Raw genomic sequence first — 72,089 nt, forward strand, 5'->3', positions numbered from 1 at the left:
CACTGCAGAGGGTAGTCTGTCCAACTTAAGACTAAACATTTGTATAATGTTCAAAATCAAACCTGAACCAGCTAAAGGTTTTTTAAATCTCTTAACAGAACCTTTTAAAACAGTCTTTCATCTCGTCTTTGTCCGCTTGAGTCTTTTCAAACTGTACGTGAGGAAAACCATCGTGTGTACGGGCAGAAGTGCGCTCCTGTCTTTGTTGACTGTAAATCCTGTCTTTGAGAATATCCTCTCTGATGGTGTGGAGGTGGATGGGATGCTGTGGATTGTTTTTGAGGCTTCAGACAGCTTTGGGTATCCCTCCTGGTTCTTTTGGCCCCGTACAGTTTTTGTGTGGTCCGGTAATCCTTGATCTCACAGCCCTCTTCATGAAGCTGCTCCTCATCTTCATCACTAGTTTTTAGGATCAACTGAAGTTTTATTTCCTGACATTTTGAGCTGCCATGAACGTAGAAAGATTTAAAGACCAGCTGAGGTACGTCTGCTCCACAGGTCCTGCTAAATGGGAGAGTCCACCTTTAATTACCAGGGGAGATTTAATTACCACTTTAAGGAGATTTAACACTTCAAGAACTGTTCTCAGAATTACATTCAATAAGTCTATATTTATATAAAAATAGGATATATGAGACACTATTTTTACAGGAAACAGGAAAATAATGTAAAATTAGACATTGAGCACCCCCATGGTTTGAATGGAATGATCCATGTTTCATATGCAAATATTCAACTATGAGATTGGCGGTCGACTAAGACTCGTTAGAACCAATCGTCCAATATTCCACTATTTGGGGTCACCCCTAGTGATTACAGCAGGAAAACCTTGGTCACATGACTCCAGCTGTCCGGCGCTCCTGCTCCGTGCTGCGTTCTGAAAATACAACCGGTGGGTGTTGACGGATGAGAGCACAGAGCCAGACCGGACACGGATCTGGTGGAAGTCTCCTAATGGGACACTTCACTTAAAACTCCAGAAAAAAAGAGGCCACGTCTCCTCTAAAGGTGCCACTTATATTCTGGATTCTACAGTTCTTCTTCTCCTTGTTAGCCACAATTCTTTTGTTGACTGCTCGAGACTGAACACCGGAGAATTCGTTCAGGTCTCAGAAAACATTTCTTGTGGTCACATGTAAAGAAGGACAGCGCTGGTCTCAAATTAACAGAGCTCCAGCAGGATGTAGAGATACATCTTGAAAGGCGTACAGGAAGTACGCAGCCAACTCCTACTGGCCTGGAAGTTGGGTGTCGTACACAGCCGCCTCCGTATTGGCTTTAGTCTCCAATACGCGTACCTCAATCGATACACGTGTCTTCAGACAGTCTTACTATTGTGCATTGTAACCAAGAAATGTGTGTGTGTTGCTTCTCGGCCTGCAGCTGTCCTTGAAGCAGAACTGATAACCACAAGTGTTCCTGTATCATTAGCTGATAGTAACAGCCTCCTCAGTTGACCGAGTTTCAGTTCTCCTTTAGACAAAACAATATGAAGACTGGTCATCTCTGTAAAGTATATAACTGTTCCTGTAGGCTCTAACACAGGGGCGTCCAAACTTTTTTCAAAGAGGGTCACATTTGATGTTGTCAGAATACTTTAGGGTCAGTGGATCCTACTGAGACTTAAAGGTGACATATCATGCAAAATGGACTTTTTAATGGTCCTCTCCCTGAAATCTGTGTCCCTGTCTACAAACCCCCTGAAAATGAAAAGTTAGATTTAGGATTCATTTTAAGGTTCTTGTTTTTGTGTATAGAGCTCTGCATGGTCAGGCTCCTAAATACATCGCCGACCTGCTCCACCCCTACCTCACCAGTGGGTCACTCGGGTCTTCTGATCAGGGCTTGCTGGTTGTCCCTCGAGCTTGTCTAAGAACAAAAGGTGACCATGCTTCTGAATTGGTGGCACCAACATTGTGGAACGCTCTTCCTGTAAATATTCACTCAGCTGTCTCTGTTGTCGCCTTTAAACATATCATGCAAAATGTTCTTTTTAATGGTCCTCCACCCGAAATATGTGTCCCTGTCTACAAACCCCCTGAAAAGTCAAAGACTCCATTCTGCCCCTGTTCTGATTTCTCCACCTTTCTGTAAATGTGTGCTGAAACCAGCCGTTTCAGTTTTCAGTGTTTTTCATACGTCACAACGCCATCCGGTCTGTAACAGGAAGTCAGAGCTCGGAGCTTGTTCAGCCCATAGACTGTATAAAATACAACTCAACCCCTCCTCTGTTTTTCATTCCCTGCACACATGTGTGCTAACAAGGAGCTTAGGAGGGAGGCATGCTAGTTGTAGGCTGTCTTAATAAACACAAAGGTCGCTTTGACTCCCCACGTCTGCAGATTTGAAGATCTAGTGGATGATTTTTATTTATCATGGATAAGTGCTAGTGCTAGTTAGCATAGCCACATAGCTACATGTTAGTAGCTGTGTACCAAGACAAATAAAACAACAAGAAACACTAAATCTGTGACCAATGGTTCAGAAAGGTCCTGCTGCAGGCGCCTCTCTGTCAGGATCAGATTCTGGATCAGATTCAGAGGGTTGAAGTAACGCGGGTCTGTGAGCAGCCGTGTATATTCAGCCAACATGTAAACATTAGATCAACGTGCTGGACAGCCGAGGCCACACCCACTTCCTGAGGGGGCGTGGTCAGAGAGAAAACAGCCTGTTCTGGGAAGGGCTGAAAAAGAGGGGTTTTCAGGCAGACCAAAATCTGATTTCAAAGTGTTTTTTTGAGCATAAACTTTAAAGACATGTTTTGGGGACCTCTTAGACCAATATATGTTGATGAAAAAAGCGTGATATGTCACCTTTAAGAATCATAAAAGTTATATATGACATCTCTATTTAATAAAAAATATTTCCAATAATTTGTCAATAAATCAACAACTAGGTAGTCCTTAGTTCTCCACAAGCCACGTAAACATTAGCTAACTATCTTCTTCTGTGAGAGTTTTTTTTTCATTCTTGTCGGGCAATGTGGGGAAAATATTGCATCATTATTTTTCTATGGCAGGATCACGATCTGGATTTCATCACACTTATTTTCATGTTGTTTTTAAGACTTGTCTGACCAGCAGACAACATTTTAAGAACTAAATAATTATTTTCCTGCTTTCTGAACAATTTTTATGCATCAAATTTTGCCTTTTCTGCACAATTTCATAATTTGGATCGTGTCTTTTGTGTCTTCCAAACTTTTAGTGTTCATCAAGAACATTTTCACATCATGACAAAAACATTAATTTCAAAAACCTGTCAGCTTTAAGAGTTCTTGTGTTTCTTCTTGCTGTCTTGCAGAATCCCAGTGCTTTAGTTTTATACAAGTAGTCCATATGAAGCTTTCTGAGACGTTTCTGGATTGACTTGAGTTTTGTGTGCGCGCTTGAAAGAAACTAAAAATGCACAGATGATTCAGAATGTGATTAATTTCTTTGCTATAAATAACACATTTAAAGATGGAAGCTTGGGGCCATAAATAAATGGATCTTGGGCCGCGATTGGCCCCCGGGCCGCACTTTGGACACGCCTGCTCTAAGATATTAACATATCAGTCAAATTAAGTCAAATTATCACATCCTGTAAATGTATAAATGATGTTACAATGTTCCAATGTCATTTAGCAGACGCTTGTATCCAAAGCGACGTACATACAAGAACAAGAACAACACAAGCAAAGATCTAGACAAGAGGAAACAAGATCAGTAAGAGTAACAAAGTGCTTCAAGTCCATTTGGGTGCAGGTACTGCCAAGCAGTGTAAAGGCAATGCACAAAGTAAATAAGGAACATCTACAATGAAGCAACCAAACCAATTTAAGACCTTCCATTATCATCATCAACAATTAACATCACCACAATAATGACCAAAGTACCAAGTGCTGGGTCACTCCAGACCTGAACACAGAGTCCCAGAGTAGAGCAGGACAGTGTGAGTCAACTGTAGCTGGAAGACATGATCTGCCCCTGGGGACAACAGTGGAGAACAGTCTAGCTAAGTGCATAGTGCTTCCTAAAGAGCTGGGTCTTTAGCTGTCTTTTGAAAGTAGAGAGGGACTCTGCAGATCGAATGGAGTTGGGCAATTCATTCCACCATTTAGGGGCAACAGAAGAGAAGAGTCCAGCTAGTGATTTTGAGGCCTTGTGTGGTGGAAGCACTAGGCTCCTTTCAGAGGCTGAGCGTAGCGGGCGAGAAGGGAAGTAGACCTGGATGAGGGGTTCCAGGTAAACTGGAGTGGTTTTGGTTCCTGCTTTGTAAGTCATGATTAGAGTTTTGTATCTGATGCGAGCTGCAACTGGAAGCCAGTGTAGCTGCATGAGCAGGGGAGTGACATGAGCTGTCTTAGGCTGGTTGAAGACCAGACGTGCTGCTGGGTTCTGGATCATCTGCAGAGGTTTAACTGTGAATGCAGGGAGGCCTGCCAGGAGAGAGTTGCAGTTGTTGATGGTGGACATGTTTTATTTTGGCGTTGCCGGACAGCAGTGTGGTGGAAAAAAAGGCCAAACATGTAAAACACTTTTTTAAACAGGTTTGATTTTATTTCCTATGAAACTTTATTATTGAAAGTGTTAAATGCAATGGAGACTCAATGCACCCAAAACTGGCAGCATTCCTGGAAAAAAACAAACATATCTAAAAGTTCTCCACAAATGTAACCGAGACAGACGGAGGAATTGATTCAACTGTTTTTTTAATAATCCGTATTTATAACAACAGTGTTCTTGTACCTGAAAACTGAGACCCATTACCTAAAAACTAAAAAATGATGTTCTATCTAAGCAGTCATATATTAATACACAGCTCTCCATAACATTTCTCTCCATCAGTAAAAGTAGCACAAAGTTATGATTACCTTTTTACATTCAGTCCTCAGATACCATAGAAATTAACTTATTATAACAAAACAAAGTAAACAAGTGAAAATATTTACTCAGAATCACAGAGTCGGAGGTTTTCTCAGGGAATACGGTGATATGCTCGAGAGTGATAACACTGAATGAGTCAAACACACATGAGGGGGAATCAGAACGCAGCGACAGAGAGCGATGCTGATCAGACACCAACTCTGAATCAACACTTGATTTCTACATGTTTGTGTTAACGCAGTACTCAGTTTTCATGTTCGGTCTGTTCGTACCGGCCGTGAGGAAACGGTTTGAAAAGATAGACGACATGTACGAACTCATAAAGCGAGGGCAACACATTTAGATTTAGAGCTCCCCCTGCTGGTTGGTTGCTGAGTAGCTCTTAAAGCCTGCCTCCTTTGTGCTAACACATGGAACACGTTTCAAACTATAAAATTGAGTATTTTCAGTCATTATAGTTAGCTCATGTCATACTAATTTAAATCCAAGGCTTCGTTTTTCTGTAAAGTTTTGTTGCAACTGGTTACTAAATGCTAAAAAAGACAAGATGACATCATGATTGACAGCTCTGTCGACCAATCAGTAGATGAGGAACGTTGAGAGGGAACACTAACACGGGAGTCAGGAACTTTCCACAATCGTGAGTGTTTTGGTTTCACTTTTGTGCATCTGGAGAAGGTGAAGATGTGTCGTCCATCTCTATACGCAGTTAAAATTAGAAACCTGAATCCAACAAATCATGCTAGCTACGTTCACTCGTAGTTCAAGAGTGGCTCGAGTTAACAGCATGAGCGTGAGACGAGGGTGGGATGTATTTAGAGCAGTGTTTCTCAACTGGTGGGTTGCGACCCAAAAGTGGGTCGTGGACTCATTTTGAGTGGGTCGCAGGACTTCGGGTGGGAAAAAAAAAAGTAAATAAAAAATAAAAATTCCTGTGCTATCTATTCACACTCCAGGACAGTAGGTGGCGATATTGCCCTGTAATGCTAAGTGAAACCGTGCATTTTACAGGATAGAGGAAGACAATCAAAGTAAGTTTTTTTTCCTAGTATGATGCCGTCAAAATTAAACCGTCATTTGGAAAAAATGCATCATTTTTATTCTAACATGTTGTTATGCCAAAAATACATATTTTTGAATCTCTTTGAAACTAGTTCTCACTAGTTGGTTGTTTCATGTATGTGCATGATATTCTTGGAACCTTGTGTCCCTAATATGCACTTTTTAATTTACATTAAAATGCAGCTAAAAGAATGTGAAAGGGCATATTTCTTCTTCTAGCATCGCCACCTGCTGGTCGTTTTGGGTTTACCAGTACACTTGTTTATTTTGTGTGTTGGCATAATCTGATATTCTGTATCTCAGGTTCAAACCGCACCATCTTTATATTGAATCAATTTGATAAATTGAAAAATGTTCCTTGATTTGGGTCGCGGCTTATCACTAAGGGGTGATGGTGGGTCCCGAAGCCAGACCAGTTGAGAACCACTGATTTAGAGAATGACTCAGGTTACTCATGAAAGTTTAACGACAAGGTTATTTGTTTATTATCGCTGGTTTAACCCAACCCACAAATTTGTTGGGAGTTACTTTTTTTGAAATCCCACGAACACACGAAATGGCATTATTTCGTGTGTTCGGATGTATTTAGAGTTCATAAAACCTGAGCTAAGCTAAATGAATGTTGGTCTCAGGTAACTCACTTATCACTGCTTTAACCCAAGCTACCAATTTCTATGAATTTCTCCTGAGTTACAGTTGTCAAAATCCCACGAACACACGAAATGCAGTCCCTCCAGGATTGCGGCCCAAAAAAGCCTGATTTTGCGACAGCTTTTTGTGTGCTTTTTTTCCCCCAATCACATCTCAGGGGCGAGTAAAAACACTAAATTACAGGTTTTTTTTAGAAAAAATTCTTGATGTGACCACTGACTGTATTTTGATTCTCTTGACTCACAGTAAAATGCCATGAAAGGACTGTATTGCACTTTTACGACGGTCCCTAAATGCACCTCGCAGCGACAGAGGCACAGGCAGTCAGTCAGTTCACGGCACTCTGAAATGCATCTTCATCTTTGATGACGAGGAGTTGATCCAAACTTACTAAATGTGTCTGATGTTTCACCAAACTGGATTAAATCAAGCTGTAGACGCCGAGCTTTTTACGGTAACCACGGCAACAACGTCAAACATGAAATATTAAACAGACGTCCCCCGGCTGTGTCTGTCACGAACGCCATAGACTGTAAATAAAAATGGACAGCGTTGCTCCGCCTCTTCCCGTTGTACGGTTCTGAAGCCAAAAAATCCCTCTCCTGGGCGCCGCCATTGTGCAGCCAGAGCCTGTGAAGCCACGGTAACAAGCTCCGCCCTACAGCGTGACGTCACAAGACGCTGTGTGTTCTTTGAAGTTTCGTTCTACGGCGGCTGTCAATCAAACAGGAAGTAAAACCCCGTTTTTTAACCTCTAATAACTAACGAAGAAGAAACTTTTCAGGAAAAAGAGACCTTGGACACAAAACAGTCAAATACTAACTACATATCACCACAGCATACGGATGGGAGAAACATTCGTACGGCGTGTATTTATTTTTACAGTTTGACTGCTCCCCCATTCAAATGAATGGAGGAGACGGATTTTTTTACCTATACTGCAGCCAGCCACCAGGGGGCAGTCACACTGCTTTTCTTTTTCACCCGTTCTCCGTGCGTGTTTTTTCTCCGATCAAGTGAGGACTTATGTTTATGTTATGTTACAAGGAAGCGAAATCGATGATGAAACCGATGACGTACAGGGGCTGAGATTCATGTAATTGGTCAAATTTGCGGGAAAGTTGCGGCGAAATCGCAACTTCCTGGAGGGACTGGAAAAGGCATAGTTTCGTGTGTTCGGATGTATTTAGAGTTTACAAAAATGCTGCCCTACTGAGCAAAAGCAAAATGCATGTTTGTCTCAGGTTACTCAAGTTTGATGACCCGGTTATTTGATATTATCTCTGGTTTAACCCAAGCCACAAATTTCTATGAATTTCTCCTGAGATACATTATTAGAAATCCCACGAACACACGAAATGGCATTATTTCGTGTGTTTGGATTTATTTAGAGTTCTTAAAAATAAAACGTTTGTCTCAGGTAACTCACTTATCACTGCTTTAACCTAAGCTATGATTTTACAGAGTTACATCTTTCAAAATCCCACTAACACAGGAAATGGCATACTTTCGTGTGGTTCGCCTTGCTTACCGCAAGTAAATTCCCCTCGTGACTTTTTGTTTGCAGCTTTACTCTTAAGAAACTTCTTCTTCTCAATGGTCTTAAAACACCATGAGAGTGAATTTTTGAGTTTTGTGCGTTTTGTCAGAGTTGCTTCGAGGCCGGTACGACCCAAGACGACCATAAACTCTCTTTTCATAGATTTGAGTACTGCACTAAAACAAACTGTAGACTCAGGCGTTTCCTCCTTCTCATTATTAATATATTAACGTATAAAAACAGGGGACACAGTTCGGGTTATTCAGAGGCCATACGTGACATATTCACATGTTGACTTCACATGCATGGTTTCTTCAAACGCATGTTAAGATCACAACATACAACTTGGAAATGGAGTTCAGGTGGAAGCTGGATGCTTGATCGCTGACATGTAAGACAAATACTACACACACACACACACACACACACACTCAAAGACGAAACACACGAATGTGACAAAGGAATGTTTGTATGTGGGGAAACAAAGATGGCGGCTAACAAGGTGCTTTGATAAAACATTAGCAGCAGAATGAGCACAGCTGAATCCGACCACATGCATGGTTTTTTATGATCTGTCAGTCACACTGTCTGAAATCACACACACACACACACACACACACACACACACACACACACACACACACACACACAATGAGATCAGTGCAGTCGTCAGACTCACAGCACCCTCTGCTGGACAACACACTCAGTCATGCAGGTGGTCAAGGTTCCTGGCTTGGCACTTTTTCTCAAACGTCCAAAAACATCACAAGATTCGCCAAAAAGTGTTTCCATCTTTATGTTTTTGTAGGTTTTATTTCCATCCTTCAAAAGCTTGGCCAACGAAAAATAGCATAAAGCTGCAAGGACATATTATTTGATTTATTTAAGCTGTTAAAGAGAAGGATTCATAATAATAATAATAATTTCATACAAACAAAGATTTAGTCTTAATCTTTCGTGATGGTCCTCCACCCAAAGAACTTTAAACTGCAGTAACATAAAGCTGTAAATGTGCACATTCACAGAGCTGGAAGAAGAGAAGCAAAAGCAGATTTGCATTTTTGGAATCACCAAAACCTTCAGAAATCAAAATCGGCCGCTAACGACTCTTTCTATTATATATCAACATTTCTTTGAGAGTACTTTTCTCCTTAATGTCTGGAAGAAAAACTTTAAACCAAGACTTTTTGAGCCTTTTAGCTGAAAAAAACACAGAATAATAAATATAATATTATGTGATACTGGCTGGCTCTTTCATTCACATTCAATTTGTTTTTTATGCTTAAATTACTAAAACTCTACATGTTGGGGATATCTGATATTTTATATACTTTCTATAGAATGTCAAGCATTGTTTTTTGTATTAAATCTCATGTAAGAAAGTTTACATATCTGCTTACTGAGCTTTGAGAAACTTAAGATAACGTCTGCTAGCATGTATATCGGCTAGGGCTGCCAAGATTAGTCGACTAGTTGTCGACGATCAAAATCGTTGACGACTTATTTAATAATCGACGTCATCGTTTATTTTTTGAAGCTTTGTTTTTCTCTCCAAACTGCCGCTGTCTGTCTGTCCTTTATGCACATGTGCAGTAGTGGTAATCGGGGTCAGCCGTGATGTCACCGGAAAAGTTACGCCCAAACAGTATCACGGCTAGCCGGCTAAGGAGCTTGAAAGTTCGGGAGCATTTCTCCAAAATAAAAGAGAAGAATGTGAAAAGAACTTTCCTTCACTTCAACGTCTGAAGCGTCTGAAAAGGAAGCACGTCATGGCTGATTCCATTTCTGACAAAGAGGAACAGCCGTCTCGGTAAGCTAATGGGCTAGTTAGCTGCTAACATTAACGTCAACAGTGAGCTAGTTACTTAACAGCGACGTCATGTTTGAATAGGAAATGCGATGATGCTAATATTATATAACGCTACGTTACAGTGCTAAAAAAAAAAAATGTTCCTCTTCAATTTGGACAATTTGTTACCATTGTGCCTTCATTTTAGTTTTCACTATCACATTAAAACATGTCAGAAATGCTGCTGCAAGCTGCAAAGTTCATTAAAAGTTGAATGAACTATCATCGTAATTGTCTTTATTTTTAGTTAGCACATACCTTAAACACTTCAAGCTGGAAACCGATGATGGTTATATAAGAGCAGCTGCATAATGCGGAGATAAGCTGCAATTTACATATGATCCCATTACTAATCACAAAAATAATCGGTGACTAGTCGATTATCAAAATAATCGTTTGTTGGACCCAATTTAGGAGATCTTTTGGATACAAACTCTTCTCCCCTCTGAGTCCGATTGCTTCCAACCACCTTTTCACCCCCTCGCGCTCTGACTCGACTTTTCGGACCTGGCATGAAAGGGGCATCAGGTCATTTGCGTGCATGTTTGAAGACGGCTGTTTTGTTTCCTTTAATCAACTGACTGAGAAATACAACCTACCCAAAACACATTTCTTTCGGTATTTACAGGTCAGACAGTATGTCCGCTCGGTTGTGCCTTGTTTCCCCTCAGTACCCATAGCTAACCCAATTGACACCTTTCTCTCCTTCGATCCACTGTCCAGAGGTGCACTGTCCAAATTACACAATACCATTTCGAAGCTGATAAGTTCACCACTGGACAAGATTAAGGCGGCTTGGGAACAGGACTTGGGACACATATCTGATGACCAATGGGACTCCATTCTATCATCAATACATAAATCCTCCATCTGCGCTAGACACTGTCTGCTTCAATTTAAGGTGGTCCACAGGGCTCACATGTCCAAGGTCAAGCTGTCCAGTATCTACCCCGATATAACTCCCACCTGTGACAAGTGCAATTGTAATGATGCTTCCCTGATACACATGTACTGGCTGTGTCCTAAGTTGCAGAAATTCTGGCATGATATATTCCACACCTTGTCTAAAGTATTACAGAAAAATGTTAATCTTAGCCCTACTCTTGCCCTGTTTGGTATTGCTGGTGGAGATAACCCCCACCTCACTCCTACAGAACACCGCATGGTTGCCTTTGCCTTGCTCTTGGCCAGACGTGCAATCCTGCTAAAATGGAAGGGTGCTGCCCTGCCCACGCTTGACCAGTGGCGTCAGGATGTAATGTCCTGTCTTAAACTCGAGATGCTACGTTTTTCTATCAGTAGCTCGAAGAGGAAATTTTATGAGACATGGGACCCTTTCTTAGTCTACTTTCATGACACCCAAACTAAACCATCATAAGATGAGCTTTTATACGGCCCTTGGCATAAGAAGTAAGATCTGACTCTGTGTGGTGCGCTGCAAACTGACTCTTACATATTACGCCTCAATTTTTCAGGACAGCTGGGGATGGAGGGAGGGGATGGGAGGGTGGGAAGGGCTATTGCACTATGTCAGGTATTACTATCACTGCCGCAGAGACCTGTTCGTCTTCCTTGTTTTGCACAATACAGTACCATCTGTGGCAATGTAGAACATTACCGCCCAACCCCGGTGTTTTCTGTCTTATTTTTTTTTTTGTATTTGTGTGTGCTGTGTTTTGTATTGTCATATGTGTTGAAAACTCAATAAAAATATTTGAAATAAAAAATAAAAAAAAATCGTTTGTGGCAGCCCTAATATCGGTATGAACTTTGCTGACCTCTGCATTGCTTTTTGTTAATCTAATAACATTCAGGGACACTTTGGAAATACGTTACGCCTTCGCCATGCAAGGTGGGTTTGTAATTATAGTTTTTGGCATTTCACACGCGTTCTGCACGTCTGACAGGAAGCACCTTCGAGGGCGTAAAGACGCGGCTTCTACGTTAGCTTAATACGACTGAGAGAGCTCACGCTTCATGTGCAAACCAGCTTTTGGCCAGCTTGTGTGTTTTTAGTGTCTCAAACGGACGGATACTTCGTGAACATGGACAACACACACACTCACACACACTCACACACACGTGAAGCTTTGGCACCCAGAGACGCAAAAATGAGGAATGGCGATGCAGAGTTTAATACAAGAGGTGACACCTGGAAGAAAGGCATCGCCATGTTAACATACATATATATATATAATATATATATACACGAGAGTCCAAAGTGTATAAAACAACATGAAATAATAATTTGAATGAAAAGCACGAACAGGAATGAGGATGGAGATGAAGTGTGAGCGGGGGGGATCTAAAGAACAGACACATAAAATCACTCTCACTCCAGTTTTGTCCAATAACTACGATCCAGCCATAGATGATTCAACAAGAAAAACAAGAACACTTTAAATCTCTGCTTAAAAAGGAGCGAGGCGGGCAGACGGCAGCGCCACGCTACTACCCATGAGCCTCTTCTTCTGTGGAGCTCTCCGCAGCTTTACTGCCACCTGTGGGGACCCGACCAATGAGAGGAGAGCTGAGGTGAGTGCGTGACGGCGACATCGGACACACATGGTGTTAATGTGATGTTAATATAAAAGAGAGGAAACAAGAGCGGCGGCGGCGGCTGATGTGAAGGATGGCACACAGAGAGGAGTGTTAGGGAAGTAGAAGAATTCCTCCTTCTTTAAAATACTCTCTTTGTTCTTTTTTAGGAACAAAGCATCATTAACATGTTGTGTTATCATTTCCTGTTTGTGGTGAATCTATGAATACACACTAATCACTGGATTACTTTGATTTTAAAGAAAACATAAAAACTGTAAAATTCTCAGGTAAGTTCTGCGGTAAAAAAGATGAGCTTTAATCCCGTCGGGTCGTTTGTGTTTAGGAACATATTTACAACAAAATGTGGAACGAATGAAATCCTCTCAAACTGAAAGAGACTGAATATGAGTTTCGTGTACGCAAGTTTAGATTTGACTGATCAGAGCCTCATCCGGTGCATCGCCGTTTTTAAGGTGCGCTTTCTCCCGCTCTCTAACTACCATGATAATTAACATTTATTCATACTGGATACTGAAAAAAATGAATGAGTCTTAAGACATGTTTTTTAAATCCGTGTTTAGCTATGGCCGAGAACTTCCTCGAAGACGGGGCGACAAATTCAAAGTCGTCCGACGGTATTCCTTCGATTCTTTCGATCCGCTTTGTTCCTTTGATTCTCTCTTGTAACTACGGATGTTTATTCACAATGTTTATTGTAAATAATAACATCTCTGGGAACTCTCGCTCACACTGAATCTTAAAAATTCTTCTTTATATTATATAGTGTGATTAAATATGACAGATATGGCTCAAAGTGTAGTTTTCGTTCACATTTATTCCTGATATTGTAAAAAATGAAATACTTTGTGAGTGTAAATCAAACATGTAAATGTGTGTTTGGATTCGACGGTGACATGTCTCAAAGTAAAGGTGCGATTTACAAAGTAGTTCCCCGTACAGATCCCCAATAACAACAAGGTGCGCTTTGTGTCTTTGATTTCAAAGTGTCATTTTTGGCGTTTCTCTGAAATGATTATTCTGTATCATTATATATATTTGGGAACTGGACGTCACACTAGATTTAAAAAATATGTTTCTTTAATTTTACATCAGTGTGATCAAGTAGGGCTGAGAAGAGAGGGTGCGTTTCCAGTTCCTACGTTGTTGTTTTAAGTGTTTCCTCAGATTTGACGATGTCATTATGTTTGTATTGAATTATATCCTAAAGGAACTGTAAGTCACGTTTAATCAAACACTATATTTCCACAAATGTGCGTTCAGATCTGACCGAGAAATGACTTGAAGAAGGAATGTGACCCACATTCAACTGTTACGAGGCGAGCTTTGTTCCTTCAGTTCCTTCGTGTCCTTACGGATGTTAAATCACAACACTTCTTGTATAAATGAAATCCCAGGGAACTATAAGAATCTAAAAATATGTGTTGCAAGTTTGTGGGTTTAGATGTGGAGAAATTATGAGGCAGAAAAAAAGGGTGCAAGTTTCCAAAAGACCAGCAGGCTGTGGATTCTGTTTTTCGTGCACGAATCTCGTCTCTTTACCAAATGTACTACATCATGAAATTAATATTGCCTGTTATTGGTCTTATAATCATGTTTTATATTTACTTGAACTTATCTCCTGCTCTTGTTCTAAGGTGAGTCCTCTGAGGATGAACTCTGGAAACTTTTATAAGTTTGTTGATTTTGTTTTTGGGTAAAATGACAAATACAAAATTGGGGTTTTGCGGTCTTCCGTTCGTTCTTGTGAATGTTTCTTTTCTTCCTGTAAGTTTTTTTATTTTGGGGTGATGTGCTCTGTATTTGTTCTTCTGACCTCCTTTGTTCTATCACTTTTCTTTACGTCACATTGGTGTTACATACTCAAAAAAATAGATCCTTTTATCGTAGAATTCTCCTCTTTACGCTGCTTTTTTAACATTTCTGTCCCTGTATATTTGGGCATTCATTCCCAATGGTTTTGTAAATATTAATATCTTTTGGAAACTGTGAGTCACACTACATCGGACGTTGCGTGTTGCATTAAATTCAGATTTGTCTGATTTATGGGGCAGAGAAGGGTTGTGATTTTTGAAGTAGTTGCGTGTACGGGAAGCTTTGTTCCTTTATTTCCTCGTTGTACTCCTGGATGTTTATTAACAATAGTTATTCTTTTAAATTGCATCCTCAGGAGCTGATCAATCTCACTAAATCAGAAGATTTGTTTTGATGTGTTCAGATATGAGCGAGTGATGCCTCGTAGTAAGGGTGCAAGTTTCCAAAAGACCAGCAGGCTTTGGATTCTGTTTTTCGTGCACGAATCTCGTCTCTTTACCAAATGTACTACATCATGAAATTAATACTGCCTGTTACTGGTCTTATAATCATGTTTTATATTTACTTGAACTTATCTCCTGCTCTTGTTCTAAGGTGAGTCCTCTGAGGATGAACTCTGGAAAGTTTTATAAGTTTGTTGATTTTGTTTTTGGGTAAAATGACCAATACAAAACTGAGATTTTCGTCCGTCCATTCGTTTGTGTGAATGTTTCTTTTCTTTCTGTAAGTTTTTTTTATGTTGGGGTGATGTGCTCTTTATTTGTTCTTCTGACCTCCTTTGTTCTATCACTTTTCTTTACGTCAAATTGGTGTTACACACTTGAACAAATAAAGTATATCAAAAAATGTATCCTTTTATTGTAGAATTCTCCTCTTTATGCTGCTTTTTTAACATTTCTGTCCTCATATATTTGGGCATTCATTCCCAATGGTTTTGTAAATATTTATATCTTTTGGAATCTGTAAGTCACACTACATCGGACGTTGCGTGTTGCATTAAATTCAGATTTGTCTGATTTATGGGGCAGAGAAGGGTTGTGATTATTGAAGTAGTTGCGTGTACGGGAAGCTTTGTTCCTTTATTTCCTCGTTGTACTCCTGGATGTTTATTAACAATAGTTATTCTTTTAAATTGCATCCTCAGGAGCTGATCAATCTCACTAAATCAGAAGATTTGTTTTGATGTGTTCAGATATGAGCGAGTGATGCCTCGTAGTAAGGGTGCAAGTTTCCAAAAGACCAGCAGACTGTGGATTCTGTTTTTCGTGCACGAATCTCGTCTCTTTACCAAATGTACTACATCATGAAATTAATATTGCCTGTTATTGGTCTTATAATCATGTTTTATATTTACTTGAACTTATCTCCTGCTCTTGTTCTAAGGTGAGTCCTCTGGGGATGAACTCTGGAAAGTTTTATAAGTTTGTTGATTTTGTTTTTGGGTAAAATGACCAATACAAAATTGGGGTTTTGCGGTCTTCCATCCGTTCGTGTGAATGTTTCTTTTCTTTATGTAAGTTTTTTATTTTGGGGTGATGTGCTCTGTATTTGTTCTTCTGACCTCCTTTGTTCCATCACTTTTCTTTACGTCACATTGGTGTTACACACTTAAAAAACGTATCCTTTTATTGTAGAATTCTCCTCTTTATGCTGCTTTTTTAACATTTCTGTCCCCGTATATTTGGGCATTCATTCCCAATGGTTTTGTAAATATTAATATCTTTTGGAAACTGTAAGTCACACCACATCGGACGTTGCGTGTTGCATTAAATTCAGATTTCCCTGATTTATGGGGCAGAGAAGGGTTGTGATTTTTGAAGTAGTTGCGTGTACGGGAAGCTTTGTTCCTTTATTTCCTCATTGTACTCCTGGATGTTTATTAACAATAGTTATTCTTTTAAATTGCATCCTCAGGAGCTGATCAATCTCACTAAATCAGAAGATTTGTTTTGATGTGTTCAGATATGAGCGAGTGATGCCTCGTAGTAAGGATGCGATTTTCAAAGCATTTGTTCCTTTGATTCGTCATTTTGGAGTTTCATTCACAGTGATTCTCTTAAAGGAACAGTACGTCACACTCAATCTAAAGATATGTGTTGCATGTTTGTGTGTTCTGATTTAAATGACAGAGAAAGTGGTCGGTGCGTTTCCCTAAACAAAGCATTTTTTAAAATTTCTGTGCGATTTTCTCTTCTTTGATTTTAAAGCATATTTACATTTGTTTATTCACAATTGTAAAAAATGATATCTCCTTGAATCGTAAGTCACAGAATCTTAAAAAATATATGTTACAAGTCTGTTTGAGATTTCACCGAGTCGTGGCGGCGAGACAGAGCGGCAGCTTGGCCTCCGTGTGTCGATAAGCCGCCGTATCAGTGATCGAAACTACAGAAATAACTTCCTGTTGCTTTTAAAACATCGGCACACGCCCCTTTTTGTTACCTCCAGTCTAATATTCTTTGCAACAACCTGACATGACTGCGTTTTATGAAGGATGCGAGCAGCTGAAACAGGACGCAGTGTTAATGTGATGATTTCAGGGGGAAGCAGGGATAAGACAGGACACACACATGTACACTTGTACACAAAGAAATCTGCCTAAAGAGATAAAATGCACTCAGAGGGAGTCGTTGATTTACAAGGTGGAGGGTAAAAACAGTCCCGTTACATGTTTAAGAAGAGAGGGGGAGTGTTTCAGGGTCAGTGTGTGTTTGGTAAATCGTCTTTGTCCTCGGTGTGTGTTGGTGTCTGAGTCTGCCATGCCACAGACGGGCTGCATTTCATTTACCTCATGCAAACAAAGGACTAACAGTAGTTCTCAATGGTATCAAAGAATGAAAAGTTTACAGGAAACTCTGGGCGGGCCAGAGAAGACGTGGAGGCACGCGAGGAAGGAAAAGAAAAGAGAGAGAGAGAGAGTTATTTCAGTTGAGCTGAAGGCAAACAGGAAAGCACATTCAGAAAATACCACCAGAGGTTTTTTTAGTCAAAGTGATTAAAGTTAGTTTGAGATCCGGCAGGCGGGTCAGACGGGGTTTTGAGCACAGCTACCTTGTGTGGTGTTTCTGTCGTTGAGCAGCTTGGTCTGACTGTTGGGCAGGATCTTAATCTCAGGTGGATCTGGACTCTGACCGACCCGGGACGCCATCAGAGCGTTCAAATACTGGAGACGTGTCACCTGAGAAATGCCGACAACAGGAGGAGAAGAGTCAGGCAAAGTCATGAATGAAGGATCTCAGAGGTTTTGAGCTGTGGTACATAAAAAGATGAAACTTTTCCCACCACCTCCTTGAATAATTTCGGAGCAGGAAATATTCAAGTGATGATGTTTATATCATAAGACCAGTTTGACACAGTTTACCTACAGACTCAGGTGTGGCAGCATCTATCAGCCTGTTTTTATCTGATAGTGTCCCAAACATTAAAAGGACTTCATTACACTAAACACTTCACTGTAAAAAAAACACTTCAGTCAGGACCGCTGTCTGGGAGCTCCCTGTCCTTCCACATGACTATGTGGAATGTCAAAGCCTGAGGTGGGAAGAGCACACCTCCCCTCTCTTTCATGTGGCAGGGAGAGACGCAGGAAGGACCCCTGACTTTCCATTTGCCTACATGGAATGCCTAAGCCCAGGTTGTTATTGAAAATTAGAATTGGCTCTCAATTGACTTACCTTGTAAAATAAAGGTTAAATAAATCAAAATATAAGCCTGAGGTGGGAAGAGCACACCTCGCCTCTCTTTGATGTCGCAGGGAGAGCAGCAGCAAAGACCCCTGTCCTTCCATGTGGCTACTTGTAAAGTAAAAAGCCTGAGGTGGGAAGAGCACATGTACCCTCTCTTTAATGTGCATACATGAAAAGACAAGGCAGGGAGAGCCACAGCAAAGACCCCTGCCCTTGCCTGTGCATACGTGGAATGTCTAAGCTTGAGGTGGGGAGAGCACACCTCCCCTCTCTTTCATGTGGCAGGGAGAGATGCAGGAAGGACCCCATACCTTCCATTTGCCTACGTGGAATACCTAAGCCCAGGTTGTTATTGTAAATTAGAATTGGTTCTCAATTAACTAACCTAGTAAGAGAAAGGGAAAATAAATCAAAATATAAGCCTGGGGTGGGAAGAGCACACCTCACCTCTCTTTGATGTCGCAGGGAGAGCAGCAGCAAAGACCCCTGTCCTTCCATGTGCCTACTTGTAAAGTAAAAAGCCTGAGGTGGGAAGAGCACATGTACCCTCTCTTTAATGTGCATACATGAAAAGACAAGGCAGGGAGAGCCACAGCAAAGACCCCTGCCCTTGCATGTGCATAAGTGGAATGTCTAAGCCTGAGGTGGGAAGAGCACATCTACCCTCTCTTTAATGTGCATACATGAAAAGACAAGGCAGGGAGAGCCACAGCAAAGACCCCTGCCCTTGCACGTGCATAAGTGGAATGTCTAAGCCTGAGGTGGGGAGAGCACACCTCCCCCTCTTTTATCTGTGTACATGAAAATGGAGAGCTCATGGAGAGCAGCAGCAAAGACCGCCAGGGTACAGAACAGAGTGAGCATCAGTGACAATACATATGACATTGGTAAAAATCAGACACAGCAGAAAGGAGGAGCAGAGGTGGAGGAGGGGTGTAAAGTGGAAGCAGGAAGAGAAGGCAGGCAGAGCATTTTAAACAGAACGCCTGTTTCGCTGATTGGATGTGTAAAATCAAATCTTAAATTCATGCTAGTTTAGGATTAAGGCAGCACGATGTGTTCTATAATGATAGGTACCAAACACTTGGTTAGACGTGGTTCACCAAAAAGATTAGCTTGTAGAAATGTTGTGTAAGTTGTGTAACACACATAAACACACACACACACACACACCCGTATGAGCTGCAGGTCGGTGAGCGCTCGGACGGTGTAGTCAGGACAGTAGCTGGACGGGCTCGTAGCTTCTGCCGACTCAAAGGGATCCCTGGGAGAGTGACGCTGGGTCGACACTGGAGACTGGTGCACTGGAAACACACACACACACACACACACACACACACACACACACACACACACACATACAGGGTCAGCACAATGGCGATGTGCCGACTCGTATCAACTTCAGGTTATGTAAACATGGAGCGCTGTCACTTTAAGAAACGCTTCATTTTAAACAGGTTTATATTTGTTGTTTTAAAATCACAATAAATGATTTAACTTAAAGAAGAAAACAAACAATGCACTTATTTTGAAATGTTACTTATTAACTTATTTATGTGGTTGTGATTTGAATGTTTGGAGGGTCTGGATTGGTTGAAAACTCAATCATCTCTAATTGAATAATATCAGAATCAATCAGAAATACTTTATTTAACCCTGGGAGGGAAACTCGGGCATTACAGAGCTCTTATAAACAGTATGTAAGAAAGTCAACTAATAATTAGAATTAATTGAATAAGGAATAAAATAAAATAAAGATCAAATAAAATAATAAAGTATAAACAGAAGCGTTGAATATATGTATATGTATAATGTGTAGTTAATATTGATCAATAATGAGCTGCAGCCCTAAGTGAGTTTAAGGAGCATCATCCCAATTAAAACAGGAAGTCCAGCATCCTTTAAACCAGGGGTGTCCAAACATTTTTCAAAGAGGGCCACATATGATGTTGTCAGAATACCTCATGGCCAGTGGCTCCTACTGAGACTTAGGAATCCTAAAAGTTATATATGAAATATTTAATAACAATTATTTTACTTTTTATCTCAATAAATCAGTAACTAGGTAGTCCTCAGTTCTCCACAAGCCATGTAAACATGATCAAACTTTATCATCATTTTTAATGTGGGAAAAAAATATTGTCTCATTGTTTTTCTATGGCAGGATCACGATCTGGATTTCCTCACACTTCTTTTTCATGTTGTTTTTAAGACTTTTCTGACCAGCAGACAACATTTTAAGAACACAATCATTCTTTTCCTGTGTTCTAAACAATTTTTATTCACCAAATTTTGCCTTTTCTGCACAATTTCCTAATTCTTGTGTCCTCTTTTGTGGCTTCTGAACTTTTACTGACATTCTCACATCGTGATAAAAACATTAATTTGAAAACCTGTCAGCTTTAAGAGTTCTTGTGTTTCTTCTTTACTGATGTCTTGCAGAATTCCCAGAGCTTTGGCTTTAGACAGGGAGTCCATCTGAAGCTTTTTGAGACGTTTCTGGATTGACTTTAGTTTTGTTTGTGTGCTTGAAAGAAACTGCAAATGTTCAGATGATTCAGAAGGTGATTAATTTAATTGCTATGAATAACACAATTTAAGAAGGAAGCTTGGGGCCATAAATCAATGGACCTTGGGCCGCGATTGGCCCCCGGGCCGCACTTTGGACACCCCTGCTTTAAACCCACATGAACAGCCTCCTGTCAGGCCCTCCTGCAGTTCTCCTTCTCACCTGAAGATGGCAGCGTCAGCGCAGACACGCCGTAGTACGTGAACGCCCCGTTCTCAAACTTCAGCCCCTCTTTCCCGATCTCCACCTCAACACGGCCCTGAGGGGACACACACACACACACACACACACACACACACACACACACACACACACACACACACAGGAGGGAGGGAGACTGAAATGTTATTCTTTATAAAAATAAAGCAGACGTGAACTACAAACTGAAGATTAAAACCACAAAACAACTTATTTTGAACTTGAAATCAAGATATTGTCAAACTTAGAGCTGTTTCAGTTCTGCAGTGTTGTTTCTGCAGGCTTTGGACTTTTCATTCTCTCTTAAGCAAAGTCAGTTTGAATCTGTCCTCCTCACCTGTGAAACAAACTTTCTGAATACCTGATGTCTGCTGAAACTTTTTGCAAGAAGCACATTATTTCCCACTCTGCTTGCTCTTGTTTTTTATTTATCTTTCCTCCATCCCTCTTTAATATTTTGTGATTTTTCTTCCTGTTTCTGCTTTTTATTTGGAGAATCTTTCAAACAAACACAGAACTATTCCTTTAAATCATTTCCTCCTGTGCAGCTGTCGATGTCTGGTGAATATAAAGGCACTTAACATCCTTTAACCCTGTTTCATTTATTCAATGTGGCTGAAAATGTGACCTCAAAACCTGCAAGAATCCATCACTTCCTGTCCCTTCAGGTTTTAAACTCTGCAGACTCACTCTTTGTGGATTTGTATCTTTTGTTTTCATGAATCTAAAGATGCATTTTACTATCAATCAATCTTTATTTATAAAGTGCCAAATCCCAACAAATGTTCTCCTCAGACTCTTTCCAAACAGAGCAGGTCTAGACTGTCCTCAAAGACCCAACACCAAGACCGGATCAGATCCAGTCCCATCTTCCAGACAGGACTCAGTCTGATCTCATCTTAATCCACCATGAGCAGAGCACTTTGCAGCATTTAGCAAGTTACAGTGGCAAGGACAAACTTCCTTTAACAGGCAGAAACCTCCAGCAGGACCAGACTCATGTTAGACACACATCTGCTAACATTTAGGTAGACAAGTAGCCTCGTGATTTAAACAGCTGAGAAGAGAGGGAGACCAGAAGAAAGAAAAAGAGGAGAAGAAATGGTGAAGGAAAGGATGGGATAAGAAAAGGAGAAATGAAGGATGAAGAAAAATGGAAAGAATAAAGAGGGAAAGAAAGAAAGGAATGAAAGGATAAATGAATAGCAGGAAGGAAGGAAGGCAGGAAGAAGGAAGGAAAGAGAAGGAATGAAAGAAATGAAGGAAAGAAAGAAAGAAAGAAAGAAAGAAAGAAAGAAAGAAAGAAAGAAAGAAAGAAAGAAAGAAAGAAAGAAAGAAAGAAAGAAAGAAAGAAAGAAGAAAGACAGACAGACAGACAGAAAGAAAGAAAGGATGAATAACAGACCCAATAAAGGAATCTACAGCAGAGATCCAGAGGAACCTACGAGACAAGGGAGCTCAGGGACTCCAGGTCGGTCTATGGTTAGTAACTTTAATGGGACAGGAAGAGTTAAAGTGAGAGACAGGCAGAGAGAGGAGAGAGAGGGAAAGACAGGATCCCTGTGTGTCAGTCTAAGCCTGTAGCAGCATAACTAAGTTACAGTGGCAAGGACAAACTTCCTTTAACAGGCAGAAACCTCCAGCAGGACCAGACTCATGTTAGACACACATCTTCTAACATTTAGGTAGACAAGTAGCCTCGTGATTTAAACAGCTGAGAAGAGAGGGAGACCAGAAGAAAGAAAAAGAGGAGAAGAAATGGTGAAGGAAAGGATGGGATAAGAAAAGGAGAAATGAAGGATGAAGAAAAATGGAAAGAATAAAGAGGGAAAGAAAGAAAGGAATGAAAGGATAAATGAATAGCAGAAAGGAAGGAAGGCAGGAAGAAGGAAGGAAAGAGAAGGAATGAAAGAAATTAAGGAAAGAAAGAAAGAAAGAAAGAAAGAAAGAAAGAAAGAAAGAAAGAAAGAAAGAAAGAAAGAAAGAAAGAAAGACAGACAGACAGACAGAAAGAAAGAAAGGATGAATAACAGACCCAATAAATGAATCTACAGCAGAGATCCAGAGGAACCTACGAGACAAGGGAGCTCAGGGACTCCAGAAAGGTCTATGGTTAGTAACTTTAATGGGACAGGAAGAGTTTAAGAGAGAGACAGGCAGAGAGAGGAGAGAGAGGGAAAGACAGGATCCCAGTGTGTCAGTCTAAGCCTATTGCAGCATAACTAAGTTACAGTGGCAAGGACAAACTTCCTTTAACAGACAGAAACCTCCAGCAGGACCAGACTCATGTTAGACACACATCTTCTAACATTTAGGTAGACAAGTAGCCTCGTGATTTAAACAGCTGTTTGCAGAGTGAGGAAGAAAGGCAGAAGAAACAGACGAGACCAGAACGAACCTGCAGCAGCAGGATGAAGTAATCCACCGGGTGGTTTCTGGTGTACAGGTAGTGACCCGCGCTCAGACGGTTGTTGGGGTCAAAGTGAACCTCCTGGTTGACACTGGGGTGACGCAGCAGGTGGAACAGGACCTTCTCGGAGACTCGAGCCGGGCTGAAGTGCTCCACCTCTGCAGGGGAGAGGAGAAACCAGACGTTCATACTTTCTTTTGTGACACAAAACTTCTCCTTTTTATCATTTTGAGTATTAAAAGTTAAAACACAGCACACTGAACACCTCTGTTAGGATGATAATGATGCTGTTTGGTTGTCTAAGGAGAACACTAAGTCACACACACACACACACACACACACAGCAGGCTGAGGTGAGTCGCTTTCCTGCGTGTCATGAGTTATAAATGTCTATCACACATTCCTGAGGTGGATGAGATGATTAAAAACCTGTGAATTTACAGCTTTGTGCTGCATTTCTCTTCAGCTGAGGGACGAGGAAGTGAGACAGGGCTGCTTAAACTTAAAGCTGGGGTTGGTGTTCAGATTTAGATCCACTTTTTGTTATACTGGTTAAAATGATCTTTATGTCCTGATGGTAATCAATACATAATGTGTTCTTAAAAAAGAGTGAAGAAAAGCTGCTATCTACAGCCGGAGTAAACCTGAGAAAACACCAACCAATCAGCCTTTTCTGGGTGCCAAAATTTTAAATCATTCAAATCCCGTCCTGCCGTTCTGCCCGCCTCCTGCAGAGCGTACATTTCCCCTGCGTGCACTCTGAGTCCCCGTCTCCTGCCTCTGCTTCCCCTGACTCTACTGACTGCCCCTCTCACTCCACCTCAGGCCTGTCCCCTCTGACCCAATGAGGTGCTTTGCTCAGGACTATAGTCCGGATCAGAGTCTAAAAAGCTCTCACCACGGGGGCTCTGACAAGCAGAAGAACTAATGACATTTAGTAAGTCCTAAAGAAATGTAGATGTACTGTAGCGTCCGTCCATCCGGACGCTGTAGTGATGACGAGCTGAGTCTTGAACACGTTGATCTTTAATAACCGGTCACTGTCGGCCGTTACCACGCCAACCAACAAAGCAACAATCAATGTTTGAATGAATGAAGAACTTCTCCTCTTGTCTCTCCTCTCTCCCGCTCACACACTCTACACCTCTCCTGATGCCTTCACTGACCGTCAACACTGTAGGAATTAAGAGCATCTACACTGAACAGGTTTAACAAACAGTAGAGCTGTTACAGTGTTATATATGTGTTATAACTTCCCTCCTGATATCGTGTCACCAGGACAACTGGATAATATAGAATGACAGTTGTGAGTACTAACAGCAGCCATGTTTGTTTGTGTTTTTAACTTTCACTATGAGAATGTTTTGGCGAGGACCGGTTTTGAGTCGGTCACCATCATATGGTCGCAAGTCAGCGGCGCTCGTGTATGTGAGCGGGGGGGGGCGTTGTTTTGGAGGAGCTCCGAGGGAGGAGGGGAGGGGTTAGACGGAGTCCTGAGGAAATGCTACATTCAAATTCATGCTAGTTTTCTGAGACTGCCAACCCCAGCTTTAATGGCTGTGTGTTGAGTTATTTTGAGGGGACAGTACATTTACACCGTTATACAAGCTGTACACTGACTACTTTACATTATATCAAAGTGTCATTTCTTCAGAGTTGTCCCATGAAAAGATAGAATTGAGTAGATATATTTATTATTTCAATGTATGTATGTATGTATGTATGTATGTATGTATGTATATATTTAGTATTCTTATAGTTATTATTAGTAGTATTTTATTATATTTCTTAATTTTTATTTATGTTTTTTTATTTTATTTGATTCAGTTATTAATATTATTATTATTATTTTTCTGTTTTTTATATATATACATATGATTATGTTTAAAACATGAAAAGAAGTTTTAATAATGACATTTATTTTAAAGTTTGCAATTTGCCAATAAAATAAATCCTGGAAGAAAAAAAAATCATCTTCTAATTTGGGTTAGCAGCTAACTCATGCACCCAATGTATGGAGGATAAAGTCCTCAAAGCTGCACCCCACTCTCTTTTTTCACTATCTCTCATTAAAGGCTTAAAAAAGCTCAAAAAATCAACCATAAATAAATGAATAAAAGAACTTTCTTCAAGGACACGAGGAGGGGACTTTGCACACGCTGTCAGGGTTCTAATTTGCACAACAACCTGCTCACTATACATCATCCCTGACATGTTTAACAGCAAACACAATGATTACACATGAGGTGTTAAACTGTGACTAATCTGAGGTTCATGTTCAACCACAAACTCTCTCAGGCTGTCATGTTTTCCCTTTGATACGGTCTCACAGGTAAAGATTCAAACCCACACACACACACACACCTCTGGAGAGGAAGCGGTGAGTAGCCAGCAGGAGTTGCGGTGACGTCTGGATCTTGGGTTCCCCCTCGGGAGGCTTGAAGAGAGAGAACTCCTCGTGCACGCTGCGAGGCTCCAGAGGGATCTCCAGCGGGGCGAGGGGACGCTTCACTTTCCTGTCCACTGCAGGACGAGGTCAGGGTGGAGGGTTCAGATATCAAACATTTATAACAGAAAACATTTAAAAACGACTCTTTAGATGCTTACAGTAGCCGTCAGATTCATCCAGGATCTCTGATTTGATGATCTCCTCGATGACGTCCTCTAAGGTGACCAATCCCAGCACCTCGTAGAACGGATCCCCCTCTCCCTCGTTGTTCACCTTCTGAACGATCGCCATGTGAGAGTTCCCTGAAAGGTCAGAGGTCAGAGAGTTAGGGCCTGTGTCCACTGACGGGTCTGTGAACGTCTTCAGTGTCAGGTGTGTTTGTGACGTGAAGTGCTCTGATTGAGGATGCGGGAGCTGCAAGTACATCAAATGTTTTGAAAAAAACAATTTTTGAAAAAAACAATTTTTGAAAAAAACAATTTTTGAAAAAAACAATTTTTGAAAAAAACAATTTTTGAAAAAAAACAATTTTTGAAAAAAACAATTTGACAAAAAAAATTGACAAAAAAAAAATTGTCAAAGTTGACCTGGAGCATGCCGGAAAAATAAATTTTCTACAAATTTGAAATTGTGCTCCAAAAGCAGAAAAAAGTTTAAAATAAGTTAAAATTTTGCTCCTGAGGTTAAAAACATGGAAAAAGCAAAGAATGAATCAACACGTGAGCGGAGATAAGCGCGAGTAGCAAAGACGTTTCAACACGGCTTTAAAATCCTTTTGAACTCAAAAAGCCGTGATCGCAGAGATTGGACGGTGTTTTGGTTTAAACAGCGACCCTGTTAACTGGAGACTCTCAGCCGGATGCATCCCTCATAAACGTCTTTAGACCATCATTAAATATCTGATGAGGATATTTTGAAATCTTAATAAAAACTAAACTAGTTTGCATTCCCAGGAACTCCCTCTGTGTTTCAACAGCTGTGTAAACTCCACAAACACTGACACGTTCAGCTGAAGGTCTCCAGTTTACAGGGTCACTTTTAAAAGCGGAACACCGGGAGGAGAGACGCATTCACGGTGGGCTGAGAGAAGACTACTGTTACAAGCTGCTAAATCAAGAGAATCACAGCTTCTTCTTTTGAAAAGTACACACACATACAAAAAAGATAGAACAAATAAAAACTAATGAAAGAAAGAGAAATCAAGAGATCACAGATGGAAAAACAATGACTGTGAATGGTTATTTGAAAAATGTGAAACAAAAAAATTTTTCCAAAAAAATTTCACAAGAAAAATTTTGAAATTTTTTTTTTTGAATTTTCTTTTTTGAAAAATAAAATTTTGAAAAAAAATTTTTTGAATTTTTTTTTTTGAAAAATAAAATTTGACAGAAAAATTTTTTGGGGAAAATTTTTTTTTGGAAAAATTTTTTTGGAAAAATTTTTTGAAAAAAATTTTTGGGAAAAAATTTGACAAAAATTTGACCTGGAGCCTGCCGAAAAAATAAATTGTCCTCAAATTTGAAATTGTGCTCCAAAAGCAGAAAAAAGTGAGAAAAAAGTGAAAATGTTGTGCCTGTGGTTAAAAACATGGAAAAAGCAATGAATGAATCAACACGTGAGAGGAGATAAGGATAAGTGCGAGTAGCAAAGACGTTTCAACACGGCTTTAAAATCCTTTTGAACTCAAAAAGCCGTGATTGCAGAGATCGGCCGGTGTTTTGGTTTAAACAGTGACCCTGTTAACTGGAGACTCTAAGCCGGATGCATCCCTCATAAACGTCTTTAGACCATCATTAAATATCTGATGAGGATATTTTGAAATCTTAATAAAAACGTAACTAGTTTGCATTACCAGGAACTCCCTCTGTGTTTCAACAGCTGTGTAAACTCCACAAACACTGACACGTTCAGCTGAAGGTCTCCAGTTTACAGGGTCACTTTTAAAACCGGAACACCGGGAGGAGAGACGCATTCACGGTGGGCTGAGAGAAGACTACTGTTACAAGCTGCTAAATCAAGAGAATCACAGCTTCTTCTTTTGAAAAGTACACACACATACAAAAAAGATAGAACAAATAAAAACTAATGAAAGAAAGAGAAATCAAGTGAATCACAGATGGAAAAAACAATGACTGTGAATGGTTTTTGGAAAAATTTGAAACAAAACATTTTTGAAAAATTTTTTTTTTGAAATTTTCTTTTTGAAAAAATGTTTGACAAAAAAAATGTTTTGAAAAAAAAATATGTTTTGAAAAAAAAAAAATTTTCACAAGAATTTAAAAAAAATTTTTTTTTTTGAAATGGATTTGAAAAATAAAATTTGACAATTTGTTTTTTGAAAATTACATTTTTGAAAAAAAAAATTGACAAAAAAATTTGACAAAAAAGTTGACACAGAGCCTGTCGAAAAAATTAATTTTCCTCAAATTTGAAATTGTGCTCCAAAAGCAGAAAAGACTTGAAAATAAGTGAAAATTTTTCACCTGCGGTTAAAAACATGGAGAAAGCAATGAATAAGACGTTTCAACACGGCTTTAAAATCCTTTTGAACTCAAAAAGCCGTGGCAGAGATCGGACAGTGTTTTGGTTGCTAAAGCTGCTAAATCAAGAGAATCCCAGCTTCTTCTTTTGAAAAGTACACACACATACAAAAAAGATAGAACAAATAAAAACTAATGAAAGAAAGAGAAATCAAGTGAATCACAGATGTGTGTGATTCTATCAATCAGATCATTGCAGGCCCCGCCCCCCAAAAGTGCTGGGACCTTTGAAAAGTAGTACCCCTCTAGCAGGGGCTTCATAGGGGGGAGATTATCTACCCCTGAACTAAATTCAGACCCTGGGTCCACCGGTCAAAACCTACTTAGTTCAGGGGTAAAGTTCCTCCGGTTGAAAAACGCCTTCACTTCTTCATTAAAGGGCCAGTACACTTTAAATACCTGTGCAGTGTTACTTTTAGTTTTATTTGATCAGGTTTTGAGATGTTTTGAGTTTTTAACTCTAAATGAATCTTAAAAATAATTAATACATCTGTGTTGGCCGTACCTTTCTTGAACTCCTCCAGCATGGCGTCCAGTTTGGTGTCGTTGAAGACGAAGTGCAGCGGGTGGTTGTAGAACTTGGTGATGGTCGTCATGGGGGTGCAGTCTTCTGGATCCACCAGAGCCAAGTCCTTTACGTAGAGGATCTCCACGATGTTTGACCTGGAGGACCAAACACAAGTTTGTTATTCTTTATCATTTATTTCACATTTAGTGACTTATTAAAGAGAAACATGTGAGTTATTATTCCTTTATTTTCATGCTTTTTTTGAGAGTTTGGTGATTTTTGCAGTGAGTGATGTGTTTCTAAATGTGCAGGTATGTTAGGAGGATATGTGAATGTCCCTTAGTGCTCTGAGGACGGTTTAATTTGACACTAGAGATAGACCGATATGGTTTTTTCAGGGCTGATACAGATTATTAGTAGTCAAGGATAACCGATATTTGGAGCCGATATTCATTTGCAGTCAAAGGGGAAAATATTGGCGTCAAAATTTTGAATAATACAAAATCCAACACTTAATTTTGTTTAAATGCCTTTAAGCATATGTTTATTTTATATGTTTATATAAGTTTTTTTTTATCTTAAGACAATAAACATCTTTGTTTTAAAATTCTAACAAACAGTGCAGGGAGCTCCCAGGCTCAGCAGCATGTCTTATAAAGTTCAATGAAAACTTAAACAAATAATGACTTAGTGAATTTTAAGCCAAAATAACCCAGATTTAAATTGATCTCTTATCGGCCGTTGGATTTTAGAAAAAGGCAGATGCCGACATGCGTCAAAATGCCGAATATCGGCGCCGATAATCGGTCTATTCCTATTTGACACATGTAGGGAAACGATAACACCTGATCCTCAGGGAAACTGTTTCTGGCACAACATGTGAAGCTCCCTGTGTGTCTGTGTGACAGGAAATCACTTCACTGTAACTCATCGTTGGTAAATAAACAAACATCATGAATGAAAACTACTAAAAGGTCGCCGAGTGGAAAGTTAGGTAAGCGAGTAAAAGTTAGAAAAGTTTAAACATTAACCTCCTCTGTGTTTTTCTTCTGTTAGAATAATAAGATATCTAACAGGTACAATGTTTCCTACTGAGGGAAGTCACTGATTTATACTTCTAGATCAGCTTCAGATTTAAAGTTTGATGTCTAAAGATCTCAGTTTGATTTACTTTAGAGTTTCACTTTAAGGGTCAGTCATTCAAATGTTTGAATGTCTTTATCTTTCAGGTAAATATTAAATGTGACATTTTGCAACTTTGTCAGGATTTCTGCACGACACTGTGTTGCAATATTCCTCCTCATACTGCAGCAACTCCTCACAGAGGAGGTCAAATATTTATTAACTTATCTGAAATATTAAATATAGGATCCAACATGAACGTGTCACAGCTCGATTAGACCCCCTGCTGTGACTGATCTGACCGGTCTGTGTTTGAGCTCTCACTTCTCCTCCTCGTAGATCGGCACCCTGGTGTATCCGCTCTGCATGATCTCAGACATGGTGGAGAAGTCCAGGACCGCCGAGCTGGGCAGCATGAAGCAGTCCTTCAGGGGGGTCAGGATGTCCTCCACCGTCTTACTGCGCAGCATCCCTCTGCTGAACTCCTCCTTCACGAACTCACTGCAGGGAGAGAGACGTGGATCAGAGGACCGGTAACACACACACAACGTGCTGGTGTGTTGGTGTGTGTGTGTGTGTGTTGGTGTGTTGGTGTGTTGGTGTGATCGTGTGTTTGTGTGTTTGTGAGTTGGTGTGTTGGTGTGTTGGTGTATTTGTGTGTTTGTGAGTTGGTGTGATCGTGTGTTTGTGTGTTGGTGTGTGTGTGTGTGTGTGTGTGTGTTGGTGTGTTGGTGTGTTTGTGTGTTGGTGTGTTGGTGTGTGTGTGTGTTGGTGTGTTTGTGTGTTGTGTGTGTTTGTGTGTTTGTGTGTTGGTGTGTTGGTGTGTTTGTGTGTTGGTGTGTTGGTGTGTTGGTGTGTTTGTGTGTTGGTGTGTTGGTGTGTTTGTGTGTTGGTGTGTGTTTGTGTGTTGGTGTGTTGGTGTGTGTGTGTTTGTGTGTTTGTGTGTTGGTGTGTGTGTTGGTGTGTTGGTGTGTTTGTGTGTTGGGGTGTTGGTGTGTGTGTGTGTGTGTGTGTGTGTTTGTGTGTTGGTGTGTCTGTGTGTTGGTGTGTTTGTGTGTGTGTGTGTGTTGGTGTGTTTGTGTGTTGGTGTGTTTGTGTGTTTGTGTGTGTTTGTGATTGTGTGTTGGTGTGTGTTTGTGTGTTGGTGTGTTTGTGTGTTTGTGTGTTGGTGTGTTTGTGTGTTGGTGTGTCTGTGTGTTGGTGTGTTTGTGTGTGTGTGTGTTGGTGTGTTTGTGTGTTGGTGTGTTGGTGTGTTTGTGTGTTGGTGTGTTTGTGTGTTGGTGTGTGTGTGTGTGTGTGTGTGTGTGTGTGTGTGTGTTGGTGTGTTTGTGTGTTGGTGTGTGTGTGTGTGTTGGTGTGTGTGTGTGTTGGTGTGTTTGTGTGTTGGTGTGTGTTTGTCTACCTGTACGGGTCGTTCACACTAGTCCGGATCATCTCCATCGCCCTCTCCCTGATCCCACAGGTGCTGATGTCCCTCCTGAGCCCCAGGTCCAGGATTAGCCCCAGAGGGCAGGACAGGGGACAGGTGAGCACCATGCAAACCTGGGCCAGCCAGGTCAGACCCGGGGCCAGCTGGAACCCGTACCCCGAGCACAGGATGTGGGGGGCCAGCTCAGCCAGGAAGAAGATAAGGAAGCCGCTGGTGAACACGGCGGAGAGGATGGAACCCAGAGCCCGGTACAAGAGGACCCCCAGGACCGAGTGTCCCAGAACACAGAGGAACAGCAGGGAGCAGGCCTAAGAGAGACCCACATGTTAGAACAAACAACAAGACAGGATTCCAAAGCTTGATCCCTTATGGACCAGTCTTTGGAGTACCAGGACCTGGATGACTGAGAACCTTCACAGATAACATGATGTAAGTCTGGAGGTTTTCAGAGACTCACCATGAAGTTCCCCCTCCTCCTGATGGGCTCCAGGCGCTTGGCGGCCCTCTTCTCCTCCTCGGACCCGCAGCTGTGCAGGACGTAGAGCTCCACGGGGTCCAGCCACAGCAGGCTCAGGTTCACAGTCCTCAGGACCCCGCACACCACCAGCAGCAGCACTACGAGCACAGCCAGACCCCACGGCGGGATGTGGTCTACGGGGAGACCCCTGTCCGTGTTCACCCGCAGCCTGTCCGGGCCCACAGAGACCCATCCCTCCCCGTTCCGGACGCACAGGTGGTGGAAGGTCTGCTCGCCTCCAGCTGCCCCCGCAGGGAGGCTCTTCTTCTGGACCTGGACCGTTATGAGTCCACTGTAGGCTTCATCCGGTTTGAAGTCCCCCGTCACCTGGAAAGAGGACTCCTTTCTGTTGGTCTCCTTCGTGCAGGGGTCTGGAGCATCCCCGACCCCCCCTGCTGCTCCACCAGCCCCCCCTGCGAACGCCACCCACGGCCAGCTCGCATTCAGGTCAGTCCCGAACAGACGGATCCTGAACCTGGATCCTGTTGGCGCAGAGATGATCCGGTCCTTCATGCACACCAGACCCGCCGGGTCTTCCAGTCTGAGCCCCAGAACCAGCGGGGCCTCCAGGCTGCAAGAGCCGTCCCTGATCCCGCAGAACAACAATAACATCAACAGGACCCGGAGACCTGCCAAGCTGGCCACCATATTGGATTTGGTCAGCCTGGCTCCGCGCGGGTCATGTGACTCGAGCCCCCCTCAGTGGCCCCGCCCACTGAGCCCGCTACAGCCAATCAGAGCGAGCACTGCAACTGAGCTGCATGGCCGCCATCTTGGCTCTGAATAAACAGGCCCAGGTCTGTGTGAACTAAAGGGAACTCCTCATTCTGGGTCTGTTTTCACCCAGTTTTCGGTTCTTATCTCCCCCCCTCTTCTTTAAAGCAGCGAATAAGAGTCAGAGTGAACTCTCAGCCAATAAAACACGAGGAGAGAAGAAGAAGCTCACTCCCATCTTTGTCACAGCTCATGAAAACAAGTCATTCATCACTCTGGGCCTCTCCTCCAACTCTCCATGTCCACTGAAATCATCCAGAGTCTGACACAAAGTACAAAGTTAAAGAGCATTACTCTCTAAAGGAGACTTAAAACACAACTCAAGTCTGAAAAATAACATTCTGTGATAACCCTCATCTTCATCCTAATTTTATTTGCTAAATATCTTCTTATTTCCCCTATGAGACTACCATGTGATGAAGCTAACATTAACTTTGTAATATACCAACTTTTTATTAAAATCAATAGAGAGTCAGCTAGACACTTGGTGGTGGTGAAGCTACCGTTTGGCTAGCAAGACAAATATTAACTTGCTAGCTAGCTGGCTCATTAGCTAACATGTAAACGCAAGTCCGTCATTAAGTTAGCTGAGTTTGAGTTTTTTCTGACACAAAGTCAAACCGCCTAATTCTCTAAAGGAGTCTTAAAACCCAACTCAAGTGTGAAAAATAACATTCTGTCATCTTCATCCTAATTTTAGTACCAATGGCAGAAAGCTAAATGTTGTTTTCCTTTTTCCTACAATAGACTACCATGTGTTAAAGCTAACATTAACTGTATAATATACCAACTTTTAATTCAAACCAATAGGAAGTCAGCTAGACACTTAGTGGTGAAGCTACCGTTTAGCTAGCAAGACCAATATTAACTTGCTAGCTAGCTGGCTCATTAGCTAACATGTAAACGGCAGTCTGCTATTAAGTTAGCCAATTTGAGTTTTTTCTGACACAAAGTTAAAGGGTCTAACTCTCTAAAGGAGTCTTAAAACAACCCTCCAGTGTGAAAAATAACATTCTGTGATAACCCTCATCTTCATCCTAGTTTTAGTACCAATGGCAGAAAGCTAAATGTTGTCTTCTTATATCCTCTATTAGACTACCATGTGATAAAACTAACATTAACTTTATAATACACCAACTTTTAATTCACAACAAATCAAAAGTCAGCTAGACACTTGGTGGTGAAGCTACCGTTTAGCTAGCAAGACAAATATTAACTTGCTAGCTAGCTAGCTGGCTCATTAGCTAACATGCAAATGCCAGTCCGTCAGTAAGTTAGCTGAGTTTGAGTTTTTTCTGACACAAAGTACAAAGTTAAAGGGCCCAATTCTCTTAAACCTAAAACACTATCCCTAAAATTAGTAACACCATCACTGTGTGTTTTTTTTACCCGATATAAAATACCCAATAAAAAGTACTTGTCATCAAAATATATCAAAATATGACAATACATGACAAATTAGAGTCGTGTTCTTTTATTTTAATCTGTGCCATGTCTAATAAAATGAAAAAAATGTATCATAAAAATATAAAAATGACCCAAAATTACTGAAAATTTGGAATTCGGGACCAAAAATATCTGACACAAAACATTCTTAAACTGGTAACTTGGTGTTTGGTCCACCCATTCCTGGGACATTTGAGACTTCCCTGGTGAAGGCACGGGCTCCTTGACATACAAACAGCAGCAGGAGAGAGAAACAAAAAATCACTATTGCCGGGTGAAAATCACCCGAACACGTGCCTGTAGGAAAAAGCATGTTTTGGAGTAGGGAAACACCCATGCCTTCAGACACGATGCTGAAGCTACTCAGGTACCCGTGACACTTAGACAAATGCAACATAATGGAAATCATGTAAATGTGTTTGCTTGGGTGAAAATCACTCATAGTGTTCTAGGGTTAAGAAGTCTTAAAACCCAAAACAAGTGTGAAAAATAACATTCTGTGATAACCCTCATCTTCACACTAATTTAAGTAGGATACCAATGGCAGAAAGCTAAATGTTGTCTTCTTATATCCTCTATGAGACTACCATGTGATAAAACTAACATTAAGTTTGTAATATACCAACTTTTAATTCAATCTGATAAAAAGTCAGCTAGACACTTGGTGGAGAATCTACCGTTTAGCTAGCAAGACAAATATTAACTCGCTAGCTAGCTGGCTGGCTCATTAGCTAACATGCAAATGCCAGTCCGTCATTAAGTTAGCTGAGGATATTTTCGCCGGACACAAAACACACGTGGCAGAAACATTGTCTCCCTGGGTCGGCCATACCCGTTCAAACTCTGACAGTGTCGCCAAGTCATGATTGTAACTAGCATGTGTTTTTTTTTCGTGCTGGTGTGTTGAATGTATTCGCTCCACCTCCTTCCTCGTCAGTCATCTCTCCTGTCATTTCAAATGCAGACGCCAAAAGTTGGTGAAAAGTCAATTCCGCCTGCTGTCTCTCTTGGGTCAAGTTTCCCTCCCTGCTTTAGCCGCTTTGAGCGCTAGGGCGTTAGCATGTGACGTACGCATAACCGGGAAGAAAACAGAGACAATTTTAAAAAGCAGCAGAAGCACGGGGGACCTTTCTAGACTACAGAACGAAGGAAATCAAAGGAGGTTTTTGCATTTCCCCCCAAAAAATGGGACAAATTGTGTCCCGGGAGAGATTTTTATTTTCCTGGGACAGCTGGTGAAAAAAGAGAACAATTCTGGGAAAAACTCTATTAGTAATATACCAACTTTTAATTCAAACCATTAGAAAGTCAGCTAAACACTTGGTGGTGAAGCTACAGTTTGGCTAGCAAGACAAATATTAACTTGCTAGCTAGCTAGCTGGCTCATTAGCTAACATGCAAATGCTACTCCGTCATTAAGTTATCTGAGTTTGTTCCTACATTTTACTTATACTAACAAACATGTGTTTGATATAACATCTTTAAATTGAACACAGATGTGAAGACGTTCAGTTTAATTCAAAATAGAGACTCGGTTGCGTAACTGTGTAAATTCAAAGCTAAAGCTAAACGGTGCAATGTTAAGTTGAGCTTGTTAGCTACATTAGCTCTCTGCGCCTTCAATTCATTAACGTCCAGCATTGACACTCTGGTTTCATCAAAGTTATGGGTGAAACTGATTAAATTTGAAAGGTTTATTTTGCTGATTTTTTGTCTTAAATCATGTTTTTTTCATGTTTGTTAGCAAGTATTCGACAAAACCCATAGCTTATATATAGCTGAGTTGGAAGATATCGTGTAGCCCAAGAGAGGGCAAATTAATCATGATGCAAATACGCAATTTATCTCTTCTAATTTGCACCACATTTGCATGCAACCTGGTTAATGTTATCAAATATTTCATGACGGGTATTGACAAGGAGACTTAGAGTTTTAAAAGACATCCATCTGGTGTCTTATATTCTTAACATTTGTGCAGCCAGTGCTTGAGAAGTCGGCTGCAGGATTGTAACGACAGTCATGTAACAACCAGCTTCCTTCTGATAACAAAATATGAGGATCCACCCACACGTCCTGTAAACAATGTGAGATGACGGACGTGCAGAAAACCTCAGCGTTTAAGATCCACGTGAAACAAACAAAGACGGATTTCTGTAGAGAAATATATCTCAGGTTTTATTAACCTCTTAGATTTCTTCAAATGCCTTACAGTCGTTATAAAACAGTATGTACACATTGCTTCAAGTAACACAACCCATGTGTGGAAGTGCTCCTTCATCTCTTCAGCCTCTCAAATAAAATAAAAAATCAACCAACAATGCCAAAGAGGCATTTTTCATCTTCTGTACATCCACCCTGGGGGAATGAAAAAGGGAAATAAATTCCTTCCATATCAGAGTTTATGAACCCAAGACACAACTTCCTTGACTTGGAAGTATTCCTGCAATGCTTAGTGATAAATATTTTACTTTTCAAGGTCTGAATCTGCACTGCATCTCTGAAAGCCTGATCTCTGCATGAAATTATAATCTTAACACATCTGAAAAAGGTGGATTTCAGACAAACACACGTACTGGAGCCTGATTCGTCTCTTCTCTCTTCTTTGCTTCTTCTCTGCACACGCACCAAACCTCAAACCGTCCACATGTGAATGGAACACTGTGGAAAGTCACTGGCCTGAGAACGCTGCAGCAGAAAATATTTAACCTTCTCGCAGGTCTAATCATCACACCGCTGCAGGGCCAAAAAACAACACCACAGGAGTTGCTGATAAGCCCAGCTCCCCCTGCTCCGGTCCCATGGTGGAAAAGGCCGGAACAATGAAAAGAGCTTAAGCAGCCAGAGCTGCAGGAATTTCAGCGCTTGTTTTGAGCGGCGGGAGAGGAGTGAAGATAAGGGCTTGGTGAGAAATTAATGAGGGACAAAAAAAGAGAGAAAAGTTGTTCAGAAGTGGAGGAGAGGAGATAAGGAGGAAAGACAGGAAAGGGAGATGATGGGAGAGAGAAATAAAGCTTTGGTTATCACATTTCTCATGAGGAAAAAATGTTGAAAAACGCTACAGGAGATGATAAATTATTATTTGAGGTCAACTCGGTGCAATGTTTATTGCTATTTAATGCCTTCTTAGCAAAACATGGAAATATAACTTTGTTAACACTTAATACTAAGGTGCACATATTACCCATTTTCTACAAGCATGTATGTCAGGAGCATATTAACCCTTTAAAGCACATTTTAAAACACTCATCACTTCTTTACCCTGCGAGGTGAGTTTTCCCTCATCCTCCTCCTCGTTACTGCTCATGATAGAGGCTGTTGAACATGAATTACATTTGTGATAGGAGTCAAACTCTGAAGCAGATTTGGACTTAGCCTTTTGGTTTCAAATGTGAGGGTACCTACAACCTGCAGATTCTCTATTGAGGAGACTCCAGTAGTATTTGAAATCTCAGTGAAGCCATGTGTTCTCCCTGACTGCTTGGTTAGCTGTGCAGGACAATTCGATACCACAGAGGCTTATTAACAAGGATTGAAGTTTCATTGTGTATTCAACCTTTTGTCCACATACGGCAATTTCAGTCGGGACCAATCGCATCAAAGGAATTAATGATTTGCAAGCAATGAGTTTCATTTGGCGGTATGACTCTGTTCTGGGAGCTCCTTGCCCTTCCATGTGCCTATGTGGAAGGGCAAGGCCTGATGTGGGGAGAGCACACATCCCCTCTCTTTCATGTGGCAGGCAGAGCAACAGCAAAGACCCCTGGCCTTCCATGTGCCTACGTGGAAGGGCAAAGCCTGATGTGGGGAGAGCACACCTCCCCTCTCTTTCATGTGGCAGGCAGAGCAACAGCAAAGACCCCTCCCCTTCCATGTGCCTACGCGAGAAGGCAAAGCCTACGGCAGATAGAGCACACCTCCCCCTCTATCATGTGGCAGGGAGAGCAACAACAAAGACCCCTGCCCTTCCATGTGCCTACGTCGAAGGGCGAAGCCTGATGTGGGGAGAGCACAGATTGCCACTCTTTCATGTGGCAGGGAGAGCAACAGCAAAGACCCCTGCCCTTCCATGTGCCTACGTCGAATGGCAAAGCCTGATGTGGGGAGAGCACAGATCGCCACTCTTTCATGTGGCAGGGAGAGCAACAGCAAAGACCCCTGCCCTTCCATGTGCCTACATCAGAAGACAAAGCCTGAGGCAAGGAGAGCAGACCTCCTCTCTCTTTCATGCATACACATGAAAAGCCATTGCAGGTAGAGCATAAGCAAAGACTGCCAAGGATACAGAGCAGAGCGAACATTAGTGACAATTAATGGAGGGGAGCCGGGGTGGAGTTGTTGAAGAGGTTTGCAGGAGCACACCTCCCCTCTCTTTCATGTGTATACATGAAAAGCCAAGGCAGGGAGAGCATCAGCAAAGACCGCTAGGGGTGCAGAACAGAGTGACAGAACAAATGACACTGTTACAGTAATTTGGGGAGCAGAGAGAGGGGGAGGACATGCAGCAAATTGTGGAGGCCAGGAGTCGAAGTAGCGATCGCTGTGAATAGGTCTATAGCCTCTGTACATGGGGCGGGTGCTTAAAATGCTAGGCCAATAACACCCTGACCACGCCCCCTTTTGATATACAGCCTATCCTCATACAGCACATTCCCTTACAATCAATAAGCAGTAATTAGGAGGGAGAGTAAGTTCTTGATACATGCTCCATGATGTCCAATAAAAGGGCAACTTTGCGTCCCATACAGCGAGTAGTTAATGATCAACATGCACCTCAGTATAAAGTGTAACTGGAACTTTAATAACATTTCATCCTTCGTTATAAATAGATCTATTTTCAACATCTCTCTCAGCGTTTCATGTCTTCATGTACAGAGTATTTACAGTAAAACAGAACACAAACAGCAATCAGGGAACTGAACACAGTGTTTCAGGGTCAATGAACCCCAATAAAAGCTGCGTCTCACAGCTGGAAGCCCGTTTTCACAGAACCACACCCTCAGGTGCACGCCTATAACAAAAAGAAACAACAACAACAATAATAATAAATACAATGTTTACAATAAATACAACATTAATAAGTCGAACATTTGTTTTCACATTTCCCCAGTACACAGACTGGTGGTCACACAGCCAACCAGTGGCTTCACTGGAAACCAGTATAAGACCAATTGCTACATGAGACCTAAATGAACCAGCAGGCAGGTCTACGTTTTCTCCAGCTCCAGGGTAAGGCTACGTCCACTTCAGAAGTATTTGCATTTAACAGGCAGGTTTTTCCCCCGACAGGAAGTGTCCTGCTGAATAATATGACGGTCTCCACAGATTTCCTCCATGGCCGGATTCAACTGGTGGTGGTGGGGGGGGGGGGGCCTCAGGGCCGAAACACCCAGCCGGGCCCCCCGTTAAGCCCCCACACCTGCTAGCGTTCTCTGTGTGCACTGTGCATGCTGGAGTAGTGCACGGCCGCAGGTTTGCTGCGTGGTCATTTGGTAAAGTACAAATAAATTTAGCAACATGCAGCGTGTTCACACGAAAATGAAATAACGACACGGTCTCATTTACAACTCGGGGAAAACAGCAGCTGACAATCCACGTAGCTAAATCAACATTTAATGAGCCAATCACATGTCACTGAAGATTAGCTAAGTTTTCTAAGTCATGATTTTGATCTTTTTAGGCACTCAGGGAACTTGGGAGGTACAAACTTCAAGATAATCCAGCTAGGGACGCTGGTGGCCTAGCGGTCTAAGCGCCCCACGTACAGAGGCTACAGTCCTTGTCACAGGGGTCGCCGGTTCCATTCACGGCTGGTCGACCATTTCCTGCATGTCTTCCCCAGCTCTCTACTCCCCACATTTCCTGTCTCTCTTCAGCTGTCCTATCAATAAAGTCAAAAAGGCCCAAAAATATTTAAAGAAAAGGTAATCCAGCTAGTTTTTGGGACTTCTTACAACAACACGTCCCAATTTTATGTACGTTATTTTGAAGGGTTTATGCCTTTACTGAGAGGACAGTAACCTGACTTCAATAACATCCAAACAAAGAGCTAGAAGGGTGACGTGATTTGAATATTTTAAAGTTGGAGCACTAACAGCTGCTTTTTTAGACGAGTTGAAAATGAGACAAAAGAACGAAAGTCCTTAAACTAGACATTGACACTTGGATCCCCCTCAGGTAAGAAAATAAACATCTCTCGCACTCCTAGCAGTCGATTTTGAGCTGAATCCTCCGATCATCCTTCAATAAATAAACCTTTTCACCACAAACCAGCTGTGAACATGTGGCTTTCGGGGTGACCCTCCTTGATAATCCAGCAATCCTTCCACAAAAGTAGAAACACTTTGGAGTAGTTCCTCTTTTAGACGGAACTAAAAAAAGTCTGCATAACTCACAGGTGGTTTAAAGTGTTCTCAAATCAGTGCTAGCTTATACAACAGTTGTTCTTTTATATAAGTTCAAATAAATCACTATATCATCTGCAAAATAGTTCATCTTTACAGTCACGGTAGATTGTTTCAGTGTCACTGCATATACAGGAAAACAAAAGTAGGTAGATCCCATGCTAGCAGCGTCAGCGTGAGCTCGCCCACAGAGAGTGAGGAGTGAGCTGCTGCTGTCGTCTTCACGTTAATCTCTTTATCTCAGTCCGGTGAAACACACAAAGTCCTCGTCTGTAAGGTTCAGTAGAAGTTACATACACAGTAAAATGTACTTTACATTGTTTCAGGTGTTTATGAATAATTCCCTGTTTTTTCTTTTGACTGTAAATTTGTGAGGGGCTCGACCCGCTCACAGGGAACAACAGGAGGAGAATTAAACACCACGGTCAGCTGTGGGAGAAGACAGGGTTAACATCACCAGAGTGAGGACATGCAGAGGAATGTTTGTCGTCCGTTAAAGTTATTGTGCTGTGAGTGTTTCCAATATTCAAGTGTCAATCCTTAACCCTGCTGTTACTGTGAGTTTAAAGGTTAACGAATACATGAGAGACAAACAGGTCACAGGATCCACTCAACATTTCAGGAGTGTGCTCACTTGGTGTCTCCCAGAGTTTGATTTGTGTCAGTTAAATATGCAGACACAACCTGATGTGTTGGGATTAGTATATTACGTCATTTATGTCAGAGCGCTAGGCTGGTAGGCTAGGTAGCTAGGCTCGGTAGCTAGCTCTAACATATGATTCTTCTACCCTCTAGGTCAGCGTTTGTATCAAGCAGCAACCTCCGGTCTCAAACTATGAAGCCCATGCGGTAGTGTTATAAACTGCAGTTCATTGAGCGTCCACTAGAGGCTGGCTGCAGAAACACAGTAAACCACATTCACACCCATTGAAAAAAGACGATCTTTACAGCAGAAATAAACATGTTTACAGCCTGGTTCAAAAAACGGCTTGGGTCTACGCCCAAATAAGGACATGACTGACTTGACTCCCGGTTGTGAACACATAGCTGTTGGCTAAGAGGCTCAAACTCCGCCCCTTTATATCACACTCTGCCTGGTTGAGTTCAGCATTTCCAATATGGCTGCCGCCGTCGATTTGCTTCAAAACAGCGCTCAGGAACAGACGGGTGACGTCACGGATTCTACGTCCATATTTTATACAGTCTATGGTTTGTATGCAACGACCAAGGCTGCAACTTCTACTGTTTAAAACATGAACCCAATGTGGAAATGCAAAAAAACTGCAGTTCCATGAGTGTCCACTTGAGGCTGGCTCCAAAATGGAGTCAATCCCCTTTAAGTGTCATGTTTAAATGTTGAGTTTAACAGCAAATGTAACGTGTTCACAACAAGGTAAAAAAAAAAAGGTTCTGATCTCACAACGACCGTACGAGGGGGGATTTTGTTGTATCTCACCCAAGAGTTACGCAAACTTAGGTGTAATTGTTTTTTTTACAAGTCATAAAAAAAATCCACCCCCTGCACAGTGTGTGCCGATAGAGAAATTAGCTATTCAGCCCAAAACAATGTTTTGTACTAGGCTGTAAACATGTTTATTTCTGCTGTAAATATCGTCTTTTTTCAATGGGTGTGTATGCGGTTTCCGGTGCTTCTAAAGCCAGCCTCTAGTGGACACTCTGGGAACTGCAGTTTTAATTTCTCAAGACAGAAAGTTGCTGCTTGATTAAACATCAATCTAAACAGGTTTCTAAAATTACTTCTGATTTGATCTTTGTATTTCTGGTGCATTTTTGGAAGCTTGTCATGTCATGTCCGTCTTTTCCCAATGTTGACTTTTTTATGCTTAGCTAAGAAAATTTTCAGACGTCCGTGGCTTTGATTTTACTTCACAGACTGGTACTGATCTACTCATTCGATCTTCAGCTTTGTGTTTATATCCGCTTAGAGCTTAAAAGTGAACATGAGAGGGATAAATCTTTGGAAACAAACAAGTAACAACGAATATCACCAACATGTTTCAACTTCTAACAACCTTAGAAGAGTTTGGATATAAAATTCAAGGTTGCACACATTTTCTGGAAAGGTTCGACTACTTTTGAATCCCACATTTCTCCACAAAAAAGTTAGTGCAATAAGCTGTGTTGGAAATAAAGTTGAATAGAGTTTGATGAGAAGTTTGATACCACTCTCGTATCTGAATATGAAGCTTTAGCCAGCGACTAACTAGCTTAGTTTAGCATAAGGACTGGACAGGAGGGAAACAGTTAGCCTAGCTTCGCCCACAGTTTAAACGCCATCTGTTTCCACCTCTTAAGCTAATTTATTAGCAATGCGTATGCTTTCTGCAAAGTAGTTTTCGAACACAAATCATTGCACATCCCAAAATGTTAAGCTAATCCTGGAAAACCACTGTTGCATTAAGATTGAGGGACTCCCAAAAACCTTGCCTCAACCCTGTTTAGAACCCAAACAGTCCAGAGCCTCTGACAGACACAGCTTGGTCAGGTTGTTGTGATCTAGTTCATTCTCTGAAGTAAGATTATTGAGCAGAGAATGCATAGAAATGCCCTCATACAGCATATTCACTGTTAGTGAAAACTAAGCGTGAAACGACGCGCTGCTCTGGATTATTTGGTAGAAAGGTCCGTTTGCTTTGACACAGAAACTCAAAAACAAAGAAGCTCAGTCCTAACCAAGAGTCCTGACATCAGTCCACAGTGAGTCTTGACATGGTGAAGCGTTGAGAGGACGCTCACGGCGCTCTGAGCTCTGTTCACAGTGAGAGATACTTTGTGAAAGTCGTCACAATAAAACAGTCTGTGCAGTAAAAGTCACGCTCGTTTTTTTTAAAAAGAAAACATGAATAAATAAAATCTCTACAATACAAAACAAAGTCATTTAAACTCTTCATAAATTAAATAATTTAAAATAAATATCTTTACCTCTTGGACTTGAAATCATTTACACATATTGCCTTTGTGAAAAGGTAGGCCAGAAAAACATCCCACCTTCATTTCACCAGTGGCGTTAACTTAAAGGACCATACCGCTGTTTCTGCACATTCAGTCTCTCAGCTACTCATGAGGTGTCAAACATATTAATATTGCTTTATATTTCAACTGCATGCATACATTTATTTTTTAATTCTACTCTGTATGAAGGCTGCAAAAAGACAGCAAGCGCCTGATGCAAATATTTAATTAAATATGCATGTAAATGATGCTCAGGTAAATAATAAACATTTAAATGATGATAATATTTAATAAGAATATTTCTAATATATTTAATATTGCTTTAAACAATTTTATTGTCACTCAATTCTGAATATAATATTTTTTATAATTCGTATACTTATTTTGCACTCTTGTGGCCTTTTTTAATATTTACATTTTGTACTAGAAGTCTGTTTTTATTTAATTCTCTGTCTGAAATATAAAGACGCCTAAACTGGGCGGTAGCAAGAGGGCTCTTATTGGCCAGCTACTTTGTGTTGGCAGGATTCTAGCCAATCACAGCTCTGGTTTCAGTTTATAGTGAAGCATATAAGCTGGGAATGTCAGAGCAGATTTAAGAACCTGCAGCATACTTTGCCAAATTCGTCCTTCGATAAAGACTTTTGTTTTGAAAGCGGCGAAATCGTGCAAAATCAGCGTTATGGTTGTTCACCTTTCACTTCAGCCGACAGAATCCTTACAGTACAGTGAATCTGGTCCGTTTGCTGGTAGTTAAATAGACCCACACAGAGAGGGGGAGACCGGTAAATCCAGTCCCCTCACATGTGTCCCGCCACAATAAAAGCCCTCCCTGTTTCCAGACAACACTCTCAAACAAGCTGCTGTTCTAAAACGAACTATAACTGAAGACTGTCGATACGTCTTTAAGAGTTTCACTCTTTGAAAAGAAGTCAAAAAGGACGTGGAGAATAAATAAATAAATAAATAAAAACTAAATGAACTGTCGTCTGTGTTGCAGGGTTGAGGGGAACGTGAGTTCTCTGTTAATGTCCCACAAGTGATGAATTAAAGGGTCAGTTCACACAAATAACACAAAGAAAAGGAACCTGTGAATAGTTTCAGGTGTGTGTGCAGAAGTTTTCAGATATCTTCTACATAAAAAATAAATATAAGAAATTAAAAATGATGATTCAGCAAATTTTGAAAAACTGAATTCAGACAGGAAGTCTCGTACTTGTGTATGCTAACACAATGCTACTTTAATATTTATCATAGAAAGTGTGAAGGAAGCGACTCTCCATGATGTGGCGACTGCTCATCACTAGGTTTCTGTTATTGCAACACCATGCTGTTATTATAAACCACTAAAAGTCCATTAATAAAACCCCAATGGACAGAAAATCATTCGTCCAACAGCCAAAAATACAATCTACTGGGACACCTTGGACCATTGGGATTCCACTACAGCAGGTATTTGTCTTATTTATAGAAATGAGCTGTGTTTCTTTAAAAAGAGAGGTTATTTTTTCCCCATTGAAGACAGAGAATCCAAATATCTAATCCTAAAACAGTCTGATGAAGTCGACACCTCCACAGGTCGCTACAAGAAACTCGTCTTTTCGTATTTTGTGTGAACTGCTCCTTTAAAAACTCACATCCACTCAAACACAACCCCATCTAATCACACTCACTCGTGTTCCCTGTGCCTACGCCATCTTTGTAGTCTCTGTTCTTGATCTGTGTCAGTGTTGGAGAGAGGGAGAGCGGCATGCAGGAGGGGCTGGAGGAGGATCTCTGTTTATAAAACACACAGATGTGCCGCTCCTCGGACGTCTACAGGAAGTTCAGGAGACAACGAGCAAACAGGAATCAAGAAGAAGTGCAAGTGTGTGTTACGTTACTGAGTGCACAGGTGGTTCCCCCCCCACTCCAGTTAGATGGTGCTCTCAGTGTGTGTGTGACTGATGGTGTGGACCTGGGGGTGGGCCTGGCCGTGGCTGGACCGGCGTGGGCCCACGCAGTTCTGCTGCTCACTGAGCAGAGTGGTGGTCTCCTCCGCCCCGTCCTCCGAGCCAGCAGAGGGCGGGGAGTGCTGGGAGTGCTGGGAGTGCTGGGAGTGCTGGGACCTGGAGGAGGTCAGAGTCGGGTGGGGGATGGAGGTCGATGTGCTCATGGCGGACGCCGGGGTTTGGATGATGGAGGTGTGGTTGCTGGGAGGGGGCGTGGCTTGGGGCAGAGACTGGCTGGGTCTGCGGCCAGATGAGGGCGCGGTCTGGGTGATAGACCGGCTGGTTGGCGGCAGTTGAGTGTTGGATGGCGGGCGCTTCACAGGAGGCGTGGCCAGTGGCAGTGGAACGCGGGTCCCCGGTGGCGTGATGGGGGGCAATGAGATGGACGTGTCCAGACGAGTGTGGCTGCCGTCTGGGGTCTGAGGGGAGCTGTCCAGCCGGGACGCCAGGAGACCGTTCTGGTACTGAGCGCGAGTGATCTGAGGAAGAGAAACACCAACAATGGCTTTTCTTTGTCAAATACTCAGAGTCTGAATGATTGAAGGGTTAAAGCAACTGACTTCCTCCAGCAGTACCCCCTTTGAAACAGACTTTAGTGGCTGCCTCCTTAGCCAAAAGAGCCAAATGATCAAGGTGTATCAACTAACAGCAGAGTCCAGGAGCTGCTGGTCTACCTCCATCAGGAACAGTTAGTCATTTTATTGTGTTGTGTTTGATCTGAGCTATCCCTCTGGACATTAAAGTCACACAGTAGCTGTTCTTACACACGCACAACACTCCTAAAAAACATCCTGAAGTTTTCTGAGATGGCACGCATGACCAACAGCTGCTATTTTCACCTGGACTTAATCTGGAATTCATCTGGTGTTTTTAAGCGTTGTTATGCTCAAAGATTTCAGTGATTAAAACACCAATTCCACCATTAGATGACCTTAAAATGACATACAGTTGAGGCCAAAATGGAACATTTTCCTTAAATACTGTCCAATGTTTGCATTATTGATCAAACTTGATATATGCAAACATTCACCGGTGCTATTTCGTAGCTTTGGTACATTATGGAATGTAAAACACCTTTTTAGGATAGCTTTATATCAAATATAGTGAAAAATGGGGTGGTCAAAAATATTAGCCCCCATGTGAATTTTTGCTTTCAAAACACACCAGTGCAGTCAGCTGGTTTCCTAGCAACACATGAGCATCCAATCAGCATTGAGATTTACTTAAGGGACTCCGAACGGTGCACTTGAACACCTTATTGAGAGAGACTACTCTTACTCACCATGCCAGAGACAAAGGGAATCAGTCTTGAGTTCAGAAAGAAGATAATGGAGGCTCTTAATAAGGGGGAAGGCTATACTGTCATGTCCAGGTGTTTTACAGTGTCTAGAAAAGCTGTACGTTGCATCATTGCAAAGTACAAGGAGACAAACTCTGTTGGAAACAAACCTAGGCGTGAATCTGTGGCAGGTGCTCAAAGTGACTGTCCATGCTCAGAAACCATGTACTTTGGACCAGCTGGAACAGTTTGCATTGAAAGAATGGGACAAAATCCCTCCAGAGACATGTGCCGACCTTGTAGAGAACTACCTGAAGAGGTTGTTGTCAGGTGTGACTCAAAAAGAGTGCACTATTGATGTCTACTGGCCAGGGGGGCTAATAAAATTGGACGTGTCATTTTTACCTTTTCTTGTTTTAATTAATTGCATCAATAAAATATCCTAATCAAACTTAGTGAACATTTTGACCTTGTTATTTTGGAACTTGTTGTTAATGGTCACTTTCATGGAGAAATCAAGGGTTCTGATTTAACAAGGGGGGCTAATAATTTTGGCCTCAACTGCGTCTGTACATAAAGTCTGTTAATATTACTTTGAGGGTGACTGTTACTGTAATAATTAAGGGTTAAGTCAGTCTGGGGCTCAAGCTTTTCACCTACAGGCTGCTTATCGCTTGCTCGCTCGCTCCAGGAAGTAAGCTAGTTATAAACTGAGAAATTTGTGTCTCATCCGTCATGAATCGACTCCTCTCCAACCAGCTCGTCATGTTTGTGGACAGAATTCAGCGGCGTCAGGATTAGAGCGCACAGTGCAGCTCTGCGCAGCACCGAGTGGAGATGCTAACAGCTCATCAGACGCAAAACAAGAGCAAACTGCACAGAGCGGGGGCGTTTCTTCACTTGAAAATCATTAGAGAGGTTTGCTTTGTGAATCAGACTGTGAGAGGGAGCAGATGCAATGCAGTTAATGTGTTTAGTTAACAGGGCACTGTCCCAAAAGTCTGTGAACAAAACCCCAGCATGATCTGAAGTAGGGATAACAACAAGTCCATATGAATCTCAGTCCATGTCGTCTCCTGCAGGGCTTTGAAATGATCAGCTTAGAATTAAAGGAGGAGTTCACGGCACATTAACAACTTTTTTCCTGATGCTTGAAGGGAAATAACTTCAGTATGTTATTAAGATAATACCTCTGTTTCTATTACAGTAGAATTCAAGCCCATAGACTTTTATTGAAGTACTTTTGCACGATAGAAATGATCTGAGTGATTCCACCAGTGTGTCTAAACTCCTGCAGAGGCACACAGTGGACAGAAGTTGTTGACTGGTTTTTGTTGAATCAGTGAGTTACCTTGACAAACTGCAGGTCTGTGAGAGCCCGCACACAGAAGTCCGGTATGTACTGGAAGGGAGTCCCTGGGATCTGGTTGATGCTCCCGCCCACCGAGCCGCTGTCTTGAGCGCGCTCAGTGCAGCTCAGAGATGCAGAGCGGTTAAGGTTGCCCCCGTGTGACGGAGAACGAAACTCTGGGGTCGACAGAGAAGAGAGTGAGCAAACACACACACACACACACACACAGTTTACACTTTAGACAGCTACACACCCAGAGACATCAGGAGAACGAGATGTGAGAACGTGAAGAATGGAGGAAGACGTTAGTGAGAGCTGTAAGAATGATCGCACTGCAACACACACCACACACACACACACACACACACACATTTATATATAACATTAATATCCAGTATATTAGTGTCAGCATCATCGTTGTGCTGTGATCGACTGATGGAAGAGATGAGATTGTTATGCAAAGAATGCGACAAACATGCCATGCGGTGAGGCAAAGTGCATCGTTTGAGCATTTCACGGCGACTGTCTGAGCTCCGAGGAGGAGGAACCGCTCTGATTGGCCGGTTTCAGTGATGTCATGGAAGGTGGTGAAGAAGGGGGCGGGCAGAGAGTCCTTGTTCTCCCTGTGTCGTGAAGGGTTGTGTTAAAGGAAAGAGAGAGAGAGCGACGGGGATGATCGGAGATCTTCAGTCGAGGAGATCAAGTGGGAGGAGCTTGTGTTTAAAGGAACAGTTCGACATTTTGAGAAAAACAGATCTTTGCTCTTTTTCTTCCTGAGAGTGAGTTTGGAGGATTGATGATGCTCTTTACAAAGTGTTAGCTTAGCATAAAGACTGGAAACAGAGCAGGAACAGCTAGCCTAGCTTTGCAGGTAGCAGAATGACAAACCTTTGCTACTTCCAGCTGCTACACGACTCATCATAAATCTTACCAACAATCCTAATTCTGTTATTTTGTGGACCTAAACTCTACAAATTTAAGTCAAACTAATGGGTCAACAGATTGCTGAATGAACTCCATCTTGCTTACGTTTGTTAGAAGCAAAACTGCATCCTTTTTAGCGCTATGTCTTCTTCACATAACTTTAAAATGCTTGTTTTATAAAAGAGTTTGGCTCCACAGCTAGCTAACAGTTGCAAATGCGGCAAATTTTTCTTCTAGATCAAGAAATTTGACTTGTAAAATGTGCAAATGACACAAATTTGCACAATTTGCTTCACCTCATCCCTGCATTTTGCGTAGCTCACTGCTAATTAGCATCTGCTTGTGTCTTTGCGTACATTTTAAACTGTTGTGTTAATATTGTAAATGAGCTTCAGCCTCTACTCAGCTGCAGATGTAAGTCAAAGACAGATAGCGCCCTCTGCTGGTAAAAAGGGGAACTGATATTCATCACAAGGCATTTCCAATCTTGATGCTAAGCTAGGTCGTTTGCTGCTATCATAATCATATCTGCATGTATGTGTGTGTGGTATCGATCTTCTCGTCTCACTCCGGGGAGAAAGAAAGCAAACACGAGTCATTCTCAAAATGTGTCACTTTTCCTTTAACCAGAGGTCTACAGTCAGAGCGGCCCTTTGAAGCCTGGGTCTCTCAGGTGTTGTGTGTTTGACCTGACCGTAGATCAGTGGTTAAAGGGGAGGAGGTAGTGGGAGGGTTAGAGGTTAGTCGTAACACGCCAAGAGCCCCGTCCAGCAAGTTTGTCTGACTCTCCTCTCTCGCTGAAACTTTGTCTGCTGATCCGAAAGGGTCACATGATGCCTAATCTCTGCTCTGGAGGAGAACCAGCTGGAGCTCGACCTTTGACCTCTCCTCTGGGGTAAACTGACCTCAACTGGCTTGGTTGCAGCTACTGATCATCTCTGTAATACATTCATCTTAATGCAGCGCAAATATAAGTTTGTCTTTGTGTCTCAGACGTGAGAATTAAGGATGCACAGTAAATGTAAATCCATTTAGTTATTGTAATATGAGTTAAAGCTGCAGGTCACTGTTTATGTGCTTTAACCTGCAGTCAAAAGTTCCACATTTTAAATGCATTGAAGCAAAGAAAGGAAAATCCTCACTGTCATTAAATATTTAACTTTTTGTGGTATCCTGCCAAGTCTACTGAAATAAAGTCTACCCTGAAAAAAACAAAAAATCTAGATAACTCTAGACGTTGCCACTCATAAAAATCCAACACACATGCACGCTTATTTTGTTGTTAATATCCATGAAAATAATTTGATTTACATCCTACATTTTCTAACTTTTGTCCTGTAATGTATTTCTGCAAAGTCTTTACTGACATTTACTGACACATCTGTACTTTATCTCAACAAAATCTGACATTTTTCCTTTTTTTGTTGAAGTCAAGTTTAAGAAAATGTAGCACCTGTGCCTAAACATTGGTGTTATATCAATTTTAGCTTGAAAATTAAAATTAAGAATTAGACTGTGGTTGAAACACCTTCTATTGAAGATTAAACTTGACTCAAAGAGGCCAAAAAGTACATTAAATAGTTGTGAAATTGTGCAAAAGTGCAAAAAAACTGCAGTTCCCCATGTGGCCACTAGAGGCTGGCCCCAAAAGATAAGGAACCCTCATTAACACCCATGATAAAGTGTCTACTTTTACAGCAGAAGCAACCAAGTTTACATACTTGTAGAAAAATCTATATTTATCTGAATATCCTGTTTTTGTTTTCGTACACACGACAAAGCGATGATTTTTCTTCTAACTAATTCAGTTTTGAAGATTTTAAGATGAAAAGTTAAGCTTGATTTGGTGGAATAAGGGGCGTGGATGACTTGACATGACAGGAGACATTGTAGCTCCACCTCTTTGCCTCTTGCTAGCTCAACTATCAGTGTTTCCAATATGGTGACCGCTCGAAAAACTTAGCTGTGGTGTCACTGAGACGACGTTCATGTTTTATACAAACTATGATTAAACTTTCAAAAAGCAGACCTCACTCTGCGTTTGCACTTGCTGGATCAGGGCTCTGAAGATGATGGAAAAAAAGGAAAATGGTGAGATTGGCTCATAGAGGAAAACCCCCCTCCCTCCTTCCCTCCTTCCCTCCCTCCTTCCCTCCCTCCCTCCCTCCCTCCCTCCCTCCTCTGGCCCATGCGAGTGTTTACCTGGGAAACGAGAGAACAGAGAAAACCTCTTAAGAGAGAGGCGTCGTGGAGGGGGGGACGCCACTGACGGGGAGAGAGGAGGGGTGGTGGCTGAGAGAGAGGAGGGGGAGGAAGGGGCAGAGAGAGAGAGATGGGAACTTGTTTATTTGAGTTTTTCAGTTTGGCGAGGAGTGAATCCCTCGTCCCTCCGTGGGACGCTCATTAAAGTTTTCAGGGATTCTTGAAGCTTCTGTAACAAAACACTCCTGAAAACAATCAAACTGTCTCCCCTCCATGTTTTAAATAGATACAGATACAAACATGATATAACACTCTCTGCAACTGACTACTCTTAGTTTGTCTCTGTCCTTGTACAACTAAAGGGTAACATTTCTAAACATCATTTCCTTTCAAACCGAGGAAGCCAATTTCAAAATATAAATGAGCATCAAGCATGAGGAATGTACAGTAGTGCATACATGACGCTGCACATGCACACACACTGAGCTGCATGACGTAGAGACGGCAGTTTGTCCGGGACAGAAACAGGTCGACAGGAAGGAAACAGGACAGCAGGGAGGAAGCAGAAGAAGAAGAACATGTATCTGCAGTTACACGTCTGAACCACCAGGAGGCAGCGGTGGAACAACCACAGAGATGTGGAGGATTCTGTAGATGCTGTCTGCAGACTGACACCAGCATGGCCTGCTCAGGTAGGCTTACATCATCCACCTGCACACACACACACACACACACACACACACACACACACACACACACACACACACACACACACACACACACACACACGGAACCACCGCCTCCTCTTTTAAACATGCATTCAGTCCACAGCTGCACCTCTGTGAGTCAGCGCCGTATATAAACAGACTCTTATATAACAAAGCTGAGGTTCAAACGATTGTCCTCATTTACTGATTGAATTTACAGCATCAAAGCTCTAAATGTGCTCCTCTCCTCTCTGAACACATCCATGAAGATCTGAACAAACATACTGGTCAGACTCAGAGACTCAAATATTGTGTGTTTTAAAGAGAAAATAAATATAAAAGTTTCATTGATTAGGATAAAAGTCACCGGCTCGTTTGGAGAGGAGTGATCCCACATTTTATTTTTCAAACTTCTCAGCAGTGTGGTTAGCTTAGCTTAGCTTAGCATAAACACTGAAAGCAGAGGGAAACTGTTAGCATAGTTCAATTTCTCAAGTACCAACACTTCCTGTAATATAAACGTCACTTTGTCTGCAGTGTGTCAAACAAACATACACAGAGAAATAATACGTAACGTTACTTTGCAATACAATACGATACATTACCATACAGTACAGTAGGGTCCTATGGGATAGGATGATGCAATATGATAAGATACGATACGAAATAATACATTATGTTGCGTTACGCTACGTTGCGTTACGCTACGTTGCGTTACGCTACGTTGCGTTACGCTACGTTGCGTTACGCTACGTTGCGTTACGCTACGTTGCGTTACATCGTTGCGTTACGCTACGTTGCGTTATGTTACGTTACGTTATGTTACAATACGTTATGTTACGATACGTTATGTTACGTTACGTTATGTTACGTTATGTTACGATACGTTATGTTACAATACGTTATGTTACGATACGTTATGTTACAATACGTTATGTTACAATACGTTATGTTACGATACGTTATGTTACGATACGTTATGTTACGATACGTTATATTACGTTACGTTATGTTACGATAGGTTATGTTACAATACGTTATGTTACGATACGTTATGTTACGTTACGTTACGTTATGTTACGTTACGTTACGATACGTTATGTTACGTTACGTTATGTTACGATACGTTATGTTACGATACGTTATGTTACAATACGTTATGTTACGATACGTTATGTTACGATACGTTATATTACGTTACGTTATGTTACGATAGGTTATGTTACAATACGTTATGTTACAATACGTTATGTTACGATACGTTATGTTACGATACGTTATGTTACGATACGTTATGTTACGATACGTTATGTTACGATACGTTATGTTACGATACGTTATGTTACGATACGTTATGTTACGATACGTTATGTTACGATACGTTATGTTAATTTACGTGATGCACAGTGATGGGGTTATTTTAGCCGTAATGTTTACGTAAGATGTAACTTCAAAATCTGTCTTAGAAATAAATTTTTAATCAACAAGTATTTTCTATTGTGTCCTAACATGTGGGGTATTTTGACATCCTTTTCCAGGGATTCTCTAAAAATATGAACAATTACTTAATATCACACACGTCTCAAATGGAAAGTATTACTCCTAGAATCCAGATCAGATCCATCATGCTGACTGAGTGAGATCTAAAGGTGTTGGTTCGGTGCTTCTGAACTGAAGGGAGGACGTTTCTCTCTGCTTGTAGTCGTCATGCTAAGCTAAGCTAACCACATCCACACTCCATAGCTCCTCACAAACAGCTCGGCCGTTATAACTCATCAAAATAAAACTCATCATCTCAGTCTTGACAGTCTTAAGATCCCGTCCAGCTTCTCCTCTCAGGGGAGCGTCTCACACCTGCAGGTTATAAAGCTGATTGATGTTCAGAATACATTTTTAATTAACCTCATTAACATTTGAATTAACTCCATTAAGGTAAGCTGCAGTCTCAACCAGCAGGTAGAACATCTCCTTAGTGTCTCTGCTTGATTTCTCAGGCGTCACCTGACGGCTCGGACCACATGAAACGAACTCTGATCGACCTCTATCCACAGGAAGTAATTCCTTATTTGGACTAAGCCTGTTGACATTTAGCTCCTCTCTGTCAGAGCTTCAGCGCTCTCTCACTGACGCAGCACTTTGTGACACAGCGTCAAAGAAACTGCCTCCGTTTATTCAGCTTCATGATTCATCTTAAGACAACAGTTTATTCCATCTCTGTTTCTATGTATGTGTGTGTGTGTGTGTGTGTGTGTGTGTGTGTGTGTCATCTCACCCATTGTTGGCGAGCTCAGAGCCATGACCCCGTAGTACGAGAACGGACCGGTCTCAAACTTCATGTTTTCATTTCCGGCTTCCACCTCCACTCGGCCCTGAAACACACACACACATCCAAAAAACACACACTTACTTACTTTGTTCAATAAGCCCACTTACTTAACAACACATATGACACCTGAACGTGTGTGTGTGTGTGTGTGCGTGTGTGTGTGTGAGTCAGGCAGGAAGCTCTGCGGTGCATTAATCCAGCATCGTCTCCTGTGGCAGGTAACAGAAACACTTTGACGTCTTATAAATATTACATCCTGCCACAGACCCAGTGTCTCTTTACCTCACACACACACTCTCACCCACACCCCCACACACACACACACCCACACACACACACGCAGATGAATGTATGTATTTCAGGTGTGAAACAGGAGCCGTCGTGCTCAGGTTGCTCTGTGAGTGTCTGCAGTCACCTTATCCACACCTCAGGTGTCGACAACAAAACCTCAGAGTCCAAACACACACTCCACACACACACCTCAAAACAACATCCACACACAGCAGGTGAGACGGTGAAAACACAGGATGATGGGGTAGAAAGATCAAACATGTCAGAGCCGCCTGTTTATGTGCACGGAGGCTTAAAATAGCAGCACTGCGGTTGTCATCGTTCACATCATACCCACGCGCTGCTATTCCAACACTCTGAGGGACATAGTCTGAGGGGCTGCAAGGTGAGCTGGCACCAACTATAGTTAGAGATCATAGTGAAGGTGTCAGGTTACAAAAGGGGACAGAAGAGTCTCCCTTGTTTATTTAAAGTCCAGAGTGCCATTATTGTTAAATTCAGCCTCACATCAGATAGAGAAGGATCCTCTGATCTCATTACTGGGAGAACTGTGGGAGGACGGAGGTTGAACGAAGGTTAAAGAGATGTCAGATAAAGTGTTTAGAAAGAGTCGGTGTGTTTGGATGATGATGAATGAAGTCAATAAGGAGCCAAAACAAGGTCAAGAGATAACCGTGCGTCTCTCTAAGGGAGTACGGGGAGGTAGAGTGTGCAGCTTAACCAAGCTCAAATTAAAACTGGCTGCTCACCCTCACTCTGTCTCCCCATTTTCTCTCTACAGACTCTTCTCTCTGTTTTCTCTCTTCTCTTCTCATGAATATTGGAGTGGGGGGGGGGTAAAGCATACAGATTACCCAGGTGGCGCTGAGGTCCAGGCCCAACACGCTTTTTGCCCTCTCTGTGCTCTCACTGTCTTCTTTCCAACACCTCTCTACAGACTCTTCTCTCGTCTGTCCCCTCATGAACTTGGAGGATTGGGGGAGGTAGAGCGTACAGCCTAATCAGAGCAGCCCAAACATGCTTCTCTCTCCTCCTGTCCTCTATAAAACAGCTCTCTCAAGACGCTTGTCTTTGCTTCAACTCTCTTCTCTCCTCTCTGCCATAATGACATTTGAGAAGTAAGGGGAGGTAGAGCGTACAGCCTTGAGCTCCAAAACAAGACAAGCGTCTCGGCCTGGCCGGGCCTTCTTGGTCCTCTTTCTAACATCTTCCCACAGACTCTTCTTTTTCCTTCTCTGTCTTCTTCTCATGAGAATAAATGAGTATGGGGAGGTAGAGCGTACATCCTAACCATGGAGGGTGTGTGGGGACCACTCCAGCCCAAACAAGCTTTTCCTAAACTCCGTGCAAACTCTCTTCTGTGCTCTCTCTCTCCCCTTGCCTTGTGAAATTGGGGGAAGTAGGGGGAGGTAGAGCGTACAGCCTAGCCCAAACTTGCTTCTCATCCTGGCTCGGCCTTCCCTGTCCTCTTTCTAACATTTCTCCACAGACTCTTCTTTTTGCTTCTCTCTCTTCTTCTCATGATAATTAAGGAAGTAAGGGGACGTAGAGCGTACAGACTAACCGTGGAGGGTGTGTGTAGCCACTTCAGCCCAAACAAGCTTTTCCTGAACTCCTTGCAGACTCTCTTCTCTCCTCTTGCCTCATGAAAATTGGGGAATAAGGGGAGGTAGAATGTACAGCCTAATCAGAGGGGTGAGCTCCAGATCAGACCAAAGCAGGCTTTTTAAGATCTCTCTGCAGACTCTCTTTGTTTTCTCTCTCTTCTCTCTCCTTCCCTAACCCTTATAAATTCGTAGTAGGGGAAGGTAGAGCGTACAGCCTCGCCCAACCTCTCTTCTCATCCTGGCTCGTCCTTCCCTGTCCTCTTTCTAACATCTCTCAGACTCTTCTTTTTGCTTCTCTCTCTTCTTCTCATGATAATTACTGAAGTAAGGGGAGGTAGAGCGTACAGCCTAACCAAGGATGGTGTGTGGGGAACACTCCAGCCTAAACAGGCTTCTCATAAACTCCTTGCAGACTCTCTTCTCTGTCCTCCCTACCCTTGTGAAAATGGGGGACTAAGGGGAGGTAGAGCATGCAGTCTTACTGAGGGATGAGCTCCAGACCGGATCAAACAGGCTTTTTCAGATCTTTTTGCAGACTCTCTTTGTTTTCTCTCTCTCTTCTCTTTTCTTCCCTTACCCTTCAAATTCAGGGGGAGTAGGGGAAGGTAGAGCGTACAGCCTTGAGCTCCGGCCCAAACAGGCTTCTCAGCCTTGCCCTCTTTCTACCATCTCTCCACAGACTCTTAGTTTTGCTTCGCTCTCTTCTTCTCATGATAATTAGGGAAGTAAGGGGAGGTAGAGCGTAAAGCCTAACCATGGAGGGTGTGTGTAGGCACTCCAGCCCAAACAAGCTTTTCCTAAACTCCTTGCAGACTCTCTTCTCTGTCCTCTTGCCTTGTGAAAATTGGGTACTAAGGGGAGGTAGAGCGTACAGCCTAACAGAGGGGTGAGCTCCAGACCGGATCAAAACAGGCTTTTTCAGATCTTCTTGCAGACTCTCTTTGTTTTCTCTCTCTCTTCTCTCTCCTTCCCTAACCCTTATAAAAGTGAGGGGCGTAGGGGGAGGTAGAGAGTACAGTCTGACCCTCGGCATTGAGCTTCATCCCAAACAGGCTCCTTGTCTTTTTTTTTGGGCCTAACTTCAGGAAACACGGCAGAAAGTAGGCGCCCAAACAATAACCTAGATGGCCTCACAGAGTGCTTATCCTTTTCATTAAGTATCCCGTGTTTACTTCAAAGTAAAGACTTGTCGTTCTAAAGCATAAACACTGACTGACTTTAAGATTGAAGGTAAACTTATTTTAGATTCAAGCAAAGACAGATGATCATTTTTTTGGACTATTCTCATGAGATGCCAAACGGGACGATCTGAGCAGCTCATGAACGCACCATAAGAGTGTAAAGCTAACTCACTACAGCCCTCCCTCCCCCCCTCTTCATCCTCCTCTCTTCCTGGTGCAGAGGAGGGATTTACTGACAGACAGCACTCCCTCCTCTTCCTCTTCTTCTTCTTCATCTCCACATTCATCCCTAAACTCCTCTCTGCTCTTTCTTTCCCTCTCCATATGCTCCGCTGACGATTTTCAACGCTGTCTCGTCTCATCTGCTTTTCTTCTTTCTCCATCCTCCTTAACCCTTCAATCCCCTCTCTCTCCCTCCCTCCCCCCTCTCTCTCTCTCTCTCCCTCCCCCCTCCTCTGTTTGTCTCCCTCTTATGTAAGAGGATCTATTAGTGAAGGTCGCGCAGAGAGGAGCCCCTCCGACACACCCAGATCACACAACGAGAGCTGTTCATGCACCTCGGTGACGGCGTTCAGAACAGAACTTTTCAGAGTTTATTTTTGCAACTCATTTAAATATTGGAGACAAAATTTAGAGTGATAAACAAAGAAAATACAATGAAGTCAAACAGAAGACGTGTGTTGGAGGAGGACAACATGGGGGGTTGTTTTCAGTATAACTAAAGAAAATCTCCAGAACCACCTGAAGTCAAGAGAGTCTTAAAAGGTCGACCTGCACAGGTGCTAATACCCGCTCCAGACTGACACAACGACCTGAGATAAACCCGTGTTTGTTACCAGATTAAACTGGTCGACCTGTGCCGTCTAATCTCACCAGTATGATTCTTCGACGAGTGGAAATCACTTCAATCAGACACCGATGGGGAAATAATCACACCGTGAACATCACTGCTCTTCAGTTATTCATACTTTCTGAACTCTGGGTTTAAAATCAGCTCATCGTCTGCAAAACAAATGAGCTTACCTGGACCGGGCTTAGACTAGAGGGGCTTTAAGTCCTGATGAGTTTGAGGAGAAGCCTCAGAGTCTTTCTCTGAGCTCAAACGTGAACCCTGAGAGCTAAAGGTTGCAGAGTACAAAGTCCCTGCAGACTGAGCCACTGTGTGTAAGAGTGTGTGTCCAACCATGCATGCCAAAAAGTGTGTGTGTGTGTGTGTGTGTGTGTTTACCTGCAGAATAAGGATGAAGTAGTCGACAGGTTTGGCCTTCTGGTACAGGAAGTGCATTGGCGAGCGTTTGTCGCTCTCGTTGAACTTCAGCTCCTGGATGACGTCGGGGTGTCGGAGGATCCTTAGGAGGACTTTCTCTGTGATCTGGAACGGGCTGAACAGACTCACCTCTGGGGGGACGAACAAAACAGAATAACAGTTTTAGATTAAATGAAATTCAGGTGTTATCAAACATCGTCACCCTCGCTCATCAGCACCAGAATGACTAGTTAGTTAAACTAATGATGAATAAACTAGAACATTAGGATGGAGATGTTGGGTTTATTTTTGGAACTTGGCTGGTCTACCTGTAGGCTACATCACAGCATGTCCTTGTTTATAAGGCAATTCTTAACTTACTTCCCCCCTATTTATGTGATTTTATTCATTTAGAAAATACTGGAAGCTTCAGTCTCCGCTCTGTGACCCTGTCACAACACTTGTTTTTGCTTTCAGTCTTGAAATGTGTAAAAAGAGTTTTAGATCCTCAGCTCCTGCAGGAACCTGCTGCAGGAGAGCCTGGGTTTGAGGAGCTTGTCTCTTTAAATATTTTTAAAAGCAGACTGAAGGCGTTTAAGGAAGATGCATCAGCTTGTAGATGCTTTGACTGATGACTTTCTGTTCTGAAATTCATGATATGTTATCATCTTTTAGAATTGTGTGTTGTTTGTCTGTGACTTTGTTGGAACGAGCTGCTGCCGATCTCGGCCAGGACACACTTGTTAAAGAGATTCTTAATCTGAGTGTGGTTTATAATAATAAATGTAAATAAATAAAATATGTTACCACCACTAGCCAGGTTTAAGGCTACTGCTATAACCCTCTAAAGCTCTACTACCTGGATGTAAACACACACAGGTGCAGCACAGATGTCATCTCGTAGAACAGTGTTAACTGACACAAAACCACTCCACCAGAGCAACGAGGAACCAGCATAAGCATGAGGAGGTTAACCTAAAGGCTGGTGGTGCTAGCTCTGCAAGCCAAATTGACATTGTTTCCTTACAGACTCTGAGATCCTGTGTTTAGCCGTGTTAGCTTAATTGCAAATTTCTGTTCAAGCGACCAGGAGATCAGCTACTTTTGGACATCTCTAGCCCACACACTGACCCTTACTGGCTTTGGAAGTCCATACAGGCCCAAACTTTGCTTAAAGGTCAGCTAATATGATACGATACACTTAGACTGAAGTGCTTCACATGCACTACTGCCTCCACAATATTACCAGTAAATAAACAGAACTAAAAGCAGACAATACGCCCCGTGCAACCAGAGAGGGAAACCACAAACAACACATCTTGCATGTTACCCAAATTGCACAAAAAACAGCATAAATAAGAGACAGATAAAAGATAAGCTTCACAGCCTCTGGTGGACACAAAGGAGTTTTCAGTTCACATCGGGGGACTGTGAATGGTCCGCCTGGAGGTAAGAGTTCAGACTCTTGATACTCAGAGTGCAGGATGTGCGATGGGTCAGAAAGCACTCTGGGTGATCGCCTCAGAACAGAGCGCTCATAAACGGACTGCAGGGAGAGGTTTCAGTCCTCCTCGTAACCTTCATGCGGTCTGAACTAAACGGGGAGGTTTAGATTCTAGCCCTGCAGAGAGGACGCAACACAGGACCTCAGGATCCAACCCCATACACCCCATGTTGGGCTGTATTTTCTCCTGTCCTTAAATTTAGAGTCCTCTATTCTATAATCCTGAGGCTGTTTTAACTCGCGCACGCATCTCTTCATTGTTCATCATCTAAGTTTTAGTGGTCTTATATTTGTGCAAATTAACTTAAACTCAAGTTAATACAACAATAAAAACCGCCACCACGGGATCATCCAGGCTCAACATTCCTCCAAAGGTCAGTGTGCTTCAGCCTCAAAGAGTCTTCAGTTAATCCAGCAGAGACACTCACCGCTCTGTCAGATTAGCCCCGCCCCCCTCAGAGCTCACCTGTGGCCAGGAAACGATGAGCTGCCAGCATGAGCTGAGGAGAGATCTTCACTTTGCTGTCGCTGTCGTTCTTGAACGCAGAGAAGTCGGGCTTGTTTTTGTTGGGGTCGACCTTTTTCCTGTTTCTGTTGTCGGCTGCAGAGAAGAGAAGAAAGAGAGAGAGGGATGAGAAGAAGCTCATGACAAAATATTTCAGTCTGTGAAAGTTGCCAGAAGTTTAGAGTGATTCATAAAAGCACGGCCTCAAAAATGTTATCTCTGCTGTTACAAAATGACTTTAAGAAGAGTCCAGGACATCTTGTGTTTCTTACAGATTGACAAGTCATTCATTCGTTAGCTTTAGATATTCGTTAGCTTAGCACAAAGACCTGAAATGTGGAAACATTCAGCACATTCATCCAAATGTCCAAACTTTGGACTTTTGGATTCTGCAGACCTTGATCAAATGCACCGTGCTGTGTTCACAGTCATCACATCAATCCTGAGAGAGTACTGGATGCAAACCAGACAGGCCTCAGTTTGAGTCAGGTCTCACTGATGTGTTTCACGCACATGGATGATACCAGACCGGACCATGTCTGGGTTTTCTTTCAGTCTGTTTAAGAACTCAACTTCATTATCGGTCCATCTGTCTGCGTTATTTTTCCATTTTAAGAATTTTAAGATCTTTTATCAGCTAACGTTTACAGTGGGATTTAAAAATGGCGGTTGGTAAACTCAACATTCTGGGAAAGTGGCCTTCCTGACACAGGACCTAATAAAGGTTCCTCTAAACAGAGTTCTAGGAACCAAAATAGTCCATATCCAAGAGCGCTGTGGGCCTCCGACCATATTATCTGCACAGGGAGATCTCACATGTCATACTGGTACGGCGTCCAACGTTCTCAACGCTGCCATAGCCAGACTCCAGACAGACCACCAGAGCGCCCTCTTCCTGATCTCTGGGAACTTCAACCATGTCTTTATTTTCTACAGAGCTTATTATTGTATCTGTATAACTTATTGTGTATAGAGCAACTGTAATGATTGAATTTCCCCCCCTGGGATAAATAAAGTATTTCTGATTCTGGATCCTGCTGTGTGGAATCAATAAAAAAGGGGGGATGGTTCCTACAGTTCCTGGAACTAAGAACAAGTTCCTGCGGTTTGAAACAGACAGTGACAGAGAAACTGTAGGAGGCGGGGTGGGACCAGCTGCTGTGTGTTTGCTAACCTGTAACCTAAAAACAGAATGAATGGAGGATGTAGGGTAGGAGGAATGGGGCTTGAGAGGAGTTCCATAACACCATAAAAGTCACACCTTGGGACGCCAATGTTACGCCATGTTTTGGTGTTTGTTGTGAAAGGTCTTGTGGAGGTCTTATTCTTATGCCTTGTACAAAGAGAGCACAGTTTACCAAGTCAAATTCCTTGTATGTTCAAGCATACCTGGCCAATAACGCTGATTCTGATTCTGATTCTGAAAGTACGATGACGGCGATTCTCGTTACAAAGGTGCATTTGGACCAAGAATCCCGGGGTCTTTTAGCCCCCAGAACTACTTTCCCCTGAACTAAAAGGTTCCTGTACCCCCATTGTTGTCTGCGTTTCGACCGCGGGCTGAAGTCCCGGGTAGATTGTGTAAATCAGGACAGTGCCGTATGGAGAAAAAAATCTTAAATAATAATATTTTGAAATCTTAATAAAAACTAAACCAGCTTGCATTCCCAGGAACTCAATCTGTGTTTCAACAGCTGTGTAAACTCCACAAACACTGACACGTTCAACCAAAAGTCCCAGGACCTTTGAAAAGTACTATCCCCCAAGCAGGGGCTTTTCATGGGGAGACTATTTACCCCTGAACTAAATTTAGACCCTGGTTCCTCTGGTTGAAACGCACGTAGTTAAGGGGTAAAGTTCCTGCAGTGGAAAAACACCTAAAGGGACACTTTTGTCGGCCATTATAGATGAGTTCAGGGACTAATTTGGGCCGGTTGATGCGCCTCTATTGGCCTCCATATGAGCTGTTTTCTACCACACAACCTAAGCTAGCTCAAACCGGATTGGTCGACACCACCAGGCAGCCTCGTACCACGCAGGAGTTTCCTTCAAACCTTAAAGAGGAACCTTATCAAGACCAATCTGACGCTCTCAGAGGGGTTTATGTTCTGTTAAACATCCAGAGGATATCAGTGTGTCTGCCTCCCGTGTGTGTGTTTGTGTTCCAGGCTGTGACTTCTGTATCTGTGCCAGACCCGGCAGCAGGACGCGCTGACTCACTGTAGAGGTCAGACTCATCCAGGATCTCCGACTTGATTATCTCCTCGATGACGTCCTCCAGCGTCACCAATCCCAGCACCTCGTAGAACGGATCTCCCTCCCCTTCGTTGTTCACCTTCTGGACGATGGCCAGGTGGGATTTACCTGCAGGGGGGGAGAGAGGTCAAAGGTTACCAGAGGGACACAACCAGCTGTGAAATCATACATCAGTGTTTTTATCGTTTTCACACCCTCCTGAAAACGTCCCACAGAGCGTTCAGAGGAATCTGTCAGGAAAGTAGGACAGCATGAGAGAGGAAGAGAAGAAGAAGAAGAAGAAGAAGAAGAGGAAGGTTTGATGCTGGTGTTCGATCTGTCAGTGGATTTATCCCGACCGCTGGGAGGACAGATTGAAGCCTTAAAATAGCCCAGACTGGACTAAGAGCTTTGAAGAGAAAGGAGCAGGAAGAGGAGCCAAAACCAGATAAGAGGGAGAGGAGAGGGCTGAGAAGAAAGAGAGATGGATGTGTGGAGGAGAATCAGCAGATTAATCCTCTCCTGGCTCTGTTTGTCTCATTAAAAAAACCTAGATTTTGTTGCTTCTGTCGCTGGCTGGGTTTGGAGGTGATGTAAGAACAGAGGCGGCTGCCAGAGTCCGCTGAGTGGAGACATTTTATCCGCTGAGCAGGAAGCTGTCACACTCATTCGGCCTGAGGACGACACCTTCAGCTATTCCTGTCTTTGTCAGAGAAGCTGCTGTGTCATCGTGTGTGTGCAGAGACTGAAAGTACCAAAACATGTAAATAATGTCAGGCCAGGCCCCGGGTGAGTCCTAACCTCCACCAGAGACGTCCAACTGGGGCACTGACTCAATCTAAGGTAGCATCACAGCTACATATAAGTCAGTTTGACCGTTAGGCTAACCGTTACTTTTTATCAACTGGAAACTTTAGCTTCCATTAGATTGAGTTTTATTAAACATCGGCATTTTCGAGTTGCCTGACTTCACAGCAGGACCGAAGCACAGTGACGGCAGACAACTCAGTTCTTGTTAGCCCAAATGGTTCCAAGAAGAGCCGTTTGAATCGACTCTTGTTCACCAAAATGGTTCTAAGAAAAAACGTTTGGGAGCCATTCGAATCGGTTCTTGTTAGCCCAAATGGTTCCAAGAAGAGCCGTTTGAATCGACTCATTAGCCAAATAGTTCTAAGAAGAGCCTTTTGGGAGCTGTTTGAATCGGCTCTTGTTAGCCAAAATGGTTCTAAGGAGAGCCGTATGAATCGGTTCTTGTTAGCCAAAATGGTTCTAAGAAGAGTCGTTTGAATCGGCTCTTGTTCGCCAAAATGGTTCTAAGAAGAGTCGTTTGAATCAGCTCTTGTTCGCCAAAATTGTTCTAAGAAAAAACGTTTGGGAGCCATATGAATCAGTTCTTGTTAGCCCAAATGGTTCTAAGAAGAGTCGTTTGAATCAGCTCTTGTTCGCCAAAATGGTTCTAAGAAGATCCGTTTGAATCGGTTCTTGTTAGCCAAAATGGTTCTAAGAAGAGCCGTTTGAATCGGCTCTTGTTAGCCAAAATGGTTCTAAGAAGAGCCGTTTGAATCGGTTCTTGTTAGCCAAAATGGTTCTAAGAAGAGCCGTTTGGGAGCTGTTTGAATCGGCTCTTGTTCGCCAAAATGGTTCTAGGAAGAGCCGTTTGGGAGCTGTTTGAATCGGCTCTTGTTAGCCAAAATGGTTCTAAGAAGAGCCGTTTGAATCGGCTCTTGTTCGCCAAAATGGTTCTAGGAAGAGCCGTTTGGGAGCTGTTTGAATCGGCTCTTGTTAGCCAAAATGGTTATAGGAAGAGCCGTTTGAATCGGCTCTTGTTCGCCAAAATGGTTCGAAGAAGAGCCGTTTGGGAGCCGTTTGAATTTGCTCGTTAGCCAAAATGTGGAAGGGTTGTCTGGGAATCGTTCGAGCCGATCGTGCAGAGCCAAATGGTTCAAATCCCTAAAATGAGCCTGAATTCTCATCACTAGGTGCATCTACAGAAGAGCAGTTTACCTGAGAAAGAAGAATGATCCAAACTCTGCTCTTAGAGCTTTTTGTAAATCTGAAGTGATCCGTGGATCTTTATGGATATGACGTGTTTAGATTCATCTTTAACTTGTCTTACAAGAGGGGTCCGTTTCCGTAGCAGCAGGAAGGGTGGGACTGTTGGACTTTCACGTTAACCTCCATCAACTTTAAACAGAATTCTGAGTTTAACTATCAAAGTTAATATCTGATTAAAATAAACACGTTTATTTCTGCTGTAAAAATCTGTTGAACATGCATGTTAATGGGGATTCCTCTGCTTTTGCACACAGCCTCAAGTGGACACTCGAGGAACTGCAGTTCTTTGCACTTCCACCCTGGTTTCATTTCTCAGCAGTGGAAGCTCACACGTGATCATCAGGAATAATTAAGGGCATGGATTGACACACAAACGGGGTCATTGTATCTGTTTGCCAGGAGGCTTAAGGCCCGCCTCAGATCCACTTCTAGATTAGCCGGAAGTCAGCTGGAGTCAGGCTACCTCCATCTTTGGGCTTCATGGCGCCTCTACAGGAAGCTGTTAGTGACGTCACGGTGACTACGCCCATAAACAGGCTGGAGTTTAAGACGAGCTGAACTGTCATCCAAAGATTACATTTCTGCAGATCACATTCAGCATCTGTTCTGGATTTATGTCTAATATTTAACTTTTAACATGACTTCTACCTGAGAGCGAGCCCGTCGTCACATCCCTGAGAACAGCTGCTGGAGCTGAGGATGAGTGGAGATGCTAAGCTGCAGGAGGAGCTTCATCTTTAGAAACACAGCTGAGCTGAAGGCAGACGGAGAGCTGCACCGAGTTACAGCATGAAGAGAGCAGAGACTCTGCAGTGACGTCAGGCTCACAGAACCAGCTCTGTGTGTGTGTGTGTGTGTGTGTGTGTGTGTGTGTGTGTGTGTGTGTGTGTGTGTGTGTGTGTGTGTGTGTCTCTAATGATGACTCATCCTCACTGCTAACATGTCAGCACTGAACAGAACTGGGCCTGTGAGCGCTGCTTGTACAGTCAGCATTGTGTGTAACAGACACTGACAGGATGACTCACTCTCCTCTTTAACATCAGCATCATCATCAGCTGACCGTGTGACCTCTGACCTCCCAGCACAGACAGGTCAGAGGTCACGGTCAGCTGTCCTGCAGCGGTTAGCCGCTAGCTTCAGCAGAATGAAAACATCAGCTGACAGGAGGGAGTGACCTTGAGTCTGACGGGAACTTTTTCTGCTCTGTGGTTTTTAATGTCTTTGTCATTTATGATGAGACAGGAAATCTGTTTGACAGCTGGTCTGAAGTGAGCTCTATTAAAGCATCAAACAGGGTTTTCATGACATCTCTTTATGCACAGTTAATGTATTTTAAAAACAGTTCATATAAAGATAGAGAGAGTAACATGCAGAGTAATCCAGGATGAATATCATGCAGCATTAAGACAGGCTTCTTAATGATTCCTCTCTTGCATTTCATCCTACTGTCCTGCACTTTACATCACGCCTGCTTCTGAACAGGTTTATAATTTTGCAGAAGTTATAACTCTTAAAACTGGAATGATGTCATGCAATGCTGAATCAACGCTGAGCTGCAATCGTTCAAGTGAAGATTAGAGCTGCATGAATCAAAACAGCATATTTGAGAAGCTGATATTTCTGTTAAAAAACTGCATGATGACAGGATGCTGAAGAAATGTAGACCTGCAGAGACATCAGGTCTGACCAGTCAGTGATCTCTTCTAAATCTCTTCTTAAAACATACTTTTATCGTCAAGCCTTTCCTGATTTTATCTGACTTTTATTTATTTTTATTTTTATTTTTGGGACTTTTTCACCTTTATTGACAGGACAGCTGAAGAGAGACAGGAGATGAGGGGAGCAGAGAGAGGGGGAGGACATGCAGCAGATGATCGACCGGCCAGGAGTCGAACCAGCGACCTCTGCAAAGAGAACTATAGCCTTGATACGTGAGGCGCTTAGACCACTAACCCACCAGCACCCAAATTGTATTTAATTTTAACCATTTTAAAGGTGACATATCATGCAAAATGTTCTATTTAATGGTTTTCTACCTGAAATCTGTGTCCCTGTCTACAAACCCCCTGAAAAGTAAAAGACTCCATTCTGCCCCTGTTCTGATTTCTCCACCTTTCTGTAAATGTGTGCTGAAACCAGCCGTTTCAGTTTTCAGTGTTTTTCATACGTCACAACGCCATCCGGTCTGTAACAGGAAGTCAGAGCTCGGAGCTTGTTCAGCCCATAGACTGTATAAAATACAACTCAACCCCTCCTCCGTTTTTCATTCCCTGCACACCTGTGTGCTAACAAGGAGCTTAGGAGGGAGGCATGCTAGTTGTAGGCTGTCTTAATAAACACAAAGGTCGCTTTGACTCCCCACGTCTGCAGATTTGAAGATCTAGTGGATGATTTTTAAGTGCTATTGCTAATTAGCATAGCCACATAGCTACATGTTCATAGCTGTAGCTGTGTACCAAGACACACGTCGACATACTGACAAATAAAACAACAAGAAACACTAAATCTGTGACCAATGGTTCAGAAAGGTCCTGCTGCAGAGGTCGGTTTTACTCCCCACGTCTGCAGATTTGAAGATCTAGTGGATGATTTTTAGTTTTCATGGATAAGTGCTAGCGCTAGTTAGCATAGCCACATAGCTACATGTTGGTAGCTGTGTACCAAGACACACGTCGACATACTGACAAATAAAACAACAAGAAACACTAAATCTGTGACCAATGGTTCAGAAAGGTCCTGCTGCAGGCGCCTCTCCATCAGGATCAGATTCTGGATCAGATTCTGAGGGTTGAAGTAACGTGGGTCTGTGAGCAGCCGTGTATATTCAGCCAACATGTAAACATTAGATCAACGTGCCGGACAGCCGAGGCCACACCCACTTCCTGAGGGGGCGTGGTCAGAGAGAAAACAGACTGTTCTGAGGAGGACTGAAGAAGAGGGTTTTTCAGGCAGACCAAAATCTGATTTCAAAGTGTTTTTTTGAGCATAAACTTTAAAGACATGTTTTGGGGACCTCTTAGACCAATATATATTGATGAAAAAAGCCTGATATGTCCCCTTTAAGGAATATATCTTATAAGAATATTACTCCTTTAGAGTTCTTTTATCTTGCCTTGTGTGTTTTTATGAACTGCTTGTTTTATTTTGCTGCTCATGTGAAGCTCTTTGTAACTTTCATTCTTCTTCTACAGATTTAAGAAAACTTGTAATTTGAAGCTTGAGGAGTTCAGGTTTCCACTAAAAGGCTCAGTGAAATCATTTCATGTTAATTGGGATCCTTTTTGAACTATTCTGTAGATCTCTCCTTGGAGCTGGAGGACTGATATCTTAACTTACTATTTGTTATCTATTTTATTTAATACGTGCATTCTATTTTAATATTAGTTTTTCCCATGTACTTATTATCATTATTATTTGATTTTTTGTTGTTGTTCTTGTTGTAGTTGTTGAATGGCCTTGTAATGGGTGGTGGGTGGGAAAGGGATGTTTATTCTATATTTTCATACCTTATGTTGTTTATCACACTGTCTGTCTAAAATGTTGAAAATCTTCTATAAATAAAGCTGAAAAAAAAAGGGTGATTTTTTTTGCCAACAAGATTTGAATCTTCCTTATTGGTGAAGAAATGAATCCTGCAAACAGGATTATTTCTGCTCATCATGACGTAGATAATGATCAGGATACCTGATGAAACATTTCCTGCAGATTAAATCAGGATATAAAGAAGCTGCAGGAGGTTTTGGCTCAGTGTTTGCTGGCACACACTGATGTCTAACAAACTGTGAGAGTACACATTTTTTGCAGCTGCTTTCTGCAGCAATGTGAGGGACAGTATCCTGAAAACACGGCCGTGAAGATGACGTGATGAAGCAGAAATGTGACCACTAAGGAGGACAGTCTGAGTTATCTAATTTGTAGAAGTTTGCATGTTTGTATGCATCATATCTTCTGCTTTGTTCATCTGTTTGTAAAGTTTGTAATAACATCTTCATTTTGAGTTGATTGCATCAGAAGTGCTTCAAAAAGCTGCATGTGAGTGTGATGATACTGAATAATGAAGGATGAATTATGAGCCTGCTCCTCCATCAGCACTCAGGTGAAGACACTCAGGTCATCTTATAAAAACAGGACTTTAAAGGCGTGTCTGAATCTGTTTCCTGCAGGAGGACATGATGCTCCTGCTCGCTCTCCCAGCTGCAGAGCGACAGAAAAGGAAGCGTTTGCATTCTTTAAATCTGAAAAGAACAACGCAGCGTTCTGTCTGCGCTGCCCTTTGTTCCTCTGCTTTGTTCCTCTGCTTTTTTCCCCTGCTTTGTTCCCCTGCTTTGTTCCTCTGCTTTGTTCCCCTGCTTTGATCCGATCGCGAAGCAAAGCATCTGATATCTGCAAATAGACTCCGTTATCATCGTAATGAGCTTTGTTTCACCGCAGCTCTGACGCTGTTGTGATCACAGCAGCTTTGTATTTACGGTGTGGCTATCAGCGCTGAGATTTCCCACGCTAATCCCCCGCGCCTGAATGTGCAGATTTTCATCCCATCAAAGGTTACACATGCAGAGGCTCATTTCACTGATTAGTTCCTGCTCAGAGGGAAGACGATCAGCGGCGGCAGCGGCTGCAGCGATGACGGGAATAAAAACCTGCTGCAGGATTAGACCGCACACGGATGAAGCCAATAAATAAAACATCACGAGAGGAGGCGACCTGGCGGATTGTTTACTGGGCTGTTAAACACAACACGCTGAGAGCTCGTGGTCGGGCTGTGGTGGACACAGAACCCTCACGTCTGTTTGTTCTTCAAGTATTTCATATCAGGAGTCACATTAAAGATGATCAGCAGACATGATGAGCATCAGTTCATGAGTTTAAACAACAAATTAATCACTTCAGATTTTAAAGGTGGATATTTCTGTCCTTCCTTGGGATAAACTACAGTGATGGAGGATTTAGGAACAAAATTCAAGGGTTTGAGGTTTGACCTTGGTTCAAGAAGAAGGTTAACGAAAATCTGAAAGCTGAATTTAGGACGATTGTGATCGGGCTCAAGTTTTTTGACATCATTTTTTGAGTTGTTTGCTTTTATTTGAAGCCAGTTTTGATCCTGAATTAGCTACAGCCACGATAAAAACTAACCTGCAGCCATCTTCTGGCAGCAATTCTGCAACAAATGTGGATTAAGATGGAAAAGTTAAGGCAAAGTTGAACTCTCTGCAAGTTTTTCTCAATTTTTTCATCTTTTGAGTTACACGGTTGGTGAAAACCCGACTTCTTCTAAGTCTTTAAAGAGTCTTCTTTATTTCGACATGGACCTGTCCTTCCACCCACCGTTATGGGGAATGTAAGATCTATATATGATAAGGTGGACCAGCTAACCCAGCACCAGAGTAGCATCATGCTAACAGAGCTAACACCGGACACCAACGCCACATTGGAAGGATTTCACCTGCTGTGGGCGGACAGGATACAGGAGAGCAAGACTGAACTAACTGGGGAAGAAGGCCAGCTCAGTCCTGGACCCTGTGGAGGTGGTGGCTGACAGGAGGATTATGGCCAATCTGTCGTCTCTGATGAACATTTCTTTTCCTGTACATATTCTTGTTAAATTCTTGTTCTGTACACCTTCTTGTTTGCTGCTGTAACTCCATGAATTTCCCCGTTGTGGGACGAATAAAGGAGGATCTTATCTTATCTTCTTCTGGGGCGCCGTTGGCCTGGCGGTCTGGGCGCGCGCCCCATATGCAGAGGCTATAGCCCTCGTCGCAGGTTCTATTTCAACCCTCTACCATTTCCTGCATGTCTTCCCCCGCTCTCTACTCCCCACATTTCCTGTCTCTCTTCAGCTGTCCTATCCATTAAAGGCAAAAATGCCCCAAATAATCTGACTTAAAAAAAAAAGAAGAGTCTTCTTTTGAAATATAAAACACTTCCCATCGGTCTCAGCAACAAATACTTCATGTGGTTTAGATCAGGGGTTCCCAAAGTGTGGGTCAGGACCCCCTGGGGGGTTGCGAGACACAAATGGGGGATCATGAGATGTCTTCCAGAATGTTCTTTTGTTAATTATCTAAAAATAGTACATTTTAGTCATCATAGTAAAAAATATTGACACAAATAGTAGCTAACCTTGAAATAAAACCTTGAAAATAGAAAGTGTAATGAGTTTTCTGCCTTTCTTTGTTTCCAGATGACTCCTAAGTTTAGAGTTAGTGAACAGTGAATGATCTAAAGCATCAGCAGCAGCAGGTTCATTCATAACACACAGGAAACACAGACACATGCTCATATAGGGAGGGTCATTTTCTGCAGACCAGCTAAATGAAGACACATTAAATCACTTTGAGGGACAGTGGGGGTCACCAGTCTTTGGGATCTATATTTTGGGGGTCGCAGGCTGAAAAGTTTGGGAACTCTTGGTTTAGATCATTTGATGAAACAACTTGAGAACCTCTGGATTAGATGTCTTGAACACTCATTGATTAAAGCTCTGAACTAGAGAACACCTCAGCCCACTCTGACCCGACCTGCATCAGCTCATGTCGTCTTTTCGGATTGATTGTGAGATTTCTCGCTTGTTTACACGTTCCTTCACGGCTTAGGATTGAGGTTTTTTTTCTGTGTTGGACCCTAAACAGGGTTTCCCCGGGAGGTTTAAAGGGGCTGGCAGCTTTACACCTCCTTCAATAAAGCCCTCCATCAAGGGAGCTGCCAGCCTTTGATGGAGGGAAGGGACGAGTGTCTGATATCAGTCCACACAATGAGGGGACAGGTTGTTCTCAGAGCGGCTGGTTTTCTGCAGAGCGTTCATGTTGTTTCCTCAAATCAGCCCCTCCTCTGAATAACTCTCAGCTTTAACATCATCAGGATGGATGATTGTTTAAATTCACTCACTACAGCTGTTGTGATTAAAGAAAGGAGGGGAAGAGACATAAGCTGCTGCAAAAATGGACACTTAAAGCAGCAATGTCCGATATTTACATGAAGCTACTGCTGAAGACTGCAGTTCCTTTAGTGTCCACTAGAGGCTGGCTCTGAGAGTGGGCGAATCCCCATTATGTCTCATAATAAAAGGCCCCACTCTGCAGCGTCATTTAACATGTTCACACCCTGATTCAATACATACCTTATTTCTTTTATGCGCCCTCACTTTAGGGGAAAGTTTTTACTTCATTGATCTGTTTTTAATTTTGTTTGGCTAAAAGTGTAACCTTCATTTGCATAATTAGGGGCGTGGCTTAGCTGACAGACAGGTGGTTGACATCATCAGCCTTCAAAACAGGTGACGCCACAGAGACCACACCCATGTTTTCACCATAGACTGT

General features: G+C 42.3%; 2 protein-coding genes across 3 annotated transcripts in view; both read right to left on the bottom strand.

The window, feature by feature from the left end:
* Positions 1–4,516: 4,516 nt before the first annotated feature.
* LOC117831089 (metal transporter CNNM3) lies at positions 4,517–32,457 on the bottom strand. The gene is made up of 11 exons (XM_034709590.1): positions 31,713–32,457; positions 31,229–31,563; positions 30,151–30,327; positions 28,702–28,859; positions 25,815–25,958; positions 25,572–25,730; positions 23,196–23,365; positions 20,762–20,858; positions 19,204–19,334; positions 17,396–17,522; positions 4,517–12,471 (listed from the first exon to the last, which is right to left on the bottom strand). The coding sequence occupies exons 1-11, from the start codon at positions 32,418–32,420 to the stop codon at positions 12,422–12,424; spliced, it is 2,256 nt and encodes a 751-aa protein (XP_034565481.1). The 5' UTR covers positions 32,421–32,457; the 3' UTR covers positions 4,517–12,421.
* A 12,117-nt stretch (positions 32,458–44,574) lies between these two features.
* Positions 44,575–72,089, bottom strand: part of LOC117830745 (metal transporter CNNM4) — a 30,341-nt gene continuing 2,826 nt past the window's right edge. Inside the window, exons 2-8 of one of the 2 annotated variants that reach the window (XM_034709007.1) lie at positions 62,701–62,844; positions 60,442–60,576; positions 58,454–58,623; positions 54,093–54,189; positions 51,114–51,203; positions 47,988–48,163; positions 44,575–45,836 (exon numbers count right to left, since the gene is read on the bottom strand). In XM_034709007.1, coding sequence (XP_034564898.1) covers positions 45,282–45,836; positions 47,988–48,163; positions 51,114–51,203; positions 54,093–54,189; positions 58,454–58,623; positions 60,442–60,576; positions 62,701–62,844 — 1,367 coding nt within the window. In that variant the 3' untranslated portion in view covers positions 44,575–45,281. The remainder of the gene's footprint in view (positions 45,837–47,987; positions 48,164–51,113; positions 51,204–54,092; positions 54,190–58,453; positions 58,624–60,441; positions 60,577–62,700; positions 62,845–72,089) is intronic. The other variant, XM_034709008.1, reaches the window with a different exon arrangement.

This window comes from Notolabrus celidotus, chromosome 19, assembly GCF_009762535.1.
Source record: "Notolabrus celidotus isolate fNotCel1 chromosome 19, fNotCel1.pri, whole genome shotgun sequence".
In the NCBI taxonomy this organism is placed as follows: Eukaryota; Metazoa; Chordata; class Actinopteri; order Labriformes; family Labridae; genus Notolabrus; species Notolabrus celidotus.

Coding starts and splice junctions, on each gene's coding strand:
- LOC117831089 (XM_034709590.1), bottom strand. CDS start 32,420: ATGGTGGCCAGCTTGGCAGGTCTCCGGGTCCTGTTGATGTTATTGTTG. Junction 31,564..31,712: donor GGAGGAGGGGGAACTTCATG/GTGAGTCTCTGA, acceptor GGTCTCTCTTAG/GCCTGCTCCCTGCTGTTCCT. Junction 19,335..20,761: donor GCTGACGCTGCCATCTTCAG/GTGAGAAGGAGA, acceptor GTGTGTTTCCAG/TGCACCAGTCTCCAGTGTCG.